This window comes from Python bivittatus, unplaced genomic scaffold (genome assembly GCF_059951505.1).
Source record: "Python bivittatus isolate LINGU-HERP-01145 unplaced genomic scaffold, Pbiv_v1 ctg000810_np1212, whole genome shotgun sequence".
Classification (NCBI taxonomy): Eukaryota; Metazoa; Chordata; class Lepidosauria; order Squamata; family Pythonidae; genus Python; species Python bivittatus.
Window position 1 is genome coordinate 3,576,941 of NW_028277111.1, and position 71,032 is coordinate 3,647,972.

General features: G+C 43.0%; 5 protein-coding genes and 1 pseudogene across 12 annotated transcripts in view; 3 read left to right on the forward strand and 3 right to left on the reverse strand.

The window, feature by feature from the left end:
• Window positions 1-9,494: 9,494 nt before the first annotated feature.
• Window positions 9,495-15,117, reverse strand: LOC107326573 (vomeronasal type-2 receptor 26-like). The gene is made up of 3 exons (XM_088129695.1): window positions 12,667-15,117; window positions 11,483-11,609; window positions 9,495-10,479 (listed from the first exon to the last, which is right to left on the reverse strand). The coding sequence occupies exons 1-3, from the start codon at window positions 12,724-12,726 to the stop codon at window positions 9,578-9,580; spliced, it is 1,089 nt and encodes a 362-aa protein (XP_087985821.1). The 5' UTR covers window positions 12,727-15,117; the 3' UTR covers window positions 9,495-9,577.
• A 1,247-nt stretch (window positions 15,118-16,364) lies between these two features.
• On the reverse strand, window positions 16,365-48,686 carry LOC103052576 (zinc finger protein 263-like). Of its 8 annotated transcripts, XM_088129567.1 has the most exons (7): window positions 47,854-48,428; window positions 46,558-47,136; window positions 45,478-45,604; window positions 45,218-45,300; window positions 44,198-44,324; window positions 40,744-40,956; window positions 16,365-16,627 (listed from the first exon to the last, which is right to left on the reverse strand). In XM_088129567.1, exons 2-7 carry the CDS (start codon window positions 46,969-46,971, stop codon window positions 16,494-16,496), a joined length of 1,098 nt encoding a protein of 365 aa, XP_087985693.1. In that variant the 5' UTR covers window positions 46,972-47,136; window positions 47,854-48,428; the 3' UTR covers window positions 16,365-16,493. The 8 variants fall into 8 exon arrangements, with proteins under 8 accessions (XP_087985693.1, XP_087985694.1, XP_087985689.1 ...); XM_088129568.1 differs by lacking the exon at window positions 40,744-40,956; XM_088129563.1 differs by lacking the exons at window positions 16,365-16,627; window positions 47,854-48,428 and adding an exon at window positions 48,543-48,686 and having other exon boundaries at window positions 29,596-40,956.
• Window positions 21,176-26,089, forward strand: LOC148213943 (uncharacterized; annotated as a pseudogene).
• Window positions 48,687-58,249: 9,563 nt separating the features above from the next.
• Window positions 58,250-63,072, reverse strand: LOC103061478 (uncharacterized). The gene is given in 7 exon segments (XM_025176452.2): window positions 58,250-58,529; window positions 58,531-59,654; window positions 60,343-60,469; window positions 60,972-61,054; window positions 61,228-61,342; window positions 61,620-62,217; window positions 62,919-63,072. Coding segments are annotated over 6 exon segments (2,010 nt in total). The 5' UTR covers window positions 62,031-62,217; window positions 62,919-63,072; the 3' UTR covers window positions 58,250-58,379.
• A 5,028-nt stretch (window positions 63,073-68,100) lies between these two features.
• Window positions 68,101-70,286, forward strand: LOC148213944 (vomeronasal type-2 receptor 1-like). The gene is made up of 3 exons (XM_088129323.1): window positions 68,101-68,367; window positions 68,767-69,091; window positions 70,282-70,286. The coding sequence occupies exons 1-3, from the start codon at window positions 68,101-68,103 to the stop codon at window positions 70,284-70,286; spliced, it is 597 nt and encodes a 198-aa protein (XP_087985449.1).
• A 284-nt stretch (window positions 70,287-70,570) lies between these two features.
• LOC107326614 (vomeronasal type-2 receptor 26-like) overlaps window positions 70,571-71,032 on the forward strand; it is a 3,904-nt gene continuing 3,442 nt past the window's right edge. The window contains exon 1 of the mRNA XM_088129324.1: window positions 70,571-70,756. Coding sequence (XP_087985450.1) covers window positions 70,571-70,756 — 186 coding nt within the window. The remainder of the gene's footprint in view (window positions 70,757-71,032) is intronic.

The following is a 71,032-nucleotide window of genomic DNA, read 5'->3' on the forward strand; positions in this document are numbered from 1 at the left end:
AAGATAAAGAGCCCCTCAAGCATAAGTTCTCAGTTTCTTGGAAGTACCAAGGAATTCTTCAGATCCAAATATCAAAGACACTGTGTCCTTGTGGGACAGGAATATTTTCAACTTACAAAAGCCACCCATTTGATGGAGCAGCATGAACTCTATCTCCAGAGAAACACTTACTTTACTCTAGTAAAGGGAGGCTGTTGGAAGAAAAGTGAACGAAATAGAACATATCTTGCAAACACAATCCCACTGATCTGGAGGTCCCCTGGCCGGTAATAATTCCATGGCTCATTTATATCCAAGACCCAATTCAGGGGACATTTCCTCTCCAGCATCCCATAGGTTGGCCCAGGGTGCAGGAGAAGCAGCAACACCCACATTGGTCTGGCCCTTTCCCTTCCAGATCGTCTCTGGGTCACGTCAGAAGGTGAACTCTCTTCATGGCCCAAAGGTGGGGCCTATATTACATCTCAGGTGGAAAAATATCTCTCCACCTGCCCTAAAAGCTAGCCCCACCTTGGAGGAGCAGAAGAGGAATTTGTTTATTCATCTGCGGAAAGTTTTTCAGCCAAGATGCAGCTCTGGAGGTTGTTTGATTCAAACTCCCCCCCCCCCACATCCCTTGAGCTCTGGAGAAATCATATGATTTTAATATAGTAATTACAGAGGAAGGAAGCATAATCTCCAGAAGCAGGTGCAGATGTAGAGGAAAACATGTTTTTGAGATTGCAAACTTCTCAGGTACAGATTTATTGATGCGGGGATGTGAGGAGGGGAATGGAGCTTGGGCCGACCTAAAGTGACTTCAAGGTCAAAATATTCTTCTGGGTAATGGATGAGTTCTCATACAACAGGGGACTGATTACTTTTAACCTCTGGATGGGTAGTTTATAGAGTCTTTCCGCATGGCATGAGCGGACCTCACAGTCCCCTAAAGTGTAAACATTTATTGGGGCAAAAATCTTTTCGGGACTATAGAGGCCTTCATCAGATTCCAGAAGCATTGTCCTGAACCCATGACTAGGGACGTGCATCAAATGTCAAAAGGGGAGCAGCTTTTAGCACATGGTCCTGGCCACCATTTTGACTTCTTTTGACACCACTGGTTCTTAGCTTCTTCTACCCAACCATTATTGTGGTGATGTTATAGTAGTGGGGATAGGCTCTATATCTCTGCAAATGCTGGCTCCATTATGCCAGAAGATCAACAAGTCAATAACGACAAAATGACTGAAATCAAGATGGTGGCTGCAACAGTGCAATTGAGGCTCCGCCCGTTCTTAAGCGTATTGCAAACATATGTAAAAATGGGCAGAGTTTCAATCACACCGTTGCAGCCACTATCCTGAATGTTTTTTGACCATACCCTGTCGACATCCCTGAATTGAATGGCTACCTAAACAAACCAAACATACATGGGGAAAGAGAGAGCCTTCAGCAGCCAATCTGTTGCAATTTCCCTCTCTTGTTTGGCCCTTTCAGAGCTCGCTGAATATTTTAAGCTTTAAAACCATTCAACTTCTTCCAGAAATATGCTGACAGCTCTAAAGATGGTTACTCGCATCCTTGTCACCTCATGCTTGGATTACTACAATTTGCTTTGCATGGGGCTGCCCTTGAAGATTACTTGGGCACTATCAACGGGTGAAATACCAAGCTGCCTGTGTGCTTACTGGATTCTCGCGCTATTATTTCATAACACTGCTGTAGAGGAGCTACACTGGTTACTGCCTGCATCAGGATACAATTCAAGGAGCTGGTTATTACCGATAAAGCTCTATTTGGTTCAGATATCTTACAGACTACCTATCTTGGGTAAATTCTACCCACCTACTCCCAATGAATAAAACGTCTGTTGAAAGTCCTCTCCTATGAGGAGGTACGATAGCAGGGGACATGGAGATGGGAGTTCTCAGTGGCTGCTCCTCTATTTTTAAACTGTTTACTGTACTCCCCACAAGACAGGAATAGCCCCCTCTCTTATGGGCTTCCAAAAGAATAGTTAAAGCCTGTTTTTTCCAGAAGGCCTTTGGCATTTAAGCAGCTGGAGGAAGTTCCATGCCTTGAGTGTCCTTCTTTACTGTGCTATTGTTTTTTATTATTTTTTCCTTGTGTTGAGTTTTGATTTTGTACACGGCTTAGAGCCTCTGGAGTGATGCAGTTTAGGCTTTTTTTTTTGGTCCCTTCAAGTCAGCGTTGACTCTTGGCGACTGCCTGGACTAGTCCCTGCAGTTTTCTTGGCAAGACTTCAGAAGTGGTTTGCCATTGCCTCCTTCCCAGGGCCAAGAGAGAGGGACTGGCCCAAAGTCACCCAGCTGGCTTTGTGCCTGAAGCAGGACTAGAACTCAGGATCTCCTGATTTCTAACCTTGTGCCTTTATCACTACTCCAAACTGGCTCTTTAGAAATTTTACAAATACATAAATAAAAGCAATTTGATTTGTTTGTGGGGAGTGGATTCACCATTTTCCAAGCTAATGGGTGTCTCTGATTCACAACTGTCTACTAACTGTGAGCCCTTGATAAAGAAATGTCAATCACCTTTTTATGGCCTTAATCTGTAATTTAACTTGCAATGGGTACGTTCAACTGGGAGAGATATATCTTTCTTTTACTTCTGCCATTTTCTCTTGTTTAATAAAATGAATTCTGCTGATTGAAATGCTTTCAGTAACAAAGAGTTGATAGGATTTTTTCTTCTGCATTTTTTTTTCTCACCTTGAATCCCCAACATCTTCCTACTGTCAGGTTCGGTCAGCACAGGGCTTCGGGGAAGCTCGCAGCCAGACCACGCGAACTCCACCGGCGGCAGCTAGCGAGGGAAAGAGGAACTGAAAGCGCCGCTAATTAATGGGCCACCTGCGCCCAGCCAAACAGGAAAACCGCAGCGGAAGTTTTAACTATACACTGATAACGGCGCGAGCCAACAATGAACGGGGCCGCAGGCAGCGAAACAAGATCACTGCGCAACACAGAACCCTCGGGCTTGCACGTAACAGGGGGGGACCAACCCAAGCCGAAGGGGGACTCCCAATCAAGGACAATGGACCCTGACTGAACCTGCCATCATGGACAATCAAGAGGGATTATTGGGGGGCCGATAATCCGCAGCGGTAACGCGATCGCGGGGCGGAAAAAGCGCGGGAAGGGGGGAATATAACGAGTGATGCAATTGTACCAAGCCAGTCCTGGCTTTGCTTGTGACTGCTACGTTACGCATGAGTAAACCTCTTTTGTGAACCACACGTGTCACGGGAGTTTCTCTGTCGAACGGGGCAAACCTTACATAAAGCCAGGACTCACCGTTAGCGCTACCCGGTGCCACCGAGGAGCGTTTCCCTTTCTAATACAGGCATGACCAGCGACGAGGAATCCGTGGGTCAGCTGGAGCACGAGGAACCCGGACTCGAGGAGGGACGGTCAGAGCCACCCGGGAGCGACGGGACAGCAGCCAGGGCCGGGGGCCCTCCAACGGAGCGGTGGTCGATGTACGTGAACCAAGGGCCAGACAGCTCAGGCGTCACAATGACCCGGGGTTCGGGGGCCCGGAACCGCGAGCGGGACGAGAAGCTCGCCCGACTAGAGGAGAGGGTCGAGCAGCGCCTAGACGCCGTGGAGGCAATGCTCCAGACCTTGCTACAGAGAGCGGGACCATCGGCGATGAGCGATGGCACGAGCAACAGGGGTGGCAGCCTGGCACCCCAGCCAGCACCGCCCACGATGTCCCGGTCGGTGGACCGACGGGCGGCGGACGCCCTGAGACTTCGAGGCATCACCGGGAAGTTCTCAGGGGACCCTGAACAGCTGCCGCACTTCTTGATGCATGTCAGGGGTTTTATGCAGAGGGGTGGTCACCTATTCGCTAGGGACGAGGATAGAGTATCCTACGTGGCCGAGCTGTTAGACGGCCAAGCGGCTAGCTGGGTGATCGGACTATACGACGCCAACGCGGCAGAACTGCAGAGTTTCCCGGACTTCATGCAGGTGCTCCGGGACAGATTCGAGGACACATTGAGCGCCAAGCGGGCTGAAGATGACATCGTGCAGTTCAGACAGCAGGACAAGTCGGTATCGGAGTACGCCCTGGAGTTCTGGAGGTTGGTAGAGAAGCTCATGGACTAGCCGGAGTCCCTGAGGGTGAAGTATTTTAAGAGGGGGCTCAATCCGGAGATCCTGGAGCGGGCACTGGGACGGGATGACCCGTCCACAGTGAAAGATTGGATCTGGCTGGCCGGAACGGCGGAATCGGCGTGGCGGCAGATTCAACAAAGCGCGAGGTGACGGGACCAGACGAGGGACCGGCCGAGGGAGAGACCCCCATAGGAAAGGCGGAGCAGTCGGTGGCAGTCCACCGGGGGGCGAGGGGCAACCAGAACCCCGAACCTGTGCTTCCGGTGCGGAGGCAGAGGCCACCGAGCGGCGCAGTGCCCGACGGAGCGGGAAGGAGCCTCACCACGGCCCGAAGTCAAGCCCCCGCGTCCTACCGGGAAAAGGACCGGCGACTGACCGCGGAAGAGTGCAGTGGCGGTGGTGACCGAAAGAGGGCGGATGGGGTGGTCGACCCCGGAGATGGCGTCCTCTGGAGAGGACTCGGAGCCAGTGGGAAACGAGGCGCGCTCGCACTGAACGGCGTCCCAGTGCGAGCAGGGGAACCGAGGCACGCGGACCCAATCGGGGATGAGGACTGCCCTCCGTTCCGGGTGAGGATACACATCCAGGGGGTGAGGTCCGGAGGGGAGGCACAGCTGCGGGCGCTGCTGGATTCAGGCTGCACCCACTGCTTGATGCACCCAGCTGTGGTCTCAGGACTCGGACTACAGCTGAGGCGCCTCCGGGAGCCCACTGCATTCAGCCAGCTAGACGGCTCGCTGGCAGGGGGGAGCCAGCTCAGTATTACACTGAGCCAGTCCAGATGACGATCAGGAGCCACCGGGAAGAACTAAGATTTGTGGTGGTCCCGGTGGCCGACTACGCGGTGGTGCTCGGCTTGGCATGGCTGCGGCGACGGAACCCATGGGTCGACTGGACGGCGGAGGCAGTGCGATTCGGGGTCGACAGGCCGGCGGAGTGTGAGAGCAGAGGGGACCAGGCCGTGGCGACGGGCGCGACCGCAACCACAGACGGGCAAGTGGAGGATCCGAGGCACAGGGAGGCGAGACGAGAGCAGATGGAGCCCAAGACCCGGCCAGCAACAGCAGCAACAGCAGCGCCGGAACCCTGGAGACTCGCAACGATCCCGAGGCGTGGGAAGACAGCGGCGACTGGCGGAACAACTGCAAAACGAGGGACAGAGTCCGGGGAACCCACGACGAGCGGCGGAATCCCGAGGCAATATCGAGACCTGGCGGCGGCGTTCGGGGAGAAGGAGTCCGACCAGCTCCCTCCACACCGACCCAGTGATTGTGCCATCTAGTAAGAGCCAGGGGCGACGCTGCCCAAACCGAAAATGCACTCCCTGTCAATGAGGGAGATGGGGGCTCTGTGGGAGTTCATAGACAAGAACCTAGCGCGGGGATTCATCCAACCCGCGAAGTCACCATTAGCGGCCCCGGTACTATTCCGGGAGAAGAAGGATGGCTCACTCCGGATGTGCGTGGACTACCGGGGGCTGAACGCAATCAGCACCGAGTACAAATACCCCCTCCCCCTGATGAAGGACTTAATGTCGCACCTATCTAAGGGGAGGGTGTTCACAAAACTGGACTTGCGCGAAGCTTACTTTAGGGTCAGGATCCGCGCAAAAGATGAGTGGAAAACGGCGTTCAACACGCCGCTCGGAAGCTACCAGTTTTCCGTGATGCCGTTCGGATTAAAAGGGGCCCCGGGGTTGTTTAAACAGCTAATAAACGAGGTGCTGCATGACCTACTCTACCGGGGCGTCCTGGTCTACCTGGACGACATCCTCATCTACACCGAAACCCTGGCGGAGCACGTGAGCCTGGTGCGCACGGTGCTCCAGAGACTGCTGAAGGCGCAGCTGTACGCGAAGCTATCAAAATGCGAGTTTCATCGGGAGCAGCTGGACTACCTCAGCTACCGGATATCCAGTCGGGGAATTGAGATGGACCCGGCGAAAGTAAGAGATGTTCTGGGCTGGGAAGCGCCGCGAACCCGGAGGCAACTTCAAAGCTTCTTGGGGTTTGCGAACTTCTACAGACAGTTTATCCCGAACTTCGCCCAAATCGCCCTTCCCCTGACAGACTTGCTAAAAACCAAGGGCACTGGAAAACCCCCCAAGCCCAGCATGACATTCGCGTGGACTGCAGAATGCCAGGGGGCGTTTGAGGAGCTAAAACGGCGGTTCACAGCGGAGCCGATCCTGCGCCATCCCGACCCAGATCGGCGGTTTATCATACAAGTAGATGCGTCAGACGTGGCAACAGGGGCGGTCCTGCTCCAGCCCAGCCCGGAGGGGGCCATCCACCCATGCGCCTACGTCTCCCGCAAATTCACAGAGACAGAGAGAAGGTGGATGGTGTGGGAGAAAGAGGCGTACGCCGTCAAGTGGGCGCTAGCCACGTGGAGGCATCTATTGGAGGGGGCAGCTGAACCATTCGAGGTGTGGACGGACCACAAGAACCTCGAGGCCCTGAAGGCCCCGCGTAAGCTATCCCCCAATCAGGCGCGGTGGTCCCAGTACTTCGGGAGGTTCAGGTTCACCCTAAAACACATCCCCGGGAAGCGCAACTTCCTAGCAGACGGGTTGTCTCGCATGCCCCAGCACGCCAGCCTACGAGAGGAGATCGTGGACTCCATCATCCCTGCCAGCAGGCTGGCTGCAAAGGCGGTGACCCGGAGCCAGACCAAGGGGGAGTGACGGGACGCGGCACCTGAGGTAAAGCAAGGGTTTGCGGAGGCGGCGGAGCGGGACGCTTGGCTCAAGCAAAACCGAGAAGCGCTAACCAGCCAAGAGGGTTTGTGGTGGCACGAAGGGAAGTTGTACGTACCCGAGGGGTGCCGACGGGGGATCATGGAAAGAGCCCACGACAGCCGGAACGCGGGGCATTACGGCTTCGTGAAGACGCTCCACTTAATTCGGCGGCAGTTCTGGTGGCCAACGCTCCAGAAGGACGTGGAGGCATACTCGGGGGGTTGCCTGGTGTGTGCGATGGCGAAAGGGGCCAAAGGCAACCCTAGGGGGTTACTCCAGTCGGTAGCGGAGCCCGACGGCCCATGGCAAGAGATCGGCATGGACTTCATAGTAGAGCTCCCGGAGAGTAAGGGGAAGACCGCCATTTGGGTGGTTACGGACTTATTCTCCAAACAAGCGCACTTTGTAGCGTGCCGGCGAGTCCCCACGGCAGAGAGGTTGGCGAGGCTGTTCATGCAACATATTTACCGGCTGCACGGCGCGCCCCGACGGGTTGTCAGCGATCAGGGTGGCAACTTCATCGCGCAGTTCTGGAGGGAGTTCCTGAAGCGGGTGGGGACGAAGCAAGCCCTTTCCTCCGTGGCGCATCCGCAGACGGATGGAGCCACGGAACACCTGAATGGGGGGCTCGAACAGTACCTGCGCTGCTACGTGGGACACCAACAGGACGATTGGGCGGAGCTACTGCCATTCGCGGAAGTAGCATACAATAACGCCGTCCACAAAAGTACCGGCTTTTCTCCATTCAAAGTAGCCACTGGGAGAGACTTCGTCCCCATGCCGGAGTTGCCTCAGCCGGAATCCCAAATCAACTCCCTGGACGCCTGGTTCGCCCAAATCGACGTGACCCGGCGAGCGGCGCACGCGGCATTGCAAAGAGCCAAAGCTGATTACAAAAAACATGCGGACCGCAAGAGACTCCCCGAAGAGCAGTGGAAAGTGGGGGACCAGGTGTATTTGTCAACCAAAAACCTAAAGACACACCAGACATCGAAAAAACTCAGCCTGAGGTTTGTGGGGCCGTTCCCCATTGCAGAGGTCATCAATCCAGTAACCGTCAGGCTGACGCTCCTGAAAAGCCTCGGGAAGATCCACCCGGTGTTCCACTGCAGCCTGCTAAAGCTGCACCAGCCAGGGAACGCCTGGCACAAAGCAGAGGGGGTGCCACCACCCATCATGGTTGGTGGGGAGCAGCATTTCGAGATCAACCAGATACTGGACGCCAGGAGGCACAAGGGGCAGGTCCAGCTCCTAGTGCAATGGAAACATTTCCCCAAGTCCCACAGCGAATGGGTAAGCAAAACCCACATAAGACCGTCGGACCTAGTGCGGAACTTTTACAACAAATACCCCGGGAAACCGAAATAAAGTCAGGGGGGGAGTTGTCTTCAGGGGGGCGGTATGTCAGGTTCGGTCAGCATGGGGCTTCGGGGAAGCTCGCAGCCAGACTGCGCGAACTCCACCGGCGGCAGCTAGCGAGGGAAAGAGGAACTGAAAGCGCCGCTAATTAATGGGCCACCTGCGCCCAGCCAAACAGGAAAACCGCAGCGGAAGTTTTAACTATACACTGATAACGGCGCGAGCCAACAATGAACGGGGCCGCAGGCAGCGAAACAAGATCGCCGCGCAACACAGAACCCTCGGGCTTGCACGTAACGGGGGGGACCAACCCAAGCCGGAGGGGGACTGCCAGTCAAGGACAATGGACCCTGACCGAACCTGCCATCATGGACAATCAAGAGGGATTATTGGGGGGCCGATAATCCTCAGCGGTAACGCGATCGCGGGGCGGAAAAAGCGCGGGAAGGGGGGAATATAACGAGTGATGCAATTGTACCAAGCCAGTCCTGGCTTTGCTTGTGACTGCTATGTTACACATGAGTAAACCTCTTTCGTGAACCACACGTGTCACGGGAGTTTCTCTGTCGAACGGGGCAAACCTTACACCTACCTTCAAAATCTGGCAATGAATCAGTGGTTCTTCTTTGCCAATACTCATACATAAATGATCAAATGAAATTCCTCGGGAATGTCTCTTTGCAACTAACTGGTAGGACCTAAAAAAACCTCCAGACATCCATATTATTGTGTATTATTGTCTTCAAGATATCCTTTTGGAATGAGGTGTTGCACAGTACAATGGCATCTGGTCTCTAGGGAATTTGAAAAATGCAGATTGTTGAAATCCATATCAATCTGGCTTCAAAACTGGCAATGAGATGAAGACCACATTGTTTATCTTGTCAGACAATCTAACAAGGTAGGGTGTGGAGATCATGGGTCCCTGCTGATTCTTCTAGACTACTTGGTAACTTTCAATAGTTGAAAGTTGGGGAGATTTAGATGTGGTCCTTTATCAGCAAATTGATATAGAAGATGGTGCTAGAAAAATCTGATTTGATATCAGGGCTCTGGGTCTGTGATAGCCCTCAGGGCTCCAATTCTTCTTTATGCTAATTAATGAATATTACTCATTTGTTTAATATGTTAATTCATTCTATTTATTATGGAAAACTAACATGTATAAGAAGCATTGTGTATATTTTAGAAATGTAGAATACTAAAATAAAATTATATCCCATGAAGGGTTACTTAAATAGATCTAAACATGTGTGGGTGGGGTGGTAATGGTGAGACACTGATTGATAATAAATGATCAACTGGCTGATTTTAAATAACACTCCTGAAATATTCTTATCTGAGGATCACTTTTCTATTTTATTTTTATCATTAAATGCTCCTTTGTATTCAGGTCAGGCCTTAGCAGAATAATGTAACACTTGGGGAGGAAGATGCAGCCCAGCAGCCCAGCACTAGAGGCCAAGATGGAGAAGATCTGCACAGCCACCATGTACTTGCCCTTGGTGCTCAGGTAGGTAGGCACAAAGGACACCCAAACACTGCAGAAGACCAGCATGCTGAAGGTGATCAACTTGGCTTCGTTGAAGGATCCAGGCAGCTTCCTGGCCAGGAAGGCCACCACAAAGCAGATGGAAGCTAGGAAGCCCATGTAGCCAAGAGCACCATAAAACATGGCAACAGAGCCTTCATTGCACTGCAGGAGGATTTCTCCTGGCTGAGAGTTCTTATCAGAGTCAGGAAAGGGGGGAGATACTCCTAACCAAGTGGAGCACAGAACAATTTGGGCACTAGAACAGACAAGAATGAGGCTGTTGGTGAAACTCTTCCCCAGCCATCTCCTCACCTGGTTCCCTGGCTTTGTGGCCAGGAAGGCCAGCACAACTGTGATTGTTTTGGCCAAGACAGAAGAGACAGCAACTGAGAAGATGATGCTGAAAGCTGTTTGTCGAAGAAGACAGGTGGCTTCTCTTGGCTGGCCAATGAAGAGGAAGGAGGACAAGAAGGAAAGCAGAAGGGAGACAAGGAGGATGTAGGAAAGGTCCCGGTTGTTGGCTTTGACTATGGGAGTTTCTAGGAATTTAATGAAGATTCCTAACACAAAGCCTGTGGTTAATGACAAAAAGAGGGAAACAGAAGCTAAAATGATCCCTAAATGTTCTTGATAGCACAGAAAACTTATAACTTTAGGGACACATTGATCTCGGTCTTCATTGGGATGCTCATCTTCTGGACACTTGGTACATTTTTCTGCATCTGAAAAAAGGAAAAAAGGAAAAATAGTATCCCTCTTACAGCCTATTCTTTTAAATTCACTCATAATTGTTTGGTGAAGATGATTTTCAAGAGCCAGAGAAGCCATAACTGATATCCTGAATATTTTTGTGTATGTAAGACTGTGGCAGTCATTAGCCTGGATGAGGACTGGAAAACTTTGAATCTTACACTACCTCTTCTAAGGTGCTCTGTTGGCCACCCTATCTTGTCCACACTGTAATATTGTAAATTTGGTTAAGGTGAGAAATAGCTACAGCTGCTGTGACACTTAGGCTGTCACCACACTTTCCCCTAACCAGGGCATAATCATTCCTTGTGAACAGCAATGTTCCCCCTTTTCTTGCCTTCCTTTCATTCCCCAGCTCATGAATAAAACATCCTTAAATTATTTGCTGTGTTAGTATCAAAGTGATATTTCCCCACTTATTCCAACATAGTAGAGAAGCCGCCTCAAGCCTGTTAGGCTTAGGGTCTTTTTTCCCATGTATTTTCATTTCTATGGAGTTTTTTCATTTCCATAGAGGGAAGCAGAGGACTGCAGGGACTGGAAACAAAGACAGAGGCAAGAGAGGAATCGGCAAAGGAAATGGCAAATTTCCCTGTTTCTGCTATCTCAGGAATGGGGTAAGAAGACTGCAAATCATGGGGAAGGGCCTTTATAGCTGTCATGGTACGTGGGAATGACCTTGGGAGATAGGAGGAAGAGCCGCAGCCTAGGCAACCATCATGCAAAAGATATCTCAGCCCACAGAAGGTTAAGGAATGTGGGAAGCATTTCAAAAACAATCCTCCCTAGTTTTCTGGAAAGTAAAAGTAAAGGAGGGGAGAAATGCTACAGATTGTCAGGCAATGCCATGCTTCTTACTGTTGCGCTCCTGTCCAGCCTCTTCAGTCATTTCTTATTATTCACTGTGAAAACAACCAACAAGGGGCCAAGGCTTTTACAAAGGCCTGTTCCCTGAAAACTTTCCCCTCAAGTCACCTTCTTGAGTAGAGATGGTCCCTTCTGCACAAGGAACACAATTGTAGCAACAAACAGGTTCACTTTCACGGGCCACCTTGATGGATCCGGGCTGGCAACTTTCCACACACTGGGAAGGAGGGAAAGTCTGTACCCAAAAAGAGAGAACAACAAGGAAAGTGTGTCAGGGCTCAATTCTCTATAGGAGAAATAGAATCAAAAGTAGAGAGGATCAAAAAGTCTCTCTTGCACCAGGCTTAGATAAATGGAAAGCAATGGTAAGAAATAAAATATAAACAGACAAACAAATGGTAGCAAATAAACAAACAGTAAAATGTGAACCCTCTAACCAAGCCATAGTTTTTGTAACTGTTCAATTGCACATTCTTTCTGAGTTTACTTCTCCCCTCCTATTGCTCCCCTTCTGTTACATGGGTGTTTCTCACTATAGTTTTTGAGTTTCTAGGTCCCTTGGAGGAAGGATTATCCTTCTGTATGGTATGAAGCTGTGGAAAATGAAGAAATGTTTTTTGCTTTCTCGTCACCACCTTATGAGAGAGGTAGGTTGAAGTCATCCTTAGCTTTATTTATTTAATAACCTGAAACTGAATACACTTAAGACCGTGGAGATGATTGTGGACTTTAGGAAGAATCCTTCTCCTATTCCACCCCTTACTATACTTAACAGTCTAGTATCAGTGGTAGAGTCCTTCAGGTTCCTGGGCTCTATACTTTCCCAAGGCCTGAAATGGACGTATAACATTACAGCCATTATTAAAAAGGCACAGCAAAGGATGTTTTTCCTGCGGCAACTTAGGAAGTTTAAATTATCCCAGGAGCTCTTGGTGCAGTTTTACAGGGGAATCATTGAGTCTGTTATCTGCTCCTCTATAACTGTCTGGTTTGGTTCTGCAACCAAACAGGACAGACTCAGACTCCAACGAATAGTTGAGTCTGCAGAAAGGATCATTGCAATCCATCTGCCTTCTGTAGAAGAACTATATACTGTGAGGGTCAAAAGGAGGGCAGAGAGGATATCTGCAGACTCTTCTCATCCTGGGTACAATCTGTTCCAACTTCTTCCTTCAGGACGGCGCCATAGAGCTCCTTATGTTAAAACATCCAGACATCAGAATAGTTTTTTCCCTCATGCCATTGCTTTGCTGAATACCATGTGATCTTTTTTTGCTCTTATCCAAACACACCGTTGATTTTGCTGTTATCACCGAAGATAAATTCCTTGTGTATGTTTTATACTTGGCCATTAAAGTATTGGTATTGGTATTGGTATTATTTGGCTGCTTGTTTAAATTTATTAGCCGCCCAACTCCAATGGCCTCTTAAAGTATTCTAACACTGTCCAAGGGCAGCTTAAAGTATGTATAATCTGTTAAGCGTTGCCATTCCATCCATTACTTTGAAGGGAAGCCAGAGAACCGACCTGGATTGGAACAGAAGCAAGGGAGGTAGGAGAGAAAGATCACCAAATGGGGACAATCAATTTCCTCTCTGTATAATTTTCTGTTGACTGAAGGATGGGTGGACAGCACTAATTCAATAGTTGGGAGTCTCTCATGCTGTGTTATTTCTCTTGCTCACCTGAGAAGCAGAGTGAAGAAAAATGCCCTCTGTCTTATCAAAAAGAGTGCACTTTTTTGGCCTTGATTAGTATTGAAAAGCAACTACTTGGAAGATCTACTGATGTTCTTCAAAGACTGACAGACAGTGAAATGGAGAAATTTCCCTACCTTGTTAAGCCAATTCAGTTTCTCAATACCATCCTGGTTAATAATAAATTCGAGGTTTTCAGCTCCTCGTCTTTCCAGCGCTGCAAATTTAACTCTGGTCATTGTGACATTGGAGAGCACCACCCAATTTATGATGTCCAAGTTGGCTGTCAGGTCTCCCTTCCCATCCAAATGCACCCCATCCATGGAAGAATTGTGAAACTTGGAATTTTGAAGGAAAGGATGAAGCTAGAGTGGAAGAGAAAACTGCAGCCTGTAGAAAACATGAAGTACATTTCTTATCTCAGCTGCCCATTTCATAATTGCATCTTCTATAGTTCAGGGCTTAATCCAGACACCAGATATTGTGTAAGACATGTTGATATATTTAATATCACTCATGAGTGCCCCCCCCTTTTTTTTTGCTTCAGCAGTTTGGAAAACCATGTCTTTGAGACACACATAGCCTTGGTCTTTTGTGTGAATCCCACAAGCAGAGTTGACAACTTAGCTTTCATAAACTGAGCCTGATTATTGAATGTTGCACATTTGGGGGCATCATTACTCATCAAATTGTCCTCAACTTAATTATAATCACTTTACTATGTAGTTAGGAGATTCATCTACATTTCCTGCTCCAGGCATCCTAATATAAAGTCTAATTTTAAAAGATATGGCATAAGCGAGCAGTACGAAAAATATAAACTTCTTCATTTATCTTAAAAATTATAAATCGATTTTAAAAGTGAAAACTTGCAATGGAGTTTACAGACAAGTAATCCCAATATAATAAATGAAACTAAGTACTATAAAATCCTGCTTTTATAGTAAAATGGTTTTTAGAAGGTAATGTTTAGAATTGAAATGCATGCACATATTTACAAGTCAATTTTAAGATATCAGAAAAAAATATGAAGAGTACCTATATATCAAACATCAAAAATGTGGCTGTGCCTAGCCAACCTTGACTGATATAGAAAATCAAGCATGGTCAGTCCTGGTGAATACTTAGATGGGAGACCACCAGGAAGTCCCAGGCCTGTAGGCAAAATTGGGAAGTTGGGAAAAAAGACAAGGGCAAGCCACCTGTCATGGGAAGTAGGAATAACCTTGAGGAACAGAAGGAAAAGTTACAACCAAGACAACAGTCAAATAAAAGAAATCTGAGTCTGAGGCAGAAATGTAATTGACCCTCCCTAGTTCTCATGAAGATAAGTTGGGAGGAAGAATATTCAGACTTGCAAGATTCTGTTGCTGTAACATTATATACATAATCTTAGCATTCATAACCTTGGTTTCCTAATGTGGTCTACTCAAAGGGCTGACATCAATTCTGTACGTGTCAAAAAAACTGGATGGATGTTTCCAGGTAAGTTACCTGGAGTTGTCAACAGTTGACAGAGTGGTCTAGTGGAGAAAGTGCTGGTTTAGGAGTGGAAAACCCAGGTTCAAATCTCTCCTCAGCCATGGAAGCCCCATGGGGACATTGGGCCAGTACCTCCCTCTCATCTTAAGGACCAATATGGAATAGTGGGGAAGGGACTGGACTAGGAGTAGGGAGACCCAGGTTCTGGCCCCCCCTTAGTCACACAAGTTCTTTGGGACAGTTCCTCATCCCAAAAGCCAGTATGAATGTAGAGGTGAAGACTTTGGAATAGGAACCAATCCAACCTACCTCACAGGGGGTTTTGCTGTGAGTAAAAATGGGAGGAGGGAACATTCTGTAAGCCTTGAGCTTCTGAATGAAACCTAGGATATAAATCTAATAAAAAAATAAAATGGATCTTAATTTGAAGGAGACCCACTTTACTACATATCACATGCTCTTCCAGGGTCCAATAAAGGCCAACCTTTGCAAGGGAGCAGCAGTAAACAATTATGAAGGGATCATAATATAAAGAGTGGGGGGTAAGATTAGCAGTAACAGAGAGAGTCTCAGGATGGACTAAGTTTTCAAAATGGTTGAAGAGAAGGAATTGTAGAATGGATTCCCATGCACCGGATAGAAAATACCTGCCATGGCTCCAACGTTGGAACTCCTCTTCTGTTCCCACCCTTCCCCTCTATCCTCCTGGATCTGGATGAATAGGCAGCATCTAAAGAATGGGCAACAGCCCAGATAGTATCATAAATGTAGAAGCTGTCTAGAGACAAGATCATTTCAATCTCCTCTTCAGGCAGAGTGTCCAACTGCTCTTTCTCTATGCATCTTCTCCACCCTTTCACTGACAGAGCCTGTTTTGTATAATCACAATTAAATGACCAGCTTGCAAATTGCTCAATAGCAGAATAAGGGAGCTGAAAATCAAATTTCATCCAATTATGTGACTGGATAAGGAAAGAGAAAATCCCATGGATGTACTTGAAAGATAATTCGTTATACAACAAAGGCAACGTGACATCCCACAAGGCTGTGGTGATCAAGACTTTTCCTACAACCGGCTGGGTCAAACTTTCAGCTATTTTGTGCATCAGATATAATCCTTGAATGAAAGAGCTCATCTCTGCACAGTAAACAAAGACATTGACTTGTCTCCAGCTCTGGAACAGAGCAGGATTGATAGCCATATAGCTGGCCTCCTCGGAGAAGGTTTGTGCTAAAACAACACAAATGCCATTCCTGATAAGCACTGGGCTCAAAGTCCTCATGACTCTCTCTCCAGTGTTGGTGTCCGGAGCAAGGAGCCCTACCAACATCCATCTGAGGTGCAGAAGTAGTTTGACAATCCCTGGATACTGGGCTCCTTCTTTCGGGAGCATGTGGTAGAAAAAGGGGAACAGTGTTTTATCGTTGAAAACTTGTGAAACAAAAGTATAACTGATCTGAAATAGAAGGAAAGAAGTTAGTGTTTCAGCAGGTAGAAAGCCAAAATAATGATAAAGAGGATCCCACCTTTTGCAGAGAAGATCCTTTGGAGAAGATCATGCTTCCATGCTTGCTCTACTCAGAGATGGCAGAACTTTCCATCAGACTCTGGTGGTATTTATTTTGCAAGGAGCCAACATGGGCTTCTAATCTGGATTGGGATCTTAGGGTGTCTACATATAGTTTGCCCATGACATGCAAGTAGATCTATCCCAATGAAAATCTGTTCTTGAGCTTCATAGAAAAAAGTCCAAAGAGAAAATACTCACAGAAGGACCTACCTGTGGGATTTTGTAGATGCCTAGCATGGTTGAAATCTGGATGGAGATGTCAGAATTGGCCCCTTCAAGGACAGTCATGAGGTTTCTTTGTTTTCCACATCTGTAATTTGGAACATTTGTCTCCCCAGTTGAAAGCTGGTCCAATACAGCATCTGTTGTTATGATTTTGTTGAAATAGTTGTCATGGATGCTGTAGCCCAGGGTGATATTAGGCAACAGCGTGGGATCCTGGTTGATCTCCCGAATGGCAAAGTAGAAGGACAGGATGCTCCAATGATTTGTGGGTCCTTTCCTGCAGATGTATGTGAAACACATGACATCAGTAACAAATGTAACTCATTTAATTTATGCTTTTTGACTCCAGAAGCTTCTTTACTATCAAAATAACAATGGTCTAGGCTCAGAATCAAAGGGTTAGGGTTTTTTGATGTAGGAAGATAGTCATCTTCCAAATTATCCTTCTAAAACAACAACAAGCCAATAACCAACCTTCTCTGGGCAGATTACAAAGTTACTCAATCCATTAAAACAGAAAAACTATTGAGAATAAAATGCCTTGATAAATACCCAGGAAAAGTATTAAGTGCCAGCCTTCCAATATATTGCAAACACTTAAAAGAAACTCCTAATTATAAAAACTATAAGAATGTGTTCTTGGATAAATCTCGCACTCTTTAAAAGGCTATATATTCAGGAGCACTGCAGTAAAAGGAAAGTGTTTTGCCATTCATCCTCTTATGTTAAGGGGAGAAATAAATCAATGAACTAATCTTGCCTGTCTTATGTTTGAAAAGGAGGGAGTTACAAGCTTGAAAATTCTGCTCTGACTCTCTCTTATTCTAGAAATCTGCTTGTCTTTTTGCAATTTTCTCCCTCAGCCAGTTAAAGCAATATCTTTCTTAAAATTAGGAGAGCTGCAGTCCAACTTTATGCTCCCTGATCAATCCATCCTTAGAATAACCAACAAGAGTTTCCTAAATTCCAAGGAATTCACAATCCCAAATTTATGTTTTAATAGCAGTTAGTTAATTGAGTAGCCTTGACCGGGGTGAGTATGTATTAATGCCATTGTATCTTTCTGCTTTTTCTATTTATATTCTGTGTTATAGTACTGAAGGCACCTCATATCTAGAAGATGTTTTTTAATAGCAGCCCCAGATTTTCTGTAGTTGGCCTAAGAATTCCAAAATGCAATTAACATGTACTCTAGGACTATTATTCATATATTGTCTAGGAGACAGTGGGTTAAAACGTAGACAGAGAGTTGTGAACCTGAAAAGCTAAACCAGGTTGAATCTGATTAGGCTGTGGATGCAAGTCCAGGATTCCAGAACAGACAGGAAGAAGGCCATGCAAACCACTTGCACCATATTGCTGGCAAGAATATAACATGGCTGTGATCATGTAATGCACAGGGGTTAAGCTTGATTCGATAGTTTTTACCTTTTTAAAACTTTACAACAACTATGTACTGTATAATCAGCTCCTTCTCTCTCACAGACATATGCGCCTATGTGCACAAACACAGCAGCATTATGCATGCCTACCCTTGGAGGGGGTTAAATATCACATGTCTTCCCCCCCCCCCATATTTTCCCCCCAAAGCCCACTGCCTCCTCTTCTGCAAATGGATCAGGCACTTGTAAGTATATACTACTTTCATTCACTAAAACCTTAAGAATGTTAGATACCAACTTCACAATAGATCTGGTGGAAGTTCATTTATCCTACCATAGAATTCTTATTCTTGTAGACTTCTGGAGTTCAAAAGGAATTAATCCAACCTCTTCCCATAAGGATCTACAAGGCAGGAAGCAAACCAGCATACCTGACAGGTAGACCATCCAGCTCTGTTTAAATGCCTCCAAGAAGGTGCCCAAATAGAAGCCTCTGAGATCTTTTGGCCAACGGTTTAAAAGGCAAAGCCAACAGCAAAAGCTAGATCTGTGTTAAGGTATGTCTTCTGCAAACCCCTCTCTAGTAGTCTGGTCTGGTAAGTGCTTCTTTGGATGAAGAGTTTGGATAAACTCCACCCCTAGAACACAGCCTGCCTTTAAGATTCCCTTTCAGCTCCAAAAACTTCAGTCCTCAATTTAATCTGCAAAATGAATTTCCACCTTCCATTATTTTATGTGAACAGAGACTGTAGCTTTTGAGGAGAGGACAGTTCTCCACTTCAACTTTATCTTCCCTGAATGTACAATCCCTGCCTATTCGGAGTGTGTTGTTCTGGAAAACAGGCACTATGAGGCCCACTTGAAAGAGCAATGAGATATGGGTTTGTGCCGGAGAAGCAATGAGATCTGTTGCTAAAGATCTGCTGGAAGGCCCTTCAGAAGGATGCACAGACATTTTTGTTGTTGTGCCAGAGAAATCCACACCAAAACCAATGAGTTGATATTTCAAGAAAGCAGACAGACACAGTAGAATAAATGTCTAAAGATGCAAGAGAGATTCCAGAGCTCTATTTGGGCACCTTAAAGTTCAAAAGGAGTCTCACCAGCTACAGTATGGGAAAGGAGCCCCCAAAGTATTTTTCCCAAATAAAGAGGGGACAATTAGTCCCTCCAAATTTGAGAGGACTAGAGCTTTACAAATTGGGCAAGTGGAATTGGCCACAGAGTGACTTACAAAAGAAATTTAACTGATGGAGTTGTGTTGAAACTGTGCTGTAGAAACCAAGCTTTGGTTGCGGAGATGACCCCACCAATGAGATAGTCTCCTGGCCTGTAATGATTCAATATGTCTACTTCATCTCTCCCCAGAGTTAAGGGACATTTGGCTGGAAGTATCCCACAGGTTGTCTTGGGCAACAGCAGCAGCAGTAGAAGCAAGAGGATCATTCCTGGTCTGTCTGGTTTGGCCTCCTACCTTCTGAAAGCTTTTATCTGATAACCAGAAGAATGAGAATGAGAGCAAGACAAATCCCCTCTTGCAAGACTTCAGGCTTCAATGGCTTTCCAAATTCAGACAGAGCCCAGTCAAGGCATTGCACTGAAAAGGGATGAGAGTACATTTGCCAGCATAGTCCCCGGCCTGTCCCCAAGTCCCTTGTTGTGCTAGGGACATTTATTTAACCAGCATTTCTGATGCAAAATAGTATTAATGTTGCTCCTGAATCTGATGTTTATGTCAGTGGCAATTCTTAGAATCCCTGGAGAATTAGTGAGAAAATAACAGACAAATGACTATGATGTTGACAATAATAAGAAGTATCTCCTCTGTGATCTCCAGAACTCTTGCTATAGCTCCAAGCATAGAGACATAACTGGAGAAACTTTAGTTCGCAAAATTTACTGAGGTGATTCTATATTCTACCTAAACCTGGCCAACCACTCTAAGTCCAGTTCAGCTCTTGATCCAGGAAAAGTTGGATAGCATTGACATGATAGGACAAAATATGAAGAACAGTAAGTCCATAATAAACCACCAAGAACTCTTGAGATGGAGGGAATATAGGGTTATTCCCATATGTATAGGGTTTGTTTTTACAGTTGATTTTTAATGGATTAATTAATTTTAATTATTTATGGAGTATTTTTAATTGTTTATGGGTTTTTTATTTTAATTGTGAGCTGTCCATTTTATCCTCATTTGGGGCATAAATTCCCAATACTACAGCCTCATGTAAGTCAACTTCCACCCCTACAAATCTACCATGTTCATCTGTTAATACAAGTTCTGGTTTTAGCTGGGGATTAATATACAAAACAACTCAATTTCTTTCTTTGTTCCTGCTGAAATAAATTCTTCACCCAATTTTTTATAAATCAAATATTTTGCATCCTTTTTTCTAATATGAGTGTCTTATAGGCAAATTATATCCTGTTGTAATTTTTTATAGATAGTGAAAGATTTTTTTTCTCTTTTGAGGAGCATTTGCTCCATTTATATTCCATGTTAAACATTTAAAAAATCAATACCCATACCACCTAGTTCAGAATCATCCCTTTCAGATTCCTGTTCAGTCTGTTGTGAGTTTTGTGTAACTTCTTTTGACACCTCCATTTAAATCTCCTCCAGTTCTTCTTTAAATTTTTCTAGAAACTCTCTCGCCTTTTAAACAGAATTCAAAAGAAATCTCTCCTGTTTGAAAAGAAAAATAACACCTTCCAGTTTGTCCCATCAAAAGGGGATCTTTTTCTGCTTTAATCTTTCAGTCAAAAAAAATATTCCTTTCTCTTACATAAAAATCTAATAGGAATTTCTTTTAGGACAATTATATCTGTATTATCATTCTTCAGTCTTGTATTAAAATGCTGTTGCAAAACTTGATCCCTTGTCTTCTTCCTTACAAAATGCACCAAAACATCCTTTGGAACATTTCTTGTTCTCACAAATCTTGAATTTATTCTATGAACTTTATCTATTTCTGCCTCTGTATCCCCGTCTTCCCCATCCAAAAAGTTTGCCAAAACTTTTATAATCTTCTAATATCTTCATCAGAAACTTCTGGAATAGCTCAGACAAAATTCTTTCTCTCTTCAATTTTCCATGAAGCAACTTGTGGGCAGGAGAGGGAGAATTACAAGGACCCCAGGATAGTGCCACTACATATAATCAAGTGTGAAAAAGAGATACATGGAAATGAATGAGCACCAAGCAAGAATGAAAAAAACCTCACCGAAGAGAAACAAAATGAATATGAAGATCATGGGAAAGATATCAGTCCTACTTTTCCTTCTACTTTGCATCAGAAATTACATATAAAACAGGAACAATTTAATTGTATAAACTGTGGGAAGAATTTCAATTTGAACAGTCACCTTATTTCCCTTAAAGAGGAGGAACCCTATGAATATGGAAAGGATTTCAGTAAGAAAGAGCTGTTTATTTTGTACCAGAAAATTCACACAAAAGAAAAACCACATAAATGTGTTGAGTGTGAAAAGAGCTTAAGTAGGACCAGTGGCCTTACTTTCCATAAAAGGACCCATAGAGGAGAAAAACCATATGAATGCGAGAAGTGTGGAAAGAGCTTCAGTGTGAGTAGCCACCTTATGATACATAAAAGGATGCACACTGGGGAAAAACCATATAATTGCACATACTGTACAAAGCGTTTCAGTATGAAGAATAGCCTTTTGAAACATAAAAGAATCCACACAGGAGAGACACCATATTAATGCATAGACTGTGGAAAGAACTTCAGTGACAGCAGCGGACTTAATACCCATAAAAGGATCCATCCTGGGGAGAAACCGTATAAATGTACAGACTGTGGAAAGTGTTTCAGTGATAGCAGTGGATTTAATTCCCATAAAAGGATTCACACTGGAGAGAAACCATATAAATGTCTGGAGTGTGGAAAGAGCTTTCGTCAGCAAGGTCGCCTTATGAAACATAATAGGATCCACACAGGGGAAAAACCATATAAATGTGTGGAATGTGGGAAGAGCTTCAACGAGAGCAGTAGCTTTACTTCCCATAAAAGGATCCACACAGGAGAGAAACCATATAAATGCACAGACTGTGGAAAGAGCTTCAGCCACAGCAGTACTTGTATGCAACATAAAAGAATTCATTCTGGGGAGAAACCATATAAATGTACACAGTGTGGGAAGCGTTTCAGCGAAAGCAGTAGCTTTACTTCCCACAAAAGGATCCACACAGGAGAGAAACCGTATAAATGTGTGGAGTGTGGAAAGGGCTTCTGTCAGAGAGGTAATCTTACGATACATAAAAGGATCCATACGGGGAGAAACCATACAAATGTGTGGAGTGTGGAAGGACCTTTAGTGAGAGTAGTGGGCTTACTTCCCATAAAAGGATCCACACAGGAGAGAAACCATATAAATGTGCAGAGTGTGGGAAGAGCTTTAGTCGTAGCAGTAGTTTTACACAACATAAGAGAATCCACACAGGAGAGAAACCATATAAATGCATGGAGTGTGAGAAAAGTTTCAGTCCAAGCAGTAATCTTATTTACCATAAAAGGATCCACACAGGAGAGAAACCTTATAGATGCTTGGACTGTGGAAAAAGCTTCTGTAGGAGCAGTAGTTTTATGAAACATAAAAGAATCCACACGGGAGAAACCCTATAAATGCACTGAGTATGGAAAGAGCTTCAGCCAGAGTGGTCACCTGATTTCCCATAAGAGGACCCACACGGGAGAGAAACCATATAAATATTTGCCTGCCATAACAGACTGCACAAAATGATATAAGCCTGGAGCATAGGTAGAATTTCAATGCAAACAGTCTTACATCCTATAAGAAGGTCCACAAAGGAGAGAAATTGTATACATGCCTGGAGTGAGGAAAGGCTTCAGTTCAAGCAGTTATCTTATCATAAAAGGTTCCATGCAGGAGAAAAACCATGTAGATAACGGGGGTGTGGAAAAAGCTTCTGGAAGAGCAGCTTTGATCAATTTGCCATCAAGTTTGTGTTAATTCTTAGTGATCAAAGTGCACCCATTGCTGTTGCAATTAAGGTCCATCCACCTTACTACTGTTTATCCTTTTTCTTTCCACTTTTCCCAGCACTACAGAGAGCTAGTCGAAGACATGATCATTTGTATTTCAAGAACTCTGATTAACTTGTGTATGATCCATTTGTTTGTTTTCTTGGCTATTCAGGATATTCTCATGAATCTTCCCCAACAACAGAGTTCAAAAGTATCAATACTCTTTCTAATCTTGCTTCTTCAGAGTCCAGCTTTCACTTCCATGGAGTGTCACAGGAAAACGATTGCCTGCACAATTTTGATCTTTATGGACGTGTCACGGCATCTTTTTCAAAGCCTTCATTGCTACTCTACTCTTCAAGTGCTAGTGTGCGGCGTATTTCTTGACTGCTTGTTCCTTTACTTTTTTTTTACTTTATTAAGAATTTTTTGGTAGAATAAAAGACAAATTGAAAGAAATGAAAGGAAAAAGTGCAAGAAATTAAAAAAAACTAAAGTTAAAAAATATATGAATGACTTCTGACCTTCTTTTCAACAGATAATTACAATCTTATCCCTCCTTCTTAGATGTTATACAAGTACTTTCAGCCTCTCATTTAATCCATGGCTTTCTTAATCTTCAAATCCATAAATCATTTCATTTCTTTCTTTTTTCAGCAAAAAGTCCATACAAGGTTTCCAGTCTTTCAGAAGTTTTTATTTTTTCCCTGACCAAACCATTTCTGCAAATTCTGACATTTTCACAATTCATTCCTCCACTGTGGGAATTTCAGTATTCTTCCATCGTGCATACAATAATCTTGCAGTTGCCATATACAAAATTAATCTACCATGAGCCTTTTCTAATTCATTGTCCATAAGGGTTAATAAAAAGAATTCTGGTTTCTTCGCAGTATTAATCTTCATAATCCTTTGCATCATTGTGTGAATGTGTATCCAAAGTGTCTTAGCTTTCTCACAAGTCCACTATGTGTGATAAAATTTCCCCTCATGGCTTTTCACATTTCCAGCACTGGTTTGAAATACCTTTGTACATTTTTTATAATTTCTCTGGTGTCATATACCAATGATACATCATTTTAGAAAAAAGTTCTCTTAAATGATGACACAATCTGGTTGTCTTTAACAGTCTCTTTTCAAATTAATCCTTACCAGTTTCTTTAGTTTCATTCCACAGTTCCTCTGGTTCCCTATCACTCAGGCTCAGTATTTCAAAATTATTCCTGATGTTCTCCTTGAAAATGATGGTATGTGCTCAAGATGATATTGTGGAAATTGGTTTGCTTTGTTCTTCCACTTTAGCTTGACTTGTAACTTGCATATGAGCAGTCTGATCTGCTTCACAGTCAGCCTCTGTGTCTTTGCTGTTATAGCTGAGCACTTCCTCCTTGTACCAATAATATAGTCAGGTTAATTTCTGTGAACTCCATCTGGTGATGTCTACTGAAGACTGTCTTAGTAATGAAGAAATCATTGGATTGGCAGAAAGATATTAGCACAGATATTCTCTTGCTTCATTTCTCTTTCATAGGCCATATAGTCCAGCTGTGTTTTCCTTCTTATTATTTCCGACATTGGCATTTCAATCTCTAACCACAAGCAGCATGTCTTGCTTACACATTCTGTCAATTTCACACTGAACTTGACCATAAAATTCATTAACCTCTTCTTCATCAGTGGTTGGAGCATAAACTCATATTAAAATATTGTCTGCAAAGTTTAATATCAGTTAAAGTCACTGACTGCATTGTATCCAAGTACTGTGTTTGCCATATCCTTCCTGATTATGAAAGCTGCCATAACTGCTTTGTTTTTCATGTCCTGAGTAGTAAACAGAATGATCTTCTGACAGTATTCAATTCCAGTCCATTTCAATTTGCTGAATGTCTGGGATGACTTGAGGTTGTTTCATTTCATTTTTCACTAAGCTGAAATCCATAGTGTTCACACTTCTTGTGTTCAATTTTTTCATTGTAATTCTGCCTTTGCAGCTTTGGATTTTCTCATACATGGCAACATCAGCAACTAGACATCCCAAAGGTTTTAATCTGGCTGCATTATAGAGGTGTCTGCTTGCTTTAACTGGGCAGCTGGGATAACCTTTACACTTTTCAGTGGTCCTTCTGGGAATGTATATCCTTGGCATACACTCCCAGTCCTCTTTGCTCTTCCCTCCCAGGAAGACCCTCTCACCATAATGATGCAGAATTACAGGAGTTGAGTGGGTTAGAAAAACAAATGCATGCTATGAGAAGAGCTTGCATAACAATTTGTCATAGAAGAATCCACACTGGAGAGTAATCGTATAAATGCCTAGAGTACAAAAAGAGTGAAATAGGAAATAGGTATTTTTTGCCGACAGTGACATAACGTTCACAACTGATGGTATTTAGAGGGAAGAAAAGGGTCATGCTTAAGATGTTTCTCAGGTGTAGGAATTCAAACAGTTCCGATTGGCTTTTTTAGATTTTTATAATATAATGATTATTGAAGATTAACATTTCTAATGGATTTGTGATAGTGATTTTGACACATGTTTTGTTGCAGTGGGTCAGCTGGGCTCATAGGATAAAAAGCTGGTGATCTCAAACTCTCCCAGAAGTCTTCTGGGTTTACAGTATATATCCTGGCTGTGTCCTTCTGTGCTGGAGTAGCTGTTTGGCACTTATTTTTGCTACCACCTATATTTCAGATGGGGGATGTGGTGGCGCAGCAGTTTAATGACGCTGAAAGTTGCCGGCCAGAAATGGTCGACGCTTCAGCGGTTCAAGTCCAGCCTTCATGTTAACAGGGTGAGTTCCTGCTTCCTCCCCAGTTCCTGTCAACCCAACAGTTCGAAAACTCATGTGAGTAGATAAATGGGTACTCTCACTCCGGTGGGAGGAAAAACGCTGGCGGTGCCTTGCAAAAGGAGTCAGGAGCAGTTGCCGGTAACTGTGAAAAAAAAATGTGCGCGCCTGAAAAGGGTGCGAAGCAATGGAAACCCCGCCTCCTGCGCTCGCCAGCTGGGCTCTGCTCTAGGAAGGAGGCACTGGCAAACCACTTCCGAAACACCTTGCCTTGAAAACTGCAAGGACTTGTCCAAGCAGTCACTGCAGAGTCGGTAATGACTGAGCGCAGATTTAAAAAAAAAAAAAAAATTCAGATGGCATCTCCCTGGCATCCTCCCCCTCCCCAAAGTTGGGGAGACAGATTGGCATTCTACAGTCTATACTATCCTGGCAAATAAAAGATAAAAATGAAATAATTTATGAAACACTGCAGTTTGCTTATATAGCATCCTCTGTGCAGGATAATGCGTTCTCATACACTGGCCATCTGTAGTGTAACCATGGAAGAAATAAGGTGTGGTGGTATGATCAACTTTTTCTCACAATGATGATGATTTTGATGTTGGTGCTGCCTGACTCAGCAGCTCACACAGGATAAAATGATAAAAATACAGTACAAAATACATTAAAAAGATGGATGGGAATCCAGTCATACAACACAAACACATGCAAAACACATCCAACAAGGGGCCCCATCCATCTTAACCCAAGGCCTGGGAGGACAGCCAGATCTTCAAGGCATTCTAGAACACCATCAGGATGGGAATCACATTGGATCTTGGGGCGGGTACCTCATTCCAGAAGGCAGGTGCTACAACAGAGAAGGCACATTTCTTGGGTCCTGATAGATGACACTGCTTAATCAAGGAAACCCAGGGAGTATCAACTCTGTTGGCTTGTAGCCCCTGGTCAGAAACCATGGGAGATAAGTGGTCCCTCAAATAGCTTGGTCCCATGACATGTACAGCTTTATAAGTGATAACCAGTATCTTGAATCACACCAGGAAACATACTGGCAACCAGTGTAACACAAAAAACCCCACTAGCACCAGTGTCACACTTTAAAAAATATGTGGTAGTTCTAACTTCAGGTATTAAATATTGTTTGTATTCTCTTTTTAAAAACTCTTAAAAGGTGGCAAAAGACCCCAGACGCTTTGAACCTCAGCATTGACTTGAAGACCCAGAAAATTGTTATGCAGCCATCAGCCAGATCCAGGGGACCCATTTACTGTCATTCTAGGAGTTTCTGATAAGATGAAAGGACATCTTATCTTTCTCCTCTGCAACTCTCATATACAGGTAGTCCCCAGTTTAAGAACGAATTCCATTCCCAAGGTCTGTTCTTAAGCTGAATTTGTATATAAGCTGGAACAGTATTATTGTATAATACTGTATAAGTAGTATTGTGTAATTAAAACATTGTGAATTTAACTCAAATCATTGTGTACAAACAGTCCCCTATTTACAAACAGACTGTGTTCCAAGAGGCTGTTCGTAAGTCTGTTTTGTTCGTAAGTCCATCAAGCAAAAAAAAAAAAAAACGCAATTTGCACCTGACATAAGTGGCATAGGCACTTGCAGTGACGGCATAGGCGCGGCGATGGCGTAGACTCATCCTCTATAGTTTTTTCCATCTTCCTGAAAAAGTGGTCTGGTGAACTTTGTGTGGTGGTCTTCCTCTTCTCATAAATGCCACTGTAGCACTGGATTGCATCATGGACAGCTGCAGACACCTAGGTGAAGTGCTCCACATTAGGGTCCTGCATCTCAAACAATGATAGCGCTTTCTCAAGCTGAACCCCTCTGCCATCACCTTGGTCTGGAACCACTTCATTGGTTTGATCCCTTCCTCTTCCTCTTCCTCTTCGTCTTGTTTTCACTGCTTCTCCAACTCCATGAGGTCTTCACTGGAGAGGTCCTCTGTCTATGCAGCTAGCAGCTCATGAAAGTCCCCCTCCTCCAGGTCAAGCTGAAGCTCCTTGCTCAGTGCAACCAAGTTGCTGATAGCAGCCTGCAACTCTTTTTCTGCCACCTCAAGCCTGAAAGAGTCTTGAACAAACTGAGGGCACAGACGTTTCCACATCCTGTTCATGTTCGCAGGGGTAACCTCACACCAGGCTGCATCGATGTTCTTGATGGGCTTGTAGATGTTGTAGGACTTCCAAAACTGGCACAAGGTCATCTGTGAGTCCACTTCGGTTACCTGGACTGCCTGCCTAAATGTGCGCTGAAGATAGTATTTTTTGAAGGTTGCTATCACTCCCTAGTCCATCGGCTGCGGGAGGGAGGTAGTGTTGGGAGGCAGATACACAACCTTCACATTGAGATGGAAATCGTCCAAGTAAGGAGGATGAGCCAGGGCATTATCCAGTATCAGCAGAATCTTGAACTCAATTTTTTTGTGTGGCAGTACCTCTCCACTTTGGGATGAAATAGTGGAAAAACCAGTCCTCAAAGATGACAAGGGTGACCCAAGCTATCTTGTTAGCCTTCCACACAACAGGAAGTGAGCTTTTTGAGATGTTCTTGAGAGCTCGTGGGTTCTCAGAGTGGTAGACTAGCAGTGGTTTTAGGCTCAGGTCACCAGAAGCATTGACACCTAGCAGCACAATTAGCCTATCCTTCGCAGCTTTGAAGCCCTTTGAAGGTCTTCTCCTTGCTAATGTACATTCTGTCCAGCATTTTCTTCCAATAAAGCCCTGTTTCATCCACGCTGAATATTTGCTGGGGCAAATAACCATCTTCCTCGATGATCTCCTTGAGGGTTTCTGGGAACTCCTTGGCTACAGCCTTGTCTGCACTTGCTGCCTCACCACTGACTTTCATGTTATGAAGATTCATATGAGCCTTAAAGTGATGGAACCACCCATGGCTTGCAGCAAACGCCTCTTCAGCAGCACCTTCACTGGCCTTCTGTTGTAAGTCATGGAATAAGCTCTTAACCTTCTCCTGGATCATCACTAGGCTAAGCAGCACACGTCGCTGATGCTGGTCTTCGATCCACATGCCAAGCAGCACCTTCATCTCTTCCATTACTTTTCCTCTCCTCTTACATATTATTGTGGATTGCATAGGTACTGAATTTTTCACATGTTCCATGATCTTGTCCTTGTTCTTAGTTATCATTCCAATGGTGGAACAATTCATGCCGTAGGAACATGCCACATTCGCCATCTTTTTCCCCCATCTCATTTTCTTCAATATCTCCATCTTCGTGAGCATCATAATGGATTGCCACTTCTTCAAGCTACCCCCCCCCCCCCCTTTCAGGACTCTTGCGCTTAATTGCAGACATTTGCAGTTAAGCAATTTGCAGTTGCCACACACCAAACACAACCGACCATATGAGAAGTCAAGACCAGAAGTCGGCACCAGAAGTCAGGAGATGGCAGGAAAGGGTTAGTTTTCAGTGCGCTTTCTCCTGCCTTCTGGGCCAACTTCTGGTTCCAACTTCCAGTTCCATCTTGTTCACATCAGCCAAAGTTCACAACTTGAAAGTTCGTTTGTAGGGGACCTTCTGTATTTAACTTTGCTACAATAGGCTCTGTTCTTAACTATGGGTCGCTCGTAAACTGGGTGTTCTTAACCCGGGTATTACCTGTATTCAAAAAAGCCTCTTTGGTATTCACCCTTGACTTGGGCCTATTGTTCTTTGAATCCCAGAAGCTATTGGCCACTAATGCCAGTGCATTTGGCATCACAAACAGGATTTGAAGACAATTCCATTCTGGGGGAGAAAAGTCACCAAGAAGAGAGTGCAGAACACTCTCTGAGTCATACTGGAGGCGGTTGAGCATGGTGGACCTACAACTAATGTAATAAATGCCTGCAGAATTTGGGTAAAAGGGGAGCAGAAAGCAATGAAGGAGATGGGATGGATTGTCTTCACTGTGCTGTGTGGGAAGTTCTAGAGGCCACTTGGAAGCAGGCACAGCAACAGGCAGATGATATTCTTACCTTTAAAGGAAGCAGGCTCTAAGGGAGGGTCCGAAATGGCAGAGTTAGTTCTTCCTTTATGAAAATAGCGTTACTATTGCTTACTACAACCCATTAGCTCATTAACAGTCTTTTATGCTACTTTAAATATTATTGCAAGCAAATAAAATATTCCAACACTTTGGTGTTTGACCAGACCCAGGGTGGGGCAAGGATATCCCCTTCTATGCCCTCCTGGTTCCCCAGGGGGCTGGTGGGGAAGGGAGAAACCAGTTTATAGTGGGTGGTGGCGGTGGCAGGAGAAGACCTCCTTTTCCAGTTGCTGTTCACCCACAGAAAGGCTACCTCAGAACTGAAGGACTTCAGAGAAGGGCTGGTTCAACCCTTAAGCCTTGTTCCCTTATTACAACAGTATGTATAATGCAGCATGGCAAATATAAACACAGTACGGCTTTTAAAGGGGCCTAAATGCTTATAAATACTACAGATTGGCAGAGGCATAAAAAGGGGGAAGTCAGAAACCAAATAGCTTCTTTTTTAAAAACTTTTTTTGGTCATTCATTTTATCTCTTTTTTATTTTTTTCTTTAATATGTACAAATTATAAGAAGTAACAATTCAGTGGAGACCTTAGTACTAAGTATAAAGCTTAAGACAGAAACCTTTATTGTATAACAAATAGTTTGATGTATTTTGCAGTTATTTATTAACGCCACATTTAGCTTTGGATGTAAAATTTAAAGAACTTTATGGTTATCAACACTGTCATTTTAGAAATCATAGTTAATATTGATATAAACTTCTTTATCTTTAAAGGTTTAAGTTATCTAAAACATTAGTGTTAATCTCTAGTCAATAACGTATAAATACCACTGTACCCAAATAATATAATGTACTACTTGTATTTATAATAATACAAAAAAACATTTTTTTCTAATGCAATTGAGAAAAAAACATTGGCTAAATCAATTACAGCATGCCATTCTCTAGCACTTTTCTCAGTTGGCTCTTGTTACCATGCTGGGAATGAGAGTTGTTAATGGCAGATATACCATCATCCTCCAGTTATAATTCAGTTTTCCAACAGACCAGACATGTAGGTTTGTGAGCCACTGTGATGCTAATAGTTGGAATATTTTGTTGATATATTCTGACATATTTTTGTATGTATGGGGTGGGACTGGGGCATCTTTCCTTCCATTAGGCAAGTCCCTTAATTACTTTTAAGAGGTCATCTCTCACTTGCAAAATCTCCTATAATTTCTGACTTTCTCAAAAACATATTTTTACTTTTCTTGCTCTTTTCCCTCTATTTATCAACATGACTGAGGTATCTTTCCTTGTCCTTTCTTGCTTGATAGTTGAAAGGCTGTATCAAATCATTATACATCATTCTTGTTCTCTGAAGTTTTCACCTCAGTCTTTCCTGGCTAGTTTTTGAAAACAATTTGGATGTTTTCTTTAAAATTCTGAGTTTTCTTTTTCTTCTACACAATGTATTTTTATCATTTCTCATTGCTTCTTGGGTTCTCCTTTTAGTAAATTAAATATATTCAATCTGTAGTTTACTCTTTTCAGTAAGTTAAGTGTATTCTGATTGTCCTTCATCTGTTACACCTCCCCTCTTGAATTCTTCAAGTTTAATCTGTAATCTGATGCCTATAATTCAGAGCCTTTTACAATTTCCACCTGGAAGTATCCTGGATGAATGGACTGTATTTCTCCATCTTCTGATTTCTATTGTATAGTCAAATGAGTTTAATGTTCTCCATAAGTTGATGTTCAGATGTAAAGTTTGCGTTTATGTTGCCACAGGCCTCATGAGGAAGAGGCTGAATAAACCGAGTCAAAGCCCACAAGTCAAATAAACAGCCAAACTAAAAGATAGACGGCCCTGATGAGATAGGAGGCAGCAGCTGAGACACTGGGGAGAGACAGGCATTTTTCTCTTCCCTCAGAACTGGTGTGAGGGAAAAGTTCTTCAAATTCTTTCCCTCAGGTAGAGCCAAGATTCCAAAGAGGAGAAGAATCAAGTAGCCCAGCCAAGAACAAACAAGCAAAAAACATGAAGAAAAAGTAAAGACTTTGACAGAACAGAAATAGAAAACAGAAACTAAAAAGGGTGTGAGACATATCAAATTCTGTAGAAAAAGGGATATAGCTCTATGCTGAATGACCATAGGGTTATACCAGGATTAAGACAACAGAAATATAGAAGTCAGCAATAAACAAATATATTGGAGATATAGAATAGAAAGATATGAAATTACAGTATAGTGAAATTGGACTTTAAGGAATACAGTGTAGATAAAGAGCTTACAGAAAATAGTTAAAATAGAAAATAGTTTTATTATTAGGATTAATTTCTGAACTAGGCATTTATAATTTACAATTCCTTTTTGATTTGTAAGCCTCCCTTCTGAAAAATAAAAGTCTCCCCCAGCCACTGAAGGGAGATACAAAAACCCAACCAACTGTCCAAGTTTCCAGTGCTTTTTGTCTGTTGAGCCTGGGTCAGTCTGGTTATTGGTGGTTCAAGAAAAGAACCCACAAGAAGTGGTGGCAGAGTTGTGGGATTGTCTCAGACTCAAGGAGACCTGTAAGTGTTGTGAATGAAAAGGAAAAAAGAATTGGCTGTTAGAGGGAGAGAAACTGGTCCATGAGGATCTGCAAGCACTGGCCAGCATATTGGCCTCAGAAGCAAGACGACAAACTAGAGCTTTTAACTAGGCAATCAGCGATGGAAGAGACTGAGGGTACTGCTGTTCCTATGGGTACTAAGCAACTGTGAAAGCAACTGTCCAGCCTCAGCCTAGTGTTAAGACAAAAGTAGTAAAAAAAGGAATTAGATCCTGATTCTTGGGCTAATATCATTCAGAAATGCTAATGCAACATTAGGAAGAAAGGGCTTGGTTAATCAAGAAAGATAAGTGGATTTGAGGGAGGCTGGGTGGAAGGATCACTTGGAATGGGAAAAGCATGAGAGGGAGGTACAGTGGTACCTCGGGTTACGAACGCCTCTGTTAACGAACTTTTTGGGTTACAACCAGCTCCGGCCACAAAAATTTACCTCGGTTTGCGAACTCCGCCTCGGGGTACGAACAGGATATGCGGCCATTTTCCCTCCCGTGACACGGTCCGCGGCCATTTTTCCGCCCAACACGTGGTCCACGGTCATTTTCCGCCCCTGACACGTGGTCCGCAGCCATTTTTCCACCCGACACGTGGTCCACGGCCATTTTCCACCTGACACGTGGTCCGTGGCCATTTTTCCGCCCCTGACACGTGGTCCGCGGCCATTTTTCCGCCCAACACGTGGTCCGCGGCCATTTTCCGCCCGACACGTGGTCGTAGGGAGGGGGACTCTCCCTCCAAGCAATAGCCACCTCCCTGTCCTCCACGCCAGAACAGATTAACAGTAATTACATTGAACCTTATGGGGAAATTTCCTTCGGGTTGTGACCAATTCGGGGTGTGACCAGAGTCACGGAACGAATTAAGTTCGTAAACCGAGGTTCCACTGTACACAGAGAAAAGTTTAGAGGGTTGCTGAATCTAATAAAGGGAGCTCAGGCTCAGAGAGAGGTCTCTTCCCTTTCAATGGCTACTGAACAGCTAGGGAGGGGAGCTAGTCTCCAAAATATAAAAATGCCAAGGTTAACAGAGGATGAAAAGATTGAAGCATTTTTTACAACGTTTGAGCAAGTTGCTGCATCTTTTATGGGTGGCCTGGGTGGCCCCTGGGTGGGTAGTTTAACAGGAAGAGCCGTAGGAGCCTATACCAGTCTTCTAGCCAGAGAGGCAATGGATTATCATTATCTTAAAAATGTGATTCTATACCAACATGATGTAACTCCTTTCATATACCAACAAAGGTTTAGAAATGTTATCTATGATGCCAGGGAAGGGGTATGTGAATTATGGGCAAAATTGGCTGATTTGGGTAGAAATTGGGTGTGGTCAGAGGATAAGACTAAGACTAAGGATGAAATAATAGAAGAGGTGATACAAGAGCAATTCTTAAATGTACTTCCTACCAATGTACAATTTGGGTGCAAGACCACTACTCAGAAACTGGCCAAAGGGTTGGCATAGTTGAGGGAAAAGATAACTTGAAGGGTACTACAGAGACAGAAAAGAGAGATGTAGAAATTTGTCCCAGGAAATTCCAAAAATAAAGAACTGACTGGGTTCAAAGAGAAAGGTAAAGGGGTGAAAGTCTTCAGCCCAGACAAAAATAGTGGGGGGATGGAGAGAACTGTACCTGTTATAACTGGAAGGAGGGCATTTGCTAAAAGACTGTTGAAACCAGAATAGAAAATGAATGTTGATAATGATTCATACATCCCTGGGAAACCAAATCATGGTCCCAGCCAAAGTTAATGGGGTAGTGTCAGAACCTCTGCAATCAAGCAACCATCCTGCTAGCTTGCTTGCTTCAGTCCTGCCATTCAAATGCTAAGAGGATGAGGGGGAGCTGGTAGACACCAAGGGACTATCGCCTAGTTTCTCAGCAGGAGACCAAGAGATCATCGGGGATGGGCGCGAGGCAACCTGAGGAGCAAGAAAGGGATTACCAGCGACGGGCACAAGACAACCTGAAAAAAGGAAGGAGAGAGGTGCAAGGGGAAAAAGAGATGTGTAACTTTTGGCGCGCATGGGGTTCAGTTTCAGCAATGCTCTTGACCTGTATACCAGTCCTAAATAAACAAACTTTCCTTTGAATCTACAATGGTACCAAGGAGAGTTGCTTTCATTGGGAACTGTGTATTGCTGGTCATTACAGGTAGCTGTTCAAGGTCTTGCGGATATGGGAAGTAGAAGGCCCTTAGTGCATCTGTATTTTGTGAAGGGAGGGGTACAGACAGTCTCAGATGTTGAATCTGGGGGCAAATATTATGAGCCTGTCATACTCTACAACTTATCCACCTCAGTTCCAGTTGAACTGCAGTTTTCCATCATAACCCTGTTCAGACTTTTGCAACCACTGACTCTGGGGCTTCTTGTGACTTTATAAGCACTGCATTTGTGGACCAAGTGGCCCTTCCTGTATGTTCTCTCAAGATGCTGGTGTTAGTAGAGACTGTTGAGAGTTGCCCCTTGGTTTCAGGTCCCATTCCTAATGTTACCACTCCTGTAACCATGCACTTGGGGCAGCACCAGAAGCAAATACAATTTCTGGTTACACCAGCAATTGAATTTCCATTAGTACTGGGGCTATCTTGGTTGCGGCTACATGATCCTTTGATCTCTTGGTCCAAGGGAATACGATCCCCCTCTACCTTGTGCTTTTCACTCCTGCAAAGTAACTTCAGCAGAGATTAACTATACCATTTGGGAAAAAGAGCTCCTGGCTATTAAAGAGGCCTTTGAGACCTGGCGACATCACTTGGAAGGGGCACAGCATTTGATCAAAGTACAAACAGACTATAGAAACTTCGAACACTTATGCATAGAACACAAGCTAAATCAGAGACAGATGTTGGTCACTTTTCTTTGCACATTTAAACTTTGTAGTTTCCTATGTACCACAGGCTTGCAACAGAAGGGCCAATGTACTCTCATGATTATCAAACTACAGGTCCAAGGCTGGGGAACAGCCTGTAACCTCCATACTGCACCCAAAAATCTTTGCCACCACATTGGGCCCTACTCTCTTAACTTCTCATATTTGTGAACAGCAGGAGCGGGACTCATTCGCTCAGAAGCAACTTTGCAGTCTTCAGACTACTTCAAACCAGTCAATTATCTCTCAGTTTACAGTTGAAGATGGACTCCTATGTCATTGCGGGCATGTCTATTTTCCCCCAGGGGACCTACATAAGGAAATTTTACAATTAACCCATAAGTCTCCAGCAGCTGAACATTTCAGCCTACACAAAACCCTTCACCTGATTACCTGAGATTTTTCGTGGCTGCACATCAAGGCTGAAGTGCAGTGGTACCACCTGTTCAATGTGCCACCAGGCAAAAAATGTGTCTGGTAAACCTGCCGGTCTGTTACAGCCCCTACCGGTGCCCTTGGGTCTTTGGTAAGCCCTCTCCATGGACCTCCTCACCAATCTTCACCATTCTCAAGGATTCACCACTATCCTTATGGTAGCAGATCATTTCACCCAGATGGTACATTTCATTCGTGTTGGGGTTCCATCTGGCAGAGATCCCACTCTTTTATTCTTGCAGCAGGTCTTCAGGCTTCCTACCCACATGTATAGTCTCAGATTGGGGTGTCCAGTTCACTTCTAAGTTTTGGAAGGCCTTGCTTAACCATTTAGATGTTAAATTACATCTGTCTACCACTTTTCACCTGGAGTTGGATGGAGAGGCAGAATGGGCCAACGCCGTATTAGATATTAGTTCCCAGCAGGATAAATGGGCCCAGCTACTACCTCTCACCAAGTTTGCATATAATAATTCTCTACAGGCTTCCACACAACCAACTCCATTTTTTGTTACCTACAGTTATCACTCTTGATTCTTTCTGGCACCTGTATCATCTTCCTCACTTCCAGCCATTGATACAATACTTTCAGATTTACAGGCCGTGTAAGAGATTATCTGAGACCAACTGCAACTTGCTAAGGAATGGTACAAGCATTCTGCAGACCAACACCATCAAGCAGGACCGCCATTAAGAGTTACAGACAGGGTCTGGCTCTCCACCAAGAATCTGCCATTACATGGTCGTACAAGAAAATTAACTGCACATTTCATAACTCCCTTTCCCATCATTGCACAAATCAACCCTGTCGCTTACAAGCTTCAGCTTCTATCACCTTATCGGATTCACCCCATTTTCCACTGCTCCCTTCTAGTTCTGGATGCCTCACCACACCCTGCACATGACACTCCTGCTCCACCTTCACCAGTGATAGTGGAAGATCATGGAGGAATATGAAGTCGATCAAATTCTGGATTCTCGGTGGTACAGAGGCCGATTACAATACCTCATTAACTGAAAATGGTCCAGAAGAACACTTGTGGGAAGATGCTGCAGATGCTCATGCTCCTTGTTTAGTCTCCAAATTCCATCGGTATTACCCAGGAAAGCCACGGTATTATCCACAGTAAAGGGGCAGTTGAAGGTGGGGGGATGTCATGCCCTCAGGGTCAGACTCAGTTGCAACTCGGGCTGCTTCAGGCACTCACTTAGACCCTAAGGTAATTCCTTCAAGGATCCCTGCACCCCACTGAAGTGTGCGACTTGCAAGCAAGTAGCAAGATGCTGAATTGACCAGCAGAAATTAAGGAAAGATTGGCAGCAGTTGTGCATGCTTGGCACGGAGGGGATTTAAGCCTCACAGAAACAGATTTCAATTGCTAGAAGCAACTTCAGCATCTGGCTTCGGGTACCATGACTCTTGCTTGGAATCCACTTCTTTACGACCCTGGCTTGTTAATTGACAAAGACCTCGTCTCTTCCTCAATTTGACATCATAAATCTTCGGCTTGACTTTGGACTGCTTGACTTGGAATTCGCCTTCGCCCAGTTAAGCGCTTATCCGTGACTAATTGCTGCTTCCTTGCTTTTTGCCTTTTACTCCACCGACTCCTGCTGCCTTGCTGTCGGAACTCACAGAAACAAGTCTTTCCCTTAGCACTGCATGTGCCCTTGACCTGTGTCTAACTCTTGAAGGGGTGCTTAGAAAGCCAGGACACAAAATAGGGGAAGGTTATCCAGATTTCAAGAGAAATCAGAGTTGTTATTCTGCATCAGGAGTCATCCCTATACCAAGAATCAGATAGAACATGTAGCAGTCCCCTAGAAATACCAGAAAGCAATATTAGAAATAACACATGAGGATCCTTGTCCTGGACACTTTGGTAGCAATTGTACTATGTATTGGATACTGGATACTTCAGTACTGCTAATACCTGTCTGTTGGCCAGGGATTAGCAAGGATGTGTATAAATACTGTGAATCCTGTCCTGTCAGTTAAGCCAAAAACAGCAGGATGCAGTTCCAATGGAAAGGATCCCCAATTCCCACTCCATTTCCTAAAATAAGCAATGGATATAGCAGTTCCTCTACCAAGGTCCAGCAAAGACAACAAATACATATTGGTTGTCTGTGATTATGTGACCTGGTACCCAGAAGCTGTACCACTTAAAAGTATGACTGCCAAGAAAATAACTGAAGAGAGAGATCTTTACAGATCAAGGGTTTAACTTTCAGTCAGCCTTTCCTAAATACCCATATACAGACTCAGGGAGTAAGGGCATTCATACAAGCCCTTATCATTTCCAGGCTGTTGACCTGACTAAATGAATCAGACGCTGAAGGGAATGCTTTGCAAGTATGCCAGTCAGGTCAGGACCCAAAACACTGGAACACTTGACTACCTTTTTTATTATTCGCTTATACAGCCATTCATTTAGCAGCTACCTTGTTTAGCGACCCTTCGCAAATACAACAGTAATAAAAAAATATATTTTCTGACCAATGCACCCATTTAAGACCAAATTTCCTGCCCCTAGCAACAAAAGCTTTCAGTGTGAAACTGATTAAGATCTGTTTGGAAGGCAACCAAGGAGAGATATTAAACGTTATCAAAGAGGGATGGAGTGGAAAAATTGGAATGCCTTAAGAATTTAATTGAATATACACTCATCCAGCAAAATAAATTAAAGGTGTTAGGACAGCACGCCCAAGAACATCTAGTGATAGCTATGGAAAAACAGAAAAAGCAGTATGATAAAGGGTGAAGCCAAAACAATTTGAAGAGGAGGAACAAGTACTATTGTTACTACTTAGCTCAGAAAATAAATTACATAATCATATAATTATATAGTCAGGAAAATAACTGGTCCTGTAAATTATCAGATTGAGCTGGAAGGAGGAAAAAGGAAAATGTATCAAGCAAATTTATTACAAAAATGGTATGACAGAACAGAGCCTGGAACAGCCCTACTAGTCCTGAGGGAAAGAGAACCCAAACTATTAGACAAACCTGGGATGTAATACTTCAATCCTCACAAGAAAAAATCCACATGAATGCTGAATTGACCCAGACTCAACAGGAAGAAATAAAAAAGGCGCTGGATGAATTTCCAGAAATATTCATCTCTCAACTGGTTTTAACCAGTTCAGTAGAACATTGTATAGATATTGGGGAAGCTCAACTAATCACACAGCAACCTTATAAAACCCCTGAATGTTTAAAAGGTTTTAAACATTCTTGGTTCTGTATTTGGAGGCCAGAAGGGATAGTTAACCATGAGTTAATCCACTCAAAGAACACACAGAGCCATGGCTAAGGACAGGGAGACTAGAACAAACTATGTTTCCAAATTTCACTTGAGGTAATAAAAAGTTCCCTTAAAAGAACACCTTTTCTCAGACTGGCAACATGCAAAATCTAATCATAATAGTTTAATGTGCTGGGTGAAGAGGTCAGAACAAATATTTTGAAAACCATGAATGTGGTCTGGTTTTCTTATGTTCCCAATGAATTTTCAATCACACCTTTCCATGTGCCACTTTCACATGGCTTGTCCAAACTGGCTTCTTTTACGGAATGTAAATGATTATGGTAGTCCTCAACCTACATCAACTGGGACTAGAATTTCCATCACTAAGCGATGCAGTCATAAAGTACAACCGCATTGCTTAGTGACAGCAATCCCTGCAGTCCCAATTGCCATCATTAATTGAATCCCATGGTCATTAGGCGAGGCAACTTCCTACCGAAGTCAGTGGGGAAGCTGGCAGGAAGTTGCAAATCACAGGCTGGCAGGCAGGTAAGTGGCTGCTGCTGGGTGGGGGAGGGAGGGACTGCGCAAGGGTGGGGAGACTTATCCCAGTGACTTGCAGTCTTCCCTACCAGCTTCCCACTGGGGAAGCAGGAAAGGAAGGTTGCAAATGGCAATCATGTGAATTCAATTACAATCATGTGACCATGGGGGGTGCTGGGACGGCTGTAACTCCAAGGCTAGTCGTAACCACCATTCGTTCAGCACCATCGTAACTTTGAATGGTTGCTGAACGAATAGTCATAAGTCGAGGACTACCTATAGTCCTTTTAAAACTCTTTCCTCACTCCATGCATTTATATGATTACACTGATTATCTAATGTGCAGTAACATCAATCCACATATTACACATTTAAATATTTCTCCCTTGCATGGTTCATTTTATGCAAAGGCTCCTACTTAATCTCCTTCTGTACTCCAGGTATTCAGATGGTTTATCTTGTGTTCTTTTGTTTCACAATTACTACCTGACTAAAGCTGTATCCATGCACCATGAACTTAGTTTCTATCCTGTGTGGATTCTTTTATGCATCATAAATTGACCACTCTGACAGAAGCTCTTTCCACACTCCAGACACTGATATGGCTTCTCCCCTGTATGAATTCTTTTATGTGTCATAAGGCTGCTATTCTGACTGAAGCTCTTTCCACAGTCCATGCACTCAAAAGGTTTCTCCCCGGTGTGGGTTCTTTCATGACGGGTAAGAGCACTGTTGTGACTAAAGCTTTTACCACACTCCAGACAATGATATGGCTTCTCCCCTGTGTGAATTCTTTTATGTGTCATAAGGCTACTATTTTGACTGAAGCTCTTTCCGCAGTCCATACACTCAAAAGGTTTCTCCCCAGTGTGGGTTCTTTCATGACGAGTAAGAGCACTGTTGTGACTAAAGCTTTTGCCACACTCCAGACACTGATATGGCTTCTCCCCTGTGTGAATTCTTTTATGTGTCATAAGACTACTATTTTGATTGAACCTCTTGCCACAGTCCATGCATTTAAAGGGCTTTTCTCCTGTGTGGATTCTTTCATGATTTGCAAGGTGACCTGTCATACTAAAGCCCTTTCCACACTCCATACATTTAAATGGTTTCTCCCCTGTGTGGATTCTTTCATGTATCCTAAGTTTACCTCCGTGACAGAAGCTCTTTCCACAGTCCATGCACTTAAAGGGTTTCTCCCCAGTGTGGGCTCTTTCATGACGAGAAAGGGCACTGTTGTGACTAAAGCTCTTTCCACAGTCCATGCACTTAAAGGGCTTCTCCCCTGTGTGAATTCTTTCATGATTTGTAAGATGACCTCTCACACTAAAGCCCTTTCCACACTCTGTACACTTAAATGGTCTCTCCCCTGTGTGGATTCTTTCATGTATCCTAAACTGACTTCTCTGACAGAAGCTCTTTCCACACTCCACACATACATATGGTTTCTGCTCATTGTGGATTCTTTCATGCTTCATAAAGTCACTGTTCTCACCAAGGCCCTCTCCACACTCTTCATCTGTGATGACATGGGCTTCAGTGCCTCCAGATGAAAATGATTTCTGCCTTCCATCTATTTCACAGGTTTTCTCATTCCTTTTTGGTGCCTCTTGATCTCCAAACTTCTCTTTATCCACTTCATATTTGGCTGTTTGCAACAGTGCTACACTGTGCTCCTTATAATTCTCTTTCTCCTGTACACAGGCTGCTTTAGAAAACAAAAGAAAAAGAGAAGAGAAAATTTTTTGAACAGAAACGGAGGCTGACATTAAGTTTACCACAAAAATAAGCTGTATCCACGTGGAGGTAGGAACCATCCTGAAACAGAAAAATGTCTTGTGCAACTATCAAGGTCAAAGTTTTTGCTTTGTAATGGTCTGTCAGGTGCACAATTTAGGCAAGTAGGCAGTTGCAGAAAAAACTGGAAGTTTAAACTCCTTAGAATCACCTGCAGGCTGCACACAGATTTCAAAAGAAAGAACTATAAAAGAAGCCACAGCAGGTAGATAGAAAGACGGGGGGAGGGGTGTTCTTCTAGGTTTGGCAGAAGATACTGGCTTTTGTGCCTAAAGGAGGTTTGGAACTCATTGTCTCCCAACTTCTAGTCCATAACTTTTAACCACTACACCACACTAGCTCTCTGGCAGTCCATTTGTAAGGATCTTGAAGACAGTGCCATGACTGCTAAGAGCCTATATGGTTTTGTTAAAAACCGATGACATGAGACCAACTTTGTCATCTTTTTTGGCAGGATAAATACTCTAGTAGACAAGGGGAATGCAGTGAATATAATCTACCTTGATTTCAGCAAAGCCTTTGACAAAATTTCATATGACATTCTCATTGAGAAATGAAGTGTTGTTTTGGTGGCACTACAATAAGATGGGGCCACAACTAGCTGACTAATAGCACTCATAGAGTCAGCATTAGTGGCTGTACATCAAGTTAGAGAACAGTAACTGATGGGGTTCCATAGGGATTGGTCTCGGGACCAGCATTATTCAAACTTTTTATTAATTATCTGGATAATGGCAGCTTTGTAAAATCTTTATGTTTTGCAATATACAGCAAAAGGGTGATTATAATGTTGTTTTTGGAAGTTTTTAACACTAAGGATTCGGATGAAATTGATTTAAAGAAAGTCTTTGAAGTTACTTAGAAAGATTAAGATTCCCTCTCATGTGGGAAAAATTCTTTGTTTAAATCCTGAGCTGATAACAAGACTTTGAAGGTTGATCACAAGAGGGTACCAGATGGTTACTTTAAAGGAAACATTTGATACGTGGGTCTAAGAAGTGCTTGAGTTATTTAACTCTATACTGGAACCAAAAAGTGTTTTTAAAGAGGAACAAGTCCCTTTGAATATAACTGAAATGGACTTTAAGGTGGACTTAAAAATTATAACCCACAAGGAAAAGATAGAAAGACTGGATTTACAAATGGAATTGGATGATCATTTAAAAATAAAAAAAGACATACAAATAATGTATCAAAAGAGTGATGTGGATTACCTTTTTAAATTGGAATATAACAGATCTACTGGAGTTACTACACTGAAGTTATAAATGGACTTGGATAAAGTTGACAAGAATTTTGAGAAAAGAGACAAAGATAGAGGAAAGCAGCAGTCAGAATTTTATTCATGGGACCTAAGGGTTGTTGGGAGGAAGAAGAAAAAATGCAAAATTGGTTTACGTGATTATGGTTAAATAATGGGTATCTCTGGTGATGTTTAATGGTTATTTTGACTGGATAGGTTTTTTTGGAAATGTTCAACTGGGTGTAATGGATTAGTTTGCAATATTTATGTTACTATTTTTGATATATAAATAAGGGGTTGCTATTTCTGATAATGTTTAATAGTTTTTATTTTTTGGTAATGTTTAATTGTTAATTGGGATTAGCTTTTGCTTATTAAAGAGAGGGATTAGGGGGATTTTGTTTAAATGGAGAGGGGGACTATATACTTTTGTTGTTAGGTATTTCTGTTAAGTTTTACTGGACCTTTGCTGATTAATAAGGATTGCTGAGGATTTAGAGATGAGCCTATAGAAAATGGGGTGAGGCATGGAAGGAAGATGTATTTGGTTGTATTTTAAGAGACAGTGATAAGTTGTTAATGTTGAATATACTTGCTGGGGATGGAAGGAGAAGTTTCTTATTTTTTTGGTGGGGGATTCTGTACTTTTTAATATATTTTTTCTTTTTTTCTTTTTCTCTCAATGTATTTTTGTATTAGATTTTTGTATTAGTTTTATCTGTCTAATATAATCCTTAATAAAATTATTGAAAAAATAATTATCTGGATAATAGGATTAATCTATATGGATGGCCTGTGGTGTGACTAGCTTGATGGGAGCATGGCCATTTTTGTCAGGACTTCTACTGCTTCCCTACTTTGGCCCAAGTGGAGTCATATAAGTGGATATCATCTGCATATTGATATTCACCCAGAACAGCTGATGGTTTCTCCCAGTGGTTTCATGTAGATGTTAAAGAGGACTGGAGAGACTACAGGCTCAGACAGAATAGGTATTAGTTCAGAAACCTACTGAGTCCAGAATAACACCAATTTTGACTCTTGATGGGGCTATCCTTCTTTAGAAAAAACTCCCAATTGGATGAGCAAATGGAAGCTTTGGGAAGGAGGGTCTTTGCCCATCTCCATCTGGTGCAAAAAATGGCAGCTTTACCTGAATGCACTGAGGACAGTCACTCATGCCCTTTTCACTTCCCAATTAGATTACTCTAATTTGATCTACATGGAGCTGCCCTTGAAGACCACTTGGAAATGGCAGCTTCTTTACAATGTAGAGACCTAGGTGCTCAACAGGCACAATAGGTCTTGCCACATGAAACCACTGCTTTGAGAGCCATATCGGCTATCAATGTGTTTCCAAGTGCTATTCAAAATCATGGTCAGTACCTATAAATTCTGATGTGGCTTAGGGTCTATATATTATAAAGATCACCTGCCCAGTCCAGGTGATCAGGGAACACCTGGTGAGGATTACCTCAGTTGCAAGGTGCAACAGGATGGGGCTCAGTGGCAGGCATTCTTTGTGGGGCTAACCTGTTTTAGAACAGCTTATCCTCTGGCTCACTGAGGTAAGGGTTTCTCCCATTCTCATGGCCTTCTGAAAACTTGTTAAAACTTAGCTTATCTAGAAAGCTGATGGTGATTGATCAGTTTGCAACCACCAGTACTAGAATGTTTTGCTAATGTATATTGTGTTTTATAATTATATATTGTTTTTATGTTGTTTTATCAGCTCTGAATGTTGCATATCACCTAGAGTCCTAGTAAATTGAGGTGATAAACATCTCATAAAGAAGTAAAATAAACAGATAAGTAGAATGTCTTCTAGCTAAAAGATGTTCTCTGAATATTTCTGATTATAAAGGTCTTTCAAAAATGAACACAACACAGAGCAAAGAGGGGCCCTTACCCAGAGCTGTCACATTTTGAGAATTCTCCAACATGACTTCCCTATGCAAAGCTTTTTGGCTGGAATCCAGAATCTCCCACTCCTCATCCATGAAATACACAGCCACCTCCTCAAAGGACACTGAGCCCTGAAAGAGGAAGAAAATGCTCCTTAAGAAAAGTCCTGTGATTTGAAAGTTCTCTCTCTCATTTGACAAATCCTAAAAGCAAACTTGGCCATGGAGAAAATAGGCATTATCTTCAAGATACAGTGCTGAGGGTTTTTTTAATTTGCCTCTCAAGTGTTGACAATGGTGCTCTAAGTGCACAAAACCTGGAATTCTCTGTCCAGGCTGGAATACCACAATGAAGCAACCTTGAAGAACCTTCCCTTGGTCCAGAATGCTGTAGCAAAAGTGCTCATAGGAGCAGAAGGGCCCTGTCATCACCTGTCTGGTGAGGAAGGCCTCTAAACCGCAGGACTGGAATTTCTTCCTGGCCCAACTCACCTGGGAGACAAACTTGCGTAAGACTTAAATGACTTGACTGATATCATTCTGCCTGACAAATTTCATTTCTTGTCCATATCCTTCCAAAATCACTTTTTATTGCAGAAGACATTTAACATTGTTCTAAAGATTTTAACATGGCAACTTTGTACCATACAATACTAATTTTAGGCTGCTTATGTATACATTTAAAGCTATTATTATTCACTGATATGATTTAACTGGTTTTGAGCAATAGGACAGAAAACAGATGCATTTAGAACAATAAGCTATAAATAAGAGTAATATAAAAATGATTCCTTGGTTTTTTTGCTGAGTGTTTGCTATTTTCACACCTGTCTGAGACAGTGAATTATTTATTTTAAAGTTAGAAAAGGAAGAACTCATCTCATTTCCATAAATAAACTACTGGTCAGGTAAATTAAATCTTGATTGCATTATCTTCTCTTGCTAAAGAATAAGCTCTGTGCTAAGCTCCATGACAAAACTTGGGGCTTTCAAATGTTCCCCTCCTGTGAAGAATCTTCCCTTACCTGGAAGGGAGACAAAGATGCTGTTTCTTCTCCATCACAAAAAGGAGATGTTTCAGGGATTACCACTGCCACCTTTCCATTCCCTATGAGCAAGAAAAAGGTGTTGGAAATGGAGTATTTTAAAGCCTTGTGAATGAGTTCTGGGGAGGCTTTATATACAAGTGTCATTCTGGTATGCTGACAAAAGATTTGGTTGTAAAAGAAGTTCATGAATAAAAGGAGCTGTGGCTCCACTGCTTCTACAAAATACCTTCACTTACATGGTGAGGTGACCTGAGTTGGATCCTCCTTAGAGATCTTCCCAAAGAGCTGCTCCTGAGAAGGAGTGGACACATCTGCCCTTTCTTTGGGATGTGCTGAGACCATCTCCATCAACACTTCTGGCACCTGAAACACCAGCCAGAAGAAAAAAAAATGGAGGATTTTTTCCCCTCTGCCTCTAATCCTGAAGCCTCCTTTGTCTATCCTTGGGATAGAATTGAGCGTGGATTTCCCCTTGTTCCTGTAGAATTGGAAGGGATCCTGAAGGTCTTCTAGTCTAACTCTCTACCCAGGGCAGAACCCTCAAACATCCCAGATAGATGGCTGTCCAACTTTGGCTTGAAAACCTCCAGTACTGAAGTGCATACCACTCCAGAAGGCAGACTGCTCCACTGCTTAATAGCTCTCACAGTGAGGAAACTCCTCCTTATTTGACTTTGTATCTCCCACTATAAAGGTAGATACAAACTAGTCCTTGTCCTACCCTCAGGTGCTACAGACAATAAATCCATACCCTCTTCCCTTTGACAGCCCTTCAAGTTTTGGAAAACTGCTGTCATGATTCCTCTTCTCCTTCTCTTCTTTAGGTGAAACATGTCCATTTCTTTAACTGCTCTTTATAGGATTTAGACTCCAACCCCTCAACACCTTTGTTGCTCTTCTCTGCACTCTTTCCAGTTTCTCAGCATCCTTCCTACATTGTGGCAATCAAAACTGAACACAATATTCCAAGTGTGGTCTGACTACTGCAGTGTAAAGCAGAACAATAATTTCTAGTAAACTTAGCATATACCTCTATTGATGCAGCCCAAGACTGCATTGGCTTTTCTGGCAGCTGCAGCACACTGCTGGCTCATACTTAAATTGTGGTCTACCAGGACACCCATATTTTTCTCCCAAGAACTACTGTTGAGCCAGGTATTTCCGGTTTTGTAGCTGTGCATCTGTTTTTTCCTACCTAAGTGCTGAGACAGGGAGGGGAAACTAAACTATTTGCCTAAAATACAATGAAACATTTCATAAAACAAGGATATGCCTTGTTATTACTCCATGGAGCCATCAAGATGAAATTCTCTCACCTGATTCACTCCCAGCCCCTCATCCGTTGTTTGACTTAGGAGAAAGCCTTCAGCCAGGGCCACAGCCTGGGAACAAGTCTTTGCTCCACATTCCCTGACCCAGCTCTCCATTTCTGGGGGCAGGACAGCCAGAAACTCCTCCAAGACCACCAGGTCCACCATCTGAGCTTTTGTGCTGCTTTCTGGTTTCAGCCATTGATGACAAAGCTGATGAAGTTGGCTGCAAACCTCTCTGGGTCCCTTGGCTTCCTGATAGCAGAAATTCCTGAAGAGCAAATGATGAACATCAGAGCTGATGGCTTCCTCATGCAGGATCTTCTGCCTGGTGCTTTTCCAGGACACCCTACTGGTCCCAGCCTCAAAGGCAGGAGCGCCTTTTGCTGCTTCCACCCCTGCTGGCCTTTGAACATCCATTTTATCTTTCTACTCCAGTGCAGTTTCAAACAGGACAAAGAATCTCCCGCCTCTACAAAGTTGCTTGCACTCTTAGAGGCTGAATTTCATGCAGAGGTTGTAGATGAATCTCACAAGTCATTTATCTCCAGAAAAGCAAAGATCAGATACATAAAGGAAGATATTCTAAGAAAAAGAAAAAAAAATCAGAACAGAAGAGGATGGCAATCTTGTTCAGAAGCTTTTGCCCCATTAGATTATATAATAAAAATCTTTTCACAGCAAAACTCTGAGTGGAGAGCCTGCACTTTTTTCTCTCCTGATATGCAGATGTTTGTAATGCTATGTGGGAATGACCTTGGGAGACAGGGGGTAAGACCCACAGTCAGTGTAACTATCAGATAAGAGGCAGATTAGCCTGCAGAAGGAATGTGGGCATGGCAAACATCTCAGAAGGAACTCTCCCTAGTTTCTGGGGCTGTAAAGGTGATGGGGAGAAATGTACTTTCAGATTTGCAAGACTGATGTCAGCCTTGCAAGTTAGCCCAGATAGGAAGCCCGTCCAAGATGCACTAATTCTACTTTATTGTAAAGTTACATTAACAAAATCTTGCAAGTCTGAAAGTACATTTCTCCCCCTCGCCTTTACAGCCCAAGAAACTAGGGAGGGTCCCTTTTGAGATGTTTGCCACACCCACATTCCTTCTGCAGGCTCATATGCCTCTTATCTGACTGTGGCTCTTCCCTCTGTCCCCCAAGGTCATTCCCACATATCATTACAATGTCTTAGCCAGAGGGAAGTCACTGAGTTGCAGGCTCTCACTTATTCTTTGAAAGGTTTGGGCAGGGGCTGATCTTCCCCAGCCAAAAGGGAAGGTCCTCTTAAACAAAAAAGAACCACACCTGGGGTCCGGAGCAATGGGCCCAGTGGGCTTGCAATATTTACAGAGCTAACCCCCAGATCCAGGCTTGGCCTCTCCTTTAGGATCCTCAGCAGAGAAGATCCCTTCAAATACCCCCGAGATCTATTCCCTTGAAGTGGGAGGCGACAACTGGACCCTCCCATGATTTTATGCGCCACCAGCAGCCCCCAGAGACCTTCCCGGGATCAGGAAACGGGCTACATGGGGAGCAGGGAGGTCAGGGGGGCAGCCAGCCAAGGATCCTTCCCAAGGAAGCAGGCGGGGAAGGAAAGCGCTTTCCAAACTGCCCGGTTCGTTGCAGGCGCTGAACTCGGCCTGGGATCCGTAGGCGAGGCCAGATCGCAGCCGACCAGCAGGCGGCCCTTCCCCTTCCCGCGAAGGTCTTCCCCCCATTCCCATATTCTGCTGGAGGGCAGAAGGGAGCCCTCTTTCCACCGCTCCCCAGCCCATTCCCACTTTTCCCGGAAAAGCTCTGTACGGCATTTGAGGTCTTGTTTCCTCGACTGCTTTTGCGCGTAAGAAGAGCAGCTGCAACTAACACCCGGATCTCCGATCCTGCCAGAAACTCCCGCGCTCTCCTTACCTCCAAGAGGCTCAAAATAAGGGTGAAGGAGCCCTTCTTCCTAGAGAGGCAAGCCGCTCTAGGCGATTTTTACCGCTATCTCTTACCTAAGGAAAGATCCACGGTTGCCACGGCTGGCAGAGCCCTCCGGCGCATGCGCTGCTCCATTCAGAAGCTAGAAGCTGCCGGTATTCCAGGGGCAAACGAGGGGGGATGTTGGGGGCGTCTTTTAGTCTCCTGGGGCGGGACCCAAAGTTGTTACTGCTGCTGCTCTGAATCCAGGGATCAAAAGAGTTGTGGCTGCCCTTATACTTCTCATCGTTGTTCCCATCTTTTTTCTTTTCTGGAAGGAAGAAAACTCTTCCAACAGGGAAGAGATTGAGAATTTTTAATAACTTAATTATTAATAAGCAAATAAGAGTCACTTGGATTAATATGGACGGCTATAGAAATTGCATAAAATTAAAAAATAGGCTACAACAGTAACAGTACAAGCACATGTAAAGATATCTAGAGTAATACAGATCAACGGAAACTCAAAAGATTCATATGTACTGTGGATATACACTAACGTAGGCCTTTAACACATTCTTAAATCTAAACCATTTCTACAATGTAAAGGCATTTCAGAAATCAACAAACATCTCTTGAATCCACCTCCAGGATCAGACGCACCAATGCTAAATTTGCTGGCAGGGTTCCTACGTTGCTAAGCATGATTTGCTTAACCCTAGTTTGTGTTGTTTGCCTCAGGCAGTGGCATTCCTCTATTGCACTGAGCCACAGAAGCAAACCATATTTTGGCTTCTAAGACTGAGCCAGAAATAGAGTTGATTTTGTAAAGGAAACTGAGGAACAATATCTAGCTTACCAGAAATTAAAATGTTCCTTGCACAATATAAAAGAGTACTTCAGGAAAAAATATACTTCAGAAAGTGCACAATGGTGGTGAAATTAAAGGAGAAACAGGTTCAACTGAAGGAGTGACTATATATGCCCACTAGCTATTCATTCAGATACCAGTGAATGTTGAGAAACTTTCATATCTAGGAGATGTGAGGCTAGGTTTCCTGGCTACTTTTGTGGGTAAGAGCAGCTGCAGGACACATCCAAGTCTCCGATCCTACCAGAGAATTCAGGAAAAATTTACTTCAGAAAGTGCAATGGTGGGAAATTAAGAATAGGTTCAATTGAGGAATAGGTTCACCTTTCTGAAGTGGATTCTTTGAAAAAGGAGCAGTCAGGAAGAGACAAGAGCCAGGAATAAGTTTAGTTTAGTCAAGGAAAGTGAGGACAAACATCTATCTTTTCAGTGATTCAAATGCTCCTCACAAAATATGAAACAGACAAAGAAGAAATAACTGAATATTAAGGCCAGCCTGAATATTCTGGGATCGTAAAGGAACAGAATTGTCTGAAGGGGGAAGAAGGCGACATTCTGAGCAAGAGAAAATTCAGGGAAGTTGCCATCCATTGACCTTTGGTTGCCTTCCCTTTCTTTTACCTCCCACCTTCCCAGTCATTTTCCAGTCTCATCAGATGTCCCAGGATGTGCCCTTCGGCTTGCTGATTGTCACCTGAAGGAAACAAGCTGATTTCCAAGATCAATTGATTATTTCTCCTTGCACCCCATGGTACTTTTAGGCTTAGGGAAAACCACAACTTAAAGGTGCCTTTTCTACATTCTCTCTCTTTTCCCATGTCCACCTTTCTCAACAGCAGCACCAATAATATCATGGCCGCCAGCCATTGCTGGTAGATAGTCTCCCCAGCAACAAAATGAAGGGATGCAAATGTCTAAGCAGTGGCTTAGGCCAAAGGAATCCCTGGCCCAGCCTTCTGCCCCCAAAAATGCCAGGCTCAGCAACCTGGGCAGGTGAAAGAGGGATGGCTGGAGACTGCTGAGACTGGAGTGAGGAGGGAAGACATTGGATTAAGCTGCATTTGAAGGCCAAGCCTGAGTGATGTTGGGAAATTGCCAACAGGGGCGGGCAATCCAGAGTTGCCTACAAGAGAAAAGGGAGAGCAAGAAAAGGATAGGAAAAAGCATTATATAGAGAAAAGGAAGAATAAGAAATGTCAAAGGATGGGGGGGGGACATTGTTTCAAAAATAAGCTATCAGTATAGAAGTATTGTTTCACCACAAAAATGGGTCTGAGCTTGGTGCCGAAGCCAAAAGACATCCAAACACGAGGTGCAGAATAAAGGGTTGCTTTTATTAAGGTACCAGAACAAAAGGACTCCAGCCTGTAAGGTGGCAAGAGCCCCAAATACAATTTGGTCACAGTCTTTATACTTCCCAATTCCCTCCCCAGCTCCTCATTGGTCAGGTACAATGGGGTTCACAACCTATCAGGTATGCCAAATACAACTTCCGTTTGTCCCGCCTTAGTTTACATCTCCCACTACTCTCCTCTGAAGCCCCTTGCCCTTATTTACAGTTATCCATATTTGGGGCTTCTGTCTACGTGTCACTTTAAAGGCTATTGTGTCCCTGCAGGCTGCGGTTAAACAGCTAAACGGACATCACCCTGTTGTAACTATCTACATTCTTCTCCTTTCCCTATGGCGCAAGCTGCTTTAAGCCTATATCTAAATTTCACACATCCTGTTTTCCAGGTCGTGGGCCCTCGTGCAAGCGTTCCAACATGTTATCTCCCCCCCCCCAACAGCTGCCCCAACAGCGGGTGGTCGGGCTCATTCCTCTTCAAACTGGTGTTGGTATGGCCTTAGCTCCACATAGGAGCCGGTGGGAGGGAGATTAACCCCCTTCTTCTGACCCTTCAGTATCACCCAGATACATAGAAAAATAGAAGTAAAGTATCTAGAAATAAGATAATAAGCACAGAATCCATAGTTTAGTTTTAAAGGAAATCTTTACTTTTGTATAACAAGTCCTGCCTATAACATAAGGAGAAAAAATGCTTGTCTTGGCCTGTACCATCCCTCCAAAAAAACCTGACAGCCACACATCCATGTTTCATATTTGTTGACATGGCACTGTTGGCCTCTTCTCCTGCAGCTTTAAAAAGTTAAATAAACATTTAATCTGTTCCTGATTCTGTTCAATTTAACAACAGGTGTATTGCCTCTGGGGATGCATGCACATGGGTTCCAGGATCTGACTAAACAAGCAGGACCACCCCTTTTCTATTTTCCCCCCTCATTTTATTCAGAAACTAAGACAGAGAAAAGCAGTTTGGAAATAAGGGAGACCTTACCAGAGCCTCACTTTAAGCCTCACTGTTTTGCAGCCCAGGGTATCATAGCAAAGCTTTATACATTTTACCCATTGTTTTCTCTAGATTTTTGTTTGTCCTCAAAAGTATTCTAAGCAAGCAATTCTTAACAGTATATAATGTGTGTCTAACATGTGTTTCTAACATATATGCACCACTCTAGGTCCCCATTTATTTATTTATTTATTAAACCAATTTATACAGCCACCTATCTCACCACAGGCAGTCTGGGTGGTGTACAACAAAGCAAATTATGAAATTAATTTGCATTTTACCCTCTACATATGGCCTGAATTTCAAAAGTCATAGAGACCTGATTTATATATCCCTTTAAGGCATGGTTTAACTATAGTTTCTTGAACAAACCATGATTGCCTCAATGCATGCATGTTAGGCCACAAAAAAGAGTTTACAAACCACAGTAGCTGGGTTCCCAAGACCAAACCAATCACACTGCAGTTTATTGTGAAGTAGGCAACGTGGGGGACTACAATTCCCAAAGTTTCTTGCTGCTGACCAGGTTGGTTAAAGCTGAAGTAGGACACCTTAAGGGCACCACTTTGCCCAGCCCTGGTTAGTGCAAAGGGTCAGCCAAGTCACAGGGCCGGAGGATCCCTGCAGTGGAGCAGCCTCCAAGCTAACCAGGCGCAGTCCTGCCTGGTGCTGGGTAGCAGAAAGACACAGGCTTAGGAGTCTATTTATTACGTTTTGTATCCCATTTTGTTCAAAGAGCTTAAGGCAGCCTGTCTAATGCATCAACTTGTTCTTCCCAACAACAATCCTGTGATGTAGGCCAGTCTAAAAAATTGTACCTGGAGCCAAGGGACTCCATGAGTTTCTGTAGCTGAGGAACCTGTTCCTTCTCGGTCACAATCCAGCATTTTTTGAGAAGTGTGACTGTAACAATCTGGAAGAGCCAAATCAGCCAAATCAAGCCAAAATATGACTTAAACTTTTGGTACCTACATAGTTGGGTACAAAGTTTTTAAATGTCTCTCTTTTCCTTCTTGCTAAGTAAGAGCAGTTCTGGGGGTTCTGTGACTTCCAGAAGACATGAAGAAAACCTCTCAGTTATGGGAGTCAGACCAAAAAGGGGGGAAATTAACAGCTTTAATATTAAACACCCCCCCCCAAGTCTGGGAGCAGCAAAACCCTGAAGTCAGCCTGAGGAAAGTCAGCCCCCAAGTGGGGCCTGAAGCCCCCGTCTGAGGTGCTGAGGAGGTGCTGAGACCCCCGGAGGGAAAGCCAGAATGAAGCTCCTGAAGAGGAATAAACACAATTCCTGAAAGGAAGCAAGTCTATTGGCGGGAAAAACGGTTGAGAGGAATAACGTTCTGGAAAAAGTTACCTCAGAAAGTGCTTGAGGGTGGAGAAGCGGAGGGTGGATGAGGCTGTTCTGAGGGAGGGAAAATGGACACCTTTGGAAAGGAGCAGAAGGAAGGAGAGCTGGCAGCTGAGGAAAGCTCATTTAATCAGGGAAAGGGATTAAAAAGAACATGGGAATGGGTCAGAGACTCCTCACATTATGTGAAGAGGCAAAGAGGAAGCTAAAATAACCAGGCACAAAGGCCAGCCTGAATGACCTGGATCCTAAAGGAGCTGAAGAATTGCCCTGAGGAGGAAAGATGGACATTCGGCGCAACTGAAAAGGGCAGGGAAGAAAGTCAGTGAGGTACCATAAATTCTCTCTCCATCCTGGTGACTGTTATGAATAAACATAGATCATAGATCAAACATAGATATGTTGATAAGTTGACTTGAGATGTTGACTTGAGATAGGACTGTAGCTCTTCCAGGGACTTTTCACTGGCATCCCTCACTTCATTCATCCAACGTGCACATTTTATTGGAAATGCATGTTAAAGAAAAAAAAAAAGCACATTTATTTACAGAGGAAGCAGCAAAGGATAAAACACAAGAAGTGTGCTGTTAAAAAAAGAAAAAAATCCTTCCCAAATAATTTATCCTTTTAAGTTGGAAAAATCCTCAGAATACTATATTGAGATTACTATATGCTCAAAAGTGGAAAAGTTTGACCCTGCCCACAATAGAGGAATGGTTGGTGAAGATGATGGAACTTGCACAGATGGCTAAATTGGCTTCTTTAATTAGAAAAAAAACAATATCTACATTTATGGCTGACTTATACACTTTTTGCATGAAACAGATGAAAGGGAGGGGGGGGGGAATTTTCTTAGCCTGGCTCTCGCTATCTCGCCTCTGTATTTTGCTTGTGCTAGGAAGAAACTGCCTGAAGGACATGTACACAGAAGACCTTGGGGGGGGGGAGCGCAGGGAAAAGGTCTTGAGAGTAAAGGGGGGGACACTGGTTCAAACTGCCTTAAACTGCCTTATTAGTTGCAATCTATTGTCTTTGCAATGCTATAAAAACTGCCTTTGGAATCTTGTCGGTGTGGAGCGTCCCAGAACTTTTTGGGACTGCTGCCCACCCAGCTGCTTCACTCGGCCGATTAAAGAGCTGTTTTCTTTTTAAGAGCCTCTGCCTGAATTCCTGGTTTTGGATTTTCTGAGATTCAGGTCTACAAACCTTACACAGAAAAAAATGCACTTATAATTTGTGGTTTTGATGATTAGAAAAAAAAATTGGATAATAGAAAAAAGTGAGTTTTTTTGTAACCAGAGTAAGAAATTATTTTGTAATCATACTTATATTTGCTGCAAAGGAAATTGGAAGCTTCTATTTTATCTTTTCTTTCTGCACTTTTTTCCTCTTTTTCTTTGTTTTATTTCTGTATTAGTTTGTGTTAGTTTTTATGTTCTCTTTAAAACTTTTAATAAAAAATTATATATACATACATACACACACACACATATATATATACACACACATACATAAATACTTTCATGGTATTCTTTGCAACCCAGAACCTCTAATCTGGAGACTTCTTTAGAAGCCAATAGACTGTTGCCTGCAGCTCCCAAACTAAGAGGAATATGCCGTGTACAGACACCCATGTATTAAGCATTAAGTATGTACACCACCTTGAGTTGACCCAAAGCACAATGAGACTTGCAAGATTGATGTCAGCCTCATTGGTATACCAGATCAGAAATTCAACTCCACAGGAAGATCAGAACTACACTTTATTGAGATAGGCTATAATAGTAGAACCTTGCAATTCTCATTGTGTGCTGCACTTCCCTTCCTTCTTATACTGCAGTGAATCAGGGAAGTGTCTGCTTGAGCTACTTCCAAGTATTATCTTGCTTCCCAGGATTTAAAGAATGTTTCGCCCCTGCCTAGGCAACGGTTCCAATGGAGTCACAGCTCTCATTACATCCATAAACCTAGAAATAGCGAAAGAATCCATATCATAAATACTACACAACACACCGGACTTAACCAAATACACCCAGATCGAAATACTCAGAATCATGGACCTCATCAACCTCTGCCTCACCACCTATTTTCACCACCTATACAGCCATAATTTTAACTGGGAAACTGTCAGCATTTTAGACCAAGCTAAATCCAAAAATGCAAGGGAATTCTTGGAAGCTTGGTATTCAGACAAGGCACCAATTAACAGACACATAAACAGCATCTACACACTATTCAAGAGAGACAAAAGACTAGAACAGCTCCTCACCAGCAATTATCACCAAGATACTATAAGCAGAGGTTACCACAGGGGATACAAGCAAGCAGCAAACAATACCCTAATCAAGGAACTACCAGAGGAACAAAACAAAAACCCCACCCCCACCAACACTGGCAGGGCATGCAAGAGTATATAAACAGAGAGCAAACCCCATCCCATGCCAGCACTGAAGATGTTACCTAGCCGGGTAATGAAATGTTTGCAGGAAAAGAACCAAGCTCAGAGAACCTCAAAGATTCCACAGGCAATGGTTCTTGCATACTTCTGTCAAGTTCATCTCCTTTAGTCTCTACACCCTCTGACTGACTCCCTGGGGTATATAAAGGGACAGAAGAGAAAATAGGGGCAGATTTGCAAGATTATGTTAATATAGCCTATTTCAATACAGTAGCTATGTGCTTGCTAAGAGTTGACAATGATTTGGTGGCACATAATCATCAATCAATTAATCTAGAATAGTTCTAGTCATCCTTTGGAGTCAGTTTCCTGGCCTAACTTGTAGGGCAGACACTATTTTACTAGGTTCTGAATCTTGGCACCAGCACTGCTGATAAACAGAGGAATGGATTCTTGACACTTTTTTGTCCCAAGGAAACTGAAAGCAATTATGGGAAGATCCAGCTGGGGCTGGAGAAAAGCCCCTTCCACCCATTTATCTGCTGTTTTCCCCTTTCTCTTAACCTTGCAAATAGTCTTCTTAGTTCACCATCTGCCTGTATCACATGCCCAAAGTGTATGAGCTAAGTAATATTGTGACCAAATAATTGTTCCTTCTTGCAGTCTGTGGTACTCTTATTTATGTATTTATTTTATTCAACTGATATGGCTGCCCATCTCAACAGTGACTCCAGAAGGCTAACAATAATTAAAAACAATATATCAACACCTATCAAAATCTTATCAGTCTCTAATTTTGTCTAGGGTATTAACTATCTCATGCAGTTTTGTGTCATCTGCAAATTCAATAAGCATTCCACTACCTTGCCATCTAAGTAACTGATGAAAATATTGAAGACTACCAGGCCCAAAATCAAAGCCTGTGGCATTGTACTAGATATCTCACTTGTATTTTTTAAAAAAATATTGATGCATGTTCTTTGAGTTTGCCCGGTTGTGAGTCCATCACCTAAATTCCCCAACCAGCCTATCCTATCTTGTAAAACAGACTGTCATGGTTTGAACTGTCAAATATTTAATATTAATCAAGACATACAGTATTATTTTTACAGCATTCCCACCTTTCATTAGTCATCCAATTTTTAGAAACAAAATATTCATCTGAAAGTAACTTCAGACAAATTCATGTTGATTTTTGCAATCACTACATTGTTTCAGAGAAATAGTTTGGTTAAGGCACCAGACTACAAAATAGGAGACTGTGAGTTCTAGTCCTGTCTTAGGCACGAAGCCAGGTGGGTGACCTTGGGCCAATCACTCTAAGCAGTAAGAAGAAGGCAGCAAGGCAAACCACTTCCACAAAATCTCACCAAGAAAACTACATGGACTAGTCCAGGCAGTCACCAGGAGTCAAGACTGACTTAAAGATACAAAAAAACACATTGTTTTCAAATGCTAGATTTGTTCTAGAATTTTTTCAAATATTTATGTCATATCGACCAGTCTATAATTCCACAGCTACTCCTTTTCTCCCATTTTTGAAAACAGGAACATTTTGTCCTCTTCCAGTCCTCTGGCACTTCACCCATTCTCCAGCATTTCTCAAACAATAAAAGTTCAGCCAAATTATCTTTTTTTTTTCTTTCAGTACTCTGCTATGTAATTCACCCAATCTTGAAGATTCTAACTTATTCAAACCTTGGGTATGTTCTTCCATAGAAATGTAAAATATTACTCTAATAAAATCTTTGAAATTTTCCTTATATGTGTATACAAAATAATATAATATATAGTATATACAAAATTCATGAACTAAGGCCCTTCAAAAGTTGTTACCCACCTGCAGTTATTAACATGATAGAACAGGGAGATGATTAAACATAAGACTAGGAAATAATCATACTGCCTTTAATGATCTAAAATTATTTTTAAAAATGTGAAGATAAATTAACTGAAATGTAGATTTGGACTGATCTCACTCGCTTTTTGAAGTGCGGCCCCCAGCATACCAAAGACCAAAAACTGCCTCATCTCTGATTTATATGATTTCCCCCATTTTCTTTTATGGGAAATAAAGTGCTGCTCATATTGGTTCTCTTTCCATACCAGCTAGATTCTCCTCTGCGTGTTGGATTCTCTTAATTGTATTAATATGGCTAAAGCATTTTTCACACTCCATGCATCTATCCTTTACATAGATGCTTTTATGTGTGTTAGGGACACTATTCTCACTAACATTCTTTCCACATTCCACACATTTATACAGGTTCCCTCCTCTGTGAATCCTTTTATGAGAAGCAAGATGACTGCTTTGACTGAAACACTTTCCACACTCCATACATTTATAAGGTTGCTCTCCTGTGTGGATCCTTTTATGGGAAGTAAGGTTACTCTTCCATCTAAAGCTTTTTCCGCACTTGAAACATTTATATGGTTTCTCCCCTGTGTGCACTGTACTATGAGAAGTAAGGTCCCTGCTGCTATTAAAACCCTTTCCACATTCTAGGCATCTATATGGTTTCTCCCCTGTATGGGTCCTTTGATGGCAAGTGAGATGACTGCTCCACCTAAAGTTTTTTCCACACTCTGTGCATTGATATGGTTTCTCTCCTGTGTGAATCCTTTGATGGCAAGTAAGATGACTGCTCCACCTGAATCTCTTTCCACACTCCAGGCATTTTAATGGTTTTGACCCTGTGTGGGCTTTTCTATGTTTTATAAGGCTACTGCTAGGATTGAAGCTCTTTTCACACTCCGCAGATTTATACAGTTTCTGTGCTCCGTAGATCTTTTTATGGGAAGAAAAGGCACTGTTCTGATTAAAGCTGTTTCCAGACTCCAAGCACTGATATATCTTCTCCCCCTTATGGATGGTAGTATGAGAAGTTAGCTCCATGCTGCTACTAAAACTCTTTCCCCCCTCCAGGCATGCATGCGATTCTTCTCCTGTGTGTATTCTGAGTTTCATATAGCTGCTGCTCTCATTAAGGCTTTTTCCACACTCCACAGATTTATGCAGATGTTCTCCTGTGTGGATCCTTTTATGGGAAGAAAGGTTACTGCTCTGACGAAAGCTCTTTCCACACTCTGTGCATTGATATGGTTTCTCTCCAGTGTGAATCCTTTTATGGGAAGTAAGAGAACTGTTGTAACGAAAGCTCTTTCCACACTCTTTGCATTGATATGGTTGCTCTCCTGTGTGAACCCTTTTATGAGAAGCAAGATGACTGCTCCACCTGAAATTCTTTCCACACTCTATGCATTGATATGGCTTCTCCCCTGTGTGGGTTCTTTTATGAGAAGTAAGGTCCCTGCTATTATTAAAGCTTTTTCCACACTCCAGGCATTTATATGGTTTCTCTCCTGTGTGGATCCTTCTATGGGAAGTGAGGTGACTGCTACACCTGAAGCTCTTCCCACACTCCATGCATTTATATGGTTTTTCTCCTGTGTGGACTCTTTTATGGGAACTAAGGTAGCTGCTGTAACTGAACCTCTTTCCACACTCCAGGCATTTGTATAGTTTCTCCCCTGTGTGGGTCGTTGCATGTCTCATAAGGCTTCTGCTCTCATTGAATCTCTTTCCACATTCCATGCACTCGTATGGTTTCTCCCCTGTGTGGGTCCTTCTGTGGGAAGTGAGGTGGCTGCTACGCCTGAAGCTCTTTCCACACTCCAGGCATTTATATGGTTTCTCCTTTGTGTGAATTTTTTGATGTAAAATAAGCAACAGTTTTTTACTGAAACCCTTTCCACACTCAGCGCATTTATATGGTTTCTCCTCTGTTTGAGTCCCTTCATAGGAAGTAAGGTGAGCGCTCAAACTGAAATTCTTCCCACGTTTTATATATGTGTAGAATTTGTCTTTCATGCATAGTTTTTGAGGTAAAGAAAGATGGAAATTATCAGTCATACTTTTCTCATGCTCTATGCATTCATACTGTTTCTCTTTAGTATAGCTTCTGCTATGTTTATTTACACTGGATTTCTCTTTGTCGGTTTTGCTACATCTGAGATAGTTTCCCTTTCCTTTTCCTTTCTCATCATGTTCAGTTTGGAAGTCATGGATTTCAATACATAGAGAAGAGGACATTCCTCCTCCATTCCCCAGGTAAGTTCTTTTGGGCCATTTTGGTTCCCTCTGATTTCCAAGCTTCATTTCTTCCATGTCATACTTGGTTGTTTGCAATGGCATGACCTTTGGCTCCTTGTAATTCTCATTCTTCTGCCTGTAACCTGCTTGGAGAAACAAGAACAGTGAATGTTTAGCAGAAACAGTATCATGACTAATTAGCTGCAATTTTTATTTTAGCATCTCCAAAATTACCCCAATTTAGTCTTTGTACACTTTTATAAAACTGATCTGACTGCAGCCCCTCAGCCTGATTCTTCCTCTTTCTCTCATCGCCAGTTAGAAGGCAAGGTTTAGGAAACATTTCCTGGTGACTTCATGGACAGAGGTTTAACACTGCCTCCCTTCTAGACTTTTTCTGATTTTCCAGTCTTAGACAGCAGCCCTGAGATTTCTCCTATCATTCAAGTGCTAACTGAATCTCATTGTATTCAGCTTTTTGAGTTCATCCAGATTTAAAGAAGAATTATTACATTAAAGAGGGATTAAAGCCACTGGGAAAGCAAGGGTCAGCATAAAAACAATGAAGAAGTTGCTGGGGCAAACACTAACTTTTCTTTTTAACCAGTAGCCCATAGAACTATCCTGGGTTGTAACACCAAGTTGAAGGAAAGAAAGTAGCTTGTTATCAACTATACAGGAGTTTATAAGGGACTAAAAAGCATTGGATGGGCATTTATCCAAACAGACAATCAGAACATCTCCTTATTGTAGCCAGGAGATGTTCCTTGAGAATTTCTGACTACCAAACTCTTCTCAAAATTAACAGACCCCAGAGCAAAGAGAGGACCTTACCCTGAATGGCTATAGTCCTAGAAACCTCCAGCATGACTTCCCTATATAAGGCTCTCTGGCTGGGATCCAGCAGCGCCCATTCCTCCTCCGTGAAATCCATGGCCACCTCCTCAAAGGACATGGAGCCCTGAAAGAGGAAGAAAACGTTCCAGACAATCCCAGAAAGCACTTTAAGTTCTCTGCTTTATTGCACAGATCCTAAAATAAGAGCATTTTCTTACAGTGTGAGTGCTGAGTTAAGCATTTACTTTTTCAAACAGTCACCATGGCTGGAAAGGCTTCTCAAATGTCAACAGCAGTGCTTTAAGTGCACAAAACATGGACTTCTAACACCCAGATTGGAGCAATGGATAGCTTTCCTACCACACACACAAGAAAAGAAAGTATTCCCTTCTTTCCATAAATAAATTCCATTTCCTATACCACCCTTTCAGATTGTTCTATAGGATTCTTCTCTTTCAATATTTCCACAATTTTGAAAGGCAAACCAGGCTGAGTGACTGCAATAACAAGTAGCTGAATCTGGATTTCAACACTCTCATGCTGTGGAACAGGCTGTCAACTGAGCATTATGAAAAGAAAAAAGTGGGGCTTCCAAATAGCCCCCTGATCTGATGCTTCTCCCCTACCTGAGCTGGACACACAGTTGCAGTTTCTGCTCCACCACAAAGAGAAGACATTTCAGTTATTTCCACTGACACCATTCTGTTCCCTATAAGCAAGAGAAAGGTGTAGAAACAGACTATTTTAAAGCCTTGTGAATAAGATTTGGGAAGGAATAATACACAAAAGTCCTTCTTGCCCAGACCCAGGATTTGGTTGTAAAAGAAGCATATTAATGACAGAAGCTCAGGCTCCATGTTATCAGAAGATACCTTCACTTACGTGATGAGACAACCTGAGTCTGGGAGATCTTCAAGAGCTGTTCCTGAGAGGGATCAGACAGATCTCCCCTTCCCTTGAGATGTTCTGTGACCACCCCTGTGAGACGCTCCTGCACCTGAAACACCAACCAGGAGTACAGAAGAAGCAGAATTAAAACAAGGGCAGACAGAAAGAAAGGAGTCTTGTTTTCTGGTTCCAACCCTTATGTTCATCCATGGGGGGCAGGGGTGAAGATTTTGTTTCCTCTGCTTCCTGTGGAATTATCTGGAAGGGCCTATAGAGGAGTGAAATCTCCTCCTAGCATTTTAAGTTCCACCAAAGACTGATAAGTCATTTAAGAAATCAAGGATATTCCTTATCACACTATCCATCCCTGAATGAAATTTTCTCACCTGCTTCTTTCCCAGCTCTTTGTCCTCTGCTTGGCTCAGGAGGAAGCCTTCGGCCAGGGCCACCGCCTGGGAACAGGTCTCTGCTCCACATTCTCTCACCCAGGTCTCCATCTCTGGGGGCAGGATGGTGAGGAACTGCTCCAGGGTCACCAGGTCCAGCATCTCAGCTTTTGTGTTCCTTTTTGGCTTCAGCCATAGATGGCAAAGCTGATGGAGTTGGTTGCAAACCTCTCTGGGCCCTTTGGATTCCTGGTAGCTAAAATTTCTGAAGTGCCAGCATTGAATATCTGAGCTGAGGGTTTCTTCCTGGAGGATCTTCTGGCTGGCTCTTTCCCAGAACGCTCTGCTCTCAGCCTGACTGGCAGGACGGCCATCTGCAGCTTCCACTGCTGTTGACTTTTCCACTTCCATTTTCCCTTTGTGGTCCGGTGAATTTCCAAATAATAGCTCCAGAAGCTACTTCATTTGTAGAATATGAGCTTTATCAAGAGGCTTTGGACAAACTTCACAAGTATAATGAGTTACTTTCAAATTCTGAGTTATTTTCATTTCTAGACATGCAGACATTTCAGAAACAAAGAAGTTTCCAGCTCTGAATCTGAGTTGGGGGGAAAAAAAACAGACTGTCAGAACATTGGAATCTGAGGCTCAGATGCAAAGCTCCTGTTTGGAAACTTTTTCTCCAATGGATCATGCAATAAAAATCTTTCCACAACGAATGCGTGGGAAAAGGGATTGCAACCAGCAGCCCTTTCCGAGGACATGCAGCTCCAGCACTCCTCTCTCTCCTGTTATTTATCTGTTTCATTCAGAGGGATGTCACTGCCCTGCAGGGTCTCTTTTTCTCTGAAAGGTTTGGGAAGAGGACTCTCACCCTAACCCACTGAATCAAGGTCCTTAGCACACGCTCTCTCCTGAACTACCGACCAGTACAAAGTCAACCTGCGGACTCAGATTTCTCCAGGTTCTTTTCCCAGATTTCCAAGTCCCTTCAAAGCCCCTTGAGACCTGCTCCCTAGAGTGGAGAAGCGCAGGCTGGAAACCCCGCGAATGGAAGCGAGAGCCCTTGAGGAGTGTCTGGGGGCCGCCGGCCAAGGCTCCCTCCTGGGCAAGCGGGCGGGGAAGACGCTTTCCAAGCTCCCGGATCGCCGCAGGCCGCGAGAGCCAGCCGGGGCTCGTCTGGAGGCAAGTGCAGAGCGGGGCTGAATGGCCATGCGGCGCCTTCCCTGCTTACCCGGAGCTTCCCCTCCCTCCTATGTTCCTACTCCTGCCAAAGGGGACTTCCCTTTCCCCACTCACCGGTCTCTTCCCAGATTTCCCGGGAAAACCCTTTAGGGGATTCGCTTCCTCGCTAATTCTGCTCGTGAGAACAGCAGCCACAACTCCGACTCCGCCAAACCTCGCCACTGCCTTTCAGCCTCCTGGAGGATCGGAATGAGCCTGACAGAGAGCGAGCGCTTCTTCCTAGAGAGACCAGACAGTGCAGGCCACCCTGACTTCCTTGTGCTCTCCGGAAAAAGATCCCCTGCTCCAACTCACCGCGTCTTCTCTCCAGGTAGCAACTGCAGCCCATTCCCTCCGGCGCATACTCCATTCCATTCAGAAGCTGCAAGTTGCCGGGAGTTTGGTGGCTGCTGAGATCCGCCTCGTGGGCGCTGTTGTGTTTCCAGAGGTTCATCATTTCTCGAGGCTAAACATCACCAGCTCCTCCAATCTCTCTTCAAAGGACTTAAGTTTCTTGTCCCTAGTGATCTTGATTGCCCTTCTCTGAATCTGTTCTGAAGCCTCTTAGATATGTAATGGCCAGAACGAACATACAACTCAAGGTGGTGCCTGACCAGTTGTTAAACATTTACCAGCACACAACGGAGTCTGACTAAATAAGAACGAAGTAGAAGAATGATTTCTCATGATTTGGAAATGGCACTTCTTTTGATGATGATGATGCCGCCTAAAATTTCACTCTTCTTTTTTGCAGTCCTATCATACTATTGGTCCATATTCTTCCTAACAATTCCAAGTAAGAATTTGCCTTTGGTATAAACCTGGTTATAATGCGTGAATGTCTCTGTAAAAGCTAACAGTTCTTTCACATAATGCTGTTTAGTAAAACAGAGAAAGGTTTGGGAGCTAAGTTTTCATTCATTCAAAAGCAAACAGCATCCCACCAATAGAGAGGCACATACAGTGTATCTGACACCCTCAGTTATACCACCAAATAACAATTCTGTCATTTGTAAACGATGGCCCATTACCAGATTGGGAACTTTAACTAATATATTTTGGGAAAAACATAATGTTAGGCGTGTGTGTCCAGATCAGATGACAACATCTAGTGGACTTTGACTGGTTTCAGAAAAAAGGTTCAGAAAAAAGTTTAGAAGAGTTGAATTTGGGTAGGAGATTGGGTAGGAGATAGGTACCAGGAGATCCCAGAATTGGAGGAATCTTTCACATTGGTGACACAGCCACAGTTCACTGCAGGTTTTGTATCCTTTCACCCAATCTTTTCTAGTTTCAGGACTTTTTTCTGTCTGAATATAATAGTTCTGCTGGATGGAAACAAAAGCCCATTGGATGGAGGTTCTGAAAAAAGAGAATATACCTCTCTCCCACTGTTGTTCTCCTGCAGCAGATAATCTGTGCCTCTGCATTTGATTTCTGCTGAAATTCAGTATATTTTTCTCTGTTAAATTCTGTTTCAATCATTTGTCTAAACTTTCAAGACCATTTTGAATGTAATTTCTGTTTTCTAGTTTTGTGTTATCTACAGATTTTATAAGCATTTCCTCTAAGTCATTTATCAAAACATTGAAAACATTCAAAGCAGAGCCAATGACTGTGGCAGAATTAAGAGCCGACGAGTAGATTGGCTCTTCATAATTCCTCTCTGGACAAGGAGAGGACGAGATCACCCACAAGCGCTCCAGACAGTTGCTTCTTGTGAGGAGACTGCAAGACAGCAGTCTCTGGCAGGTTTAGAGCTCTGGGAGATGAGGGATTAGCCAACTTTTTGCTCAAACTGCGGGTGGCGCCTTCAAAAGGACACTGGGTTCCCATACTTCTTTTTCTAATCACTTTCAGAAATTGCTTTAAGCTGCTTTTCAGCTATTAGGAACCTTTGGATGGACAAGTTTTAAAGCAGGTGAGTTTCCTTCAATCCTTAGTGAAAGCTTTAAATACAAGTTTAAGGACTTGTATTTAAAGAGTGTCTGCCATTATAGATAGACTATGTTTAAAATATGTTATGGAAGAAGAACAAGTTTTACTGGACAAGACTGAGACTGACCCTGCAACAAACCCAAATGTCTACAGAACAGTAACAGACTTTATCTTCCCAAGTTCAAAACTTCACCAGAATGGTGACTAGTCATGAAATAAAGAGATACCTACTACTTGGAGGAAAGACTGTAGTAAATCTAGACAAAATATTAAAGGGCAAAAATATCACACTGAGAAGAAAGGCATTCTTTTTGTCAAGGCCATGGTTTTCCCAGTAGTGATTCTGAAAGCTAGACCATCAGAAAGACTGAAGGACAGAAACTTTATGCTTTTGAATTGCGGTGTCAGAGAAAATTGTTGCAAAGTACTCTGGACAGCAAGAAGAACAAATAATAGATGAAGTAAAGCCAGACTGTTTATTGAAAGCACTAACAATGAAACTAAAGCTTAGATATTTTGGACACATAAATGTAAATTTACGAAAATAAATAAATAATCCTGATGCTTGGAAAAATTGAAGACAATTGAAAAAGAAGGTTAGCCCAAGATAAGACAGCAAGATACAATCACTTGATGACACAAGCATGTGGTTATAAGAACTCAAAGGATCGGTTCCTGATGGACAATCGTGATGAAATTATGTCCGTCAGCTCAGAAAGAGTCGGAAGTGATTGAATTACAAAACAACAAAAAGTTTGGGGGAATGAGCATATAATTGATAGCACTGGCTAATTCTCCTTCAGAGATGCTGGCAACCAATCTGTTTAGATTAAAGATCAATTTTCATAACGAGTTAGGCCAACTGCCACCCTCGATATTTAATTCCTTCATACTTTGAGTGAAGCTATCTAAGACAACGGCTTGATGGCACATACTCAGTCGCCTAAGGCAGTGTTGTCCAAACTTGGCCACTTTAAGATGAGTGGACTTCAACTCCCAGAATTCCCCAGCCAGCATGGCTGGCTGGGGAATTCTGGGAGTTGAAGTCCACTCATCTTAAAGTGGCCAAGTTTGGACAACACTGGCCTAAGGTAAGCTGTAGCTTGTTGGTGAAATGGTGCAAATGATTATGCTAAACCACTCAAGACTCTATGAAGAACTTTTTCAAGGACTTTTTGAAAAACCAAGGTGTATCAGGTCACCTCCACTCATGTGCCTGTTGACTCTTGAAACAACTCTAAATGGCTTTTTCTATCAGAGTAGGAATACTGAAGTAGATTCATTAGTGACCTTCACAAGACAAGTCCCCTCAGAAATAATCCATCTGATCTGCTTGTTCATGTATACTCTAAAAAACTCTCTTGGCTATCTTTTATGAAGATGTGCACCTGAAATGTGTGAGCCAACTCCCCTGTTCCTATCACTGTCCCAAGGTAAGTATTGCACTGGTAATCTTTCCAGATTTTTACTGCCTTGTGCAATCACAGAGGAGTTCAGGATGTCTCAGAGGTGAGCCTGCTCCTTAGAATTATCCAAAGTATAGTGATTTATTTGTTGTCTTTGCATCAAATCTCAGTGGGATTTTGTCCAAAAATTGCTTTTTACATACACATCTGTCTCAAGAGCAACATGAAGTGATACCTTTGCATCAGAGGCATTGACTGCATAAATGCCTCCTGTGCTGCTGAGAATTGAGTTGCATTTGAAGGCAGAGCACAAGTTGTGCTGGTGAACATATTCATCCTCACTAGATGTGAAGCTTTGGTAGAGACCCATCTTGGACCTCCACCCACAATCTTTTGATTTCTCTTTCTTACACAATATTAGGACAGGTCCAAGACCTTACCACGCACAGAAGGAACAATGTTGATGATTCTATTTTTAATGCTGCTGCTACTCCACAGAACCTGTGGGATGCTGGAGGCCAAATGCCTTTTGACTCTGGTGCGGGATGGAGTAGATCCCTTGAATTATTACAGGCCAGGAGATCACCTCATTAGTGGAATCATCTCTGCAACAACTGCTCCATTTCTACCACACAGTTTCAACAGGACTCCCTCTATGAATATTTTATCGTAAGTTAATCTGTATCTGATCTGATGACGTTATAGCCACTCAGATTGTTATTGATTTCAAACACTCCAAACACTGACTATTTGCTAGGGTTCTGTTCCCTGTTTCTGATAGCTTTGGGAAATTATAGCCCTATTTTGCCTTGGAGGGGAGAGTTCAGGAAAGCATCAGTGCCAAGGCATCACTTACGAAACAGAATAGGCTCTTGCATGCACTCTTGCTGCCCATCCAAAAATGCTGTATAAACTCCACTTTTCTCTATATTACTTGGAAAAAAAATACCATGCTTAAAGTGGCAGAGCACGTATCTATCTCCCTTCTAGTATCCTGTTCCCTATAAATTAGAGAGAACCAGAGTGGGGTAGTGATGAAGGTGCTGGAATGGGAGTGGTGAGACCCACGTTCTATTCCCTCCTCAGCTATGGATGTTCTTGGAGGACTCTGGGCCAATTCCTCTCTCTCAGCCCAATATACATACCTTGCAGGGTTATTCATATACATTCTTTTTTTTTTTTAATCTGCGCTCAGTCATTACCGACTCTGCAGTGACTGCTTGGACGAGTCCTTGCAGTTTAAAGAAGTTTAATTAAAAATATAATCAATATCAGAATATCTTTCACAATATAAATGCTAAGAATTAACAGCTTGCTGTGAAATTAGCTTCCCAATCTCCCCTAAAATGTTGCTATTCCCTGGTGATCTTCCAGTCATATGTTAACCCTTTCCAACATGTTCTCTTTCCGTCCTACATATACATGTATGTTTGCACATTTAACGATACCCGTCTGAACTTCCATAGTGTGACTGAATAGCAGTAGAGCCACTGTAGGATCCAATTAGTGGCTGGGAAGCCTGTGGAAGTGATGGAGAGTAAATTCAACAAAAGACTTAAAGGGTTTCTCTTAGGAGATGAAAGTGTAAGCCTTAGAGATAAATACCCCCAAAATAAGCAGAGACCACATAGAGTGAAAAGTAATTGAATGCTCAAAGGGATGTTTTAAGAGTTTCTTCTCTGCTCTCAGTCAACAGGGACCAACAGGCAATAACACTGAAGTTTTAGGGGAGATGAGGATGTGAGATACTCTTGGTGGGAATGGATGTAAGAAGGACCAAAGGCTTTTTCAGTGATATAACCCAAAAGATGTCAAAGCTGATGCAACGAAGTAGCACAACTTAAATGTTATTTTGACTGAAGGAAGATGTAACTATATAAATTTGCAGGAGGGGATCCACAGATTACTGGAAAATGCTATCCTTCTACTTTGCCATTCAGGAGATTAACAAAGATCCAAGGGTTTTACCTAATGTCACCCTGGGCTATAATTTACATGACAACTATTATAACTCAAGAATGACCTTGGATACAATGTTGGACCTACTCTCTATTGGACAAGCAAACATTCCAAACTACCATTGTGGAAAGTGGAAAAACACACTGGCTATAGTTGAAGGGTCTGATTCTGACACATCAATCCAGATTTCAACCATACTGGGCATATATAAAATCCCACAGGTGTGTGCATGTCTGTCTCTGTCAGCTTTGAGAGCTAATCCTACTCAAGAGTTCTGACCAGAGAACTTCAAGGAGTGCTTTACTCCATGGCTCCACAGCAGGAAGGAAAAGTTAAACCACATTTATCCATTCACACCATTCTCAAATTGAAATGGAGCAGGCACTCTAACTGGGAAAGAAAAAAAACTTGCTGTCAAGAGCTTCATGGGAAGAGAAACAATATTTGAATACTGTAAGGTGAAGAGGTTAACTCTACCCCATGCAAGGATCTTCCTTACAAGAGGTGGAACCCTCCCTTCATCTTAAGGACTGGTATCTTTACTGTAATCTTTGAGTAACAAGCATTTTGGCTTGGATTTGGCACAGACTAAAACATTAACTCTTCCTTTCTTTTTTCAGGTGAGCTACACTTTTGTTTCCCCACTTCTGAGTGATAAAACTCACTTCCCCTTTTTCTACAAGACAGTTCCCCAAGAAGGAATCCAGTACCCAGCAATTGTGAAATTGCTGCAGCATTTTAGATGGACAATGGTTGCTCTTCTTGTTGATTCAGATACTGACAATGGAGAGCGATTCATGAGGATCTTCACACCCGTGCTTGTCAAGAAAGGGATCTGCGTTGTTTTCTCAGAAACAATCTCAAGGAAAACAGTGGAACTGGACCACATCCCTGGTCTTTTTCTCAAGTGGAGCCAAGTCAATGTATTTCTTTATCATGCTGAGAGTATAGACTTTATAGCTGGAATCAAAACTGTACAACTGATATTTCATTTACTGAACACAGCCATGACAGGGAAAGTCTGGATTGCAACAGCATTGTGGGATCTCACCTTGCAGTTGATGTACACTAATCTGCCTTTCAAGTATACCCATAGTATTTTTTCCTTCCTTATCCAGATGGATAATAGGACAGTATATGGTCATTTTGGGGTTATTTACTCTTTCATCAAGCATTTTGTAACTGAAAATTTTAACTGTTTATATACAAAGCATGCCTTGTCCGTAAAAGGCTGGACAAGATGCACTGAAAAAGAAAAAATGGAGACCCTGTACCCAGGAGAAATTAAAATCATCCTATCCCTAGACAGCTACCGTATTTACAATACCGTCTGGGCTGTGGCACGAGCCTTAAATGCTGCATATTTATCCAGCTCCAAGAAGATAATGAGGGAGGGTAGACACAGATTAGAAAGCCAAAGGCTGCAGCCATGGCAGGTATTGTGTTTTCCTCTAGTCATCACTCCGGTGTGTAAAATCAATTGCACGATTCCAGAGTCTTCACTTTGTACTAATCTCTGAGAAAATGTAACATGTCATGATGAGAAATTTTGTGAATCATATTTTTTGATAAAATTGTGTGTTTTGGTCTCCTTTCATCCATCTACTGTTAGTCTTATATAATGCAGTTTCCATGTCTACATTGGTGCTCAGGCATGCATGCGCACGCGCACACACACACACACACACACACACACACACAGCAATACAATTTTTCAATGTGACCTCTACCAGATGTCTAAATGGCTCATATCATGTTTGATATGTACACTTTTATTTTTCTTGTTTCTTTTAATATTGAGCCCCAAACCCCTTTACAAACAATTGGCTTTGTATTATCTTTTTAGTTTTTCTTGAAACTGTTTTGATATCACCTAATAATCATTTCTTGGTGAGAGACCTTTTTAATCAACTTACGTTCTTTGATGACTGAGGCAGAAAATTCTGATTTCTTTCCCCACACAACACTATACCACACAATATAACCCCACACACAATCCTACACATTGTAACATAATACAACAACTAAGACAATCTCACACCACACAATGCAACAGCACAGCAACATAATACAACACAATAGTTAATTACATGATTGTCTATTTGTTCTTTTTGAATTTCTACATTTGCCTGTAGTGTAATTGGGCTCACCTTGTAGGGTTCTTCTTAGCTTTCACAAATAATGGTTTTACATCTAATAATATAAGTCTCTTGAAGTGACACTCCAAGGAAGTTACATGAGGAAAGGAAATCAGGTGCCTTACACACCACCAGCTGAATAAGCCCTGAACCTGAAGATTCAAGGGTGAAATTTGAAAATGATGATACAGGTATCAAAATTGTTCTCTTTCCCACAATTCTGTCATGTTCTTTGTCATTCTAGTTTCATTTTTTCCTGCAAAATCCCCAGTTTTACAATAATTCCATGGAAAGACTGTTTTTGGATGAAAATGGGAAACTGCTGGCTGACCTTGACATCATGAACTGGATTAAGTTGCCCAATGGGTCTGTCATCAGGATGAAATTGGCGAGTATAGAAAGACAAGGAGCAGCAGAATCTAAATTCATTATCAACCATAATGCCACTGTGTTGCTCAAAAGGCTCAGTATGGTAGGGAACATTATTTATTTCATTTTTCCACTTCTTCGCCTCTTAAGCTCTGTTTAAGATAGTGTAATATTCTTTCCACTTCTTCGCCTCTTAAGTGGTGTGTAAGAATAGTGTAATATTCTTTCCACCTGTGCTATCCAGCAGTTCTTCAGAATAATGGCCTTCAAATTCAAGTTTAAGGTTTTTTCTCCTCCCTCTTGCTCTTCTTTCATGCCATGTATTTGGCATCCACAATACAATGCCCAGGACAAGCAGGGAAGTCCCACCTTACCATTT

Coding starts and splice junctions, on each gene's coding strand:
- LOC103052576 (XM_088129563.1), bottom strand. CDS start 46,971: ATGGATGTTCAAAGGCCAGCAGGGGTGGAAGCAGCAAAAGGCGCTCCT. Junction 45,605..46,557: donor AGGGGCTGGGAGTGAATCAG/GTGAGAGAATTT, acceptor CTGGTGTTTCAG/GTGCCAGAAGTGTTGATGGA. Junction 44,325..45,217: donor CATCTTTGTCTCCCTTCCAG/GTAAGGGAAGAT, acceptor TTCCTCTTTCAG/GGCTCAGTGTCCTTTGAGGA.
- LOC107326573 (XM_088129695.1), bottom strand. CDS start 12,726: ATGGCCAAGTATAAAACATACACAAGGAATTTATCTTCGGTGATAACA. Junction 11,610..12,666: donor TGATAACAGCAAAATCAACG/GTGTGTTTGGAT, acceptor TTTTGGGTACAG/ACTTTCCCTCCTTCCCAGTG. Junction 10,480..11,482: donor GACCATCTCTACTCAAGAAG/GTGACTTGAGGG, acceptor TCCTTTTTTCAG/ATGCAGAAAAATGTACCAAG.
- LOC148213944 (XM_088129323.1), top strand. CDS start 68,101: ATGCTATCCTTCTACTTTGCCATTCAGGAGATTAACAAAGATCCAAGG. Junction 68,368..68,766: donor GCATATATAAAATCCCACAG/GTGTGTGCATGT, acceptor TTCTTTTTTCAG/GTGAGCTACACTTTTGTTTC.